This window comes from Phalacrocorax carbo, chromosome 12 (assembly GCF_963921805.1).
Source record: "Phalacrocorax carbo chromosome 12, bPhaCar2.1, whole genome shotgun sequence".
In the NCBI taxonomy this organism is placed as follows: Eukaryota; Metazoa; Chordata; class Aves; order Suliformes; family Phalacrocoracidae; genus Phalacrocorax; species Phalacrocorax carbo.
Window position 1 is genome coordinate 22069695 of NC_087524.1, and position 70558 is coordinate 22140252.

The 70558-nt window shown below is 45.8% G+C and overlaps 2 protein-coding genes and 1 long non-coding RNA gene across 4 annotated transcripts in view; 2 read left to right on the plus strand and 1 right to left on the minus strand.

Moving 5' to 3' along the window:
• C12H10orf143 (chromosome 12 C10orf143 homolog) overlaps positions 1-6914 on the minus strand; it is a 13658-nt gene extending 6744 nt beyond the window's left edge. The window contains exons 1-4 of one of the 2 annotated variants that reach the window (XM_064464392.1): positions 6633-6914; positions 1993-2133; positions 1798-1863; positions 1-68 (exon numbers count right to left, since the gene is read on the minus strand). The exon at positions 1-68 is cut by the window's left edge and continues 1897 nt beyond it. In XM_064464392.1, the coding sequence (XP_064320462.1) occupies positions 51-68; positions 1798-1863; positions 1993-2133; positions 6633-6707 (300 nt within the window). In that variant the 5' untranslated portion in view covers positions 6708-6914 and the 3' untranslated portion in view covers positions 1-50. The remainder of the gene's footprint in view (positions 69-1797; positions 1864-1992; positions 2134-6632) is intronic. The other variant, XM_064464391.1, reaches the window with a different exon arrangement.
• An 8865-nt stretch (positions 6915-15779) lies between these two features.
• GLRX3 (glutaredoxin 3) lies at positions 15780-39882 on the plus strand. Its single transcript, XM_064464402.1, has 11 exons — positions 15780-15932; positions 21159-21267; positions 24269-24343; positions 24968-25169; positions 31772-31944; positions 32040-32101; positions 34820-34877; positions 36716-36768; positions 37935-37974; positions 38062-38154; positions 39605-39882. The coding sequence occupies exons 1-11, from the start codon at positions 15862-15864 to the stop codon at positions 39653-39655; spliced, it is 987 nt and encodes a 328-aa protein (XP_064320472.1). The 5' UTR covers positions 15780-15861; the 3' UTR covers positions 39656-39882.
• Positions 39883-54663: 14781 nt separating this feature from the next.
• Positions 54664-58743, plus strand: LOC135315446 (uncharacterized). The gene is made up of 3 exons (XR_010374905.1): positions 54664-54744; positions 55222-55372; positions 58619-58743. It is a non-coding gene; the product is annotated as an uncharacterized LOC135315446 (long non-coding RNA).
• Positions 58744-70558: the final 11815 nt, after the last annotated feature.

The window sequence follows — 70558 nt, forward strand, 5'->3', positions numbered from 1 at the left end:
AATTTAGCAAGAAGTCCAGCGAGCAGCTCTACAAGGGCTCCAGATTTTCATTACACTGCCTTGAGTTTCTGTCAAGTAGAAAAATTGTTTAGTTTTGAGATTCCAGTTCCCACTGAGTAAAGTTAGCAGGTTGTTTTCCTTGTTTCTTACACCTGTAGCTGGAAACCATTTAAAAGTGAATAGAACAGGTCATCCATTATAACCAAACTTCAGGACAGAAATGTCTGTAGAGGAGGTGAATGTTACCCCCTCAATTTATCTGGTTTTTACCTCAAGTTCATGACTAGGCCATAGGAAAGAACCATGTCAGGTTAATCTGATTTAAAATAGAAATGGTGTTATTTGGAATTACAGTATTTGTGGTCAAGTTACATAAAACCAGTCATAATTTTCCAAAATTATGTGGTATAGAAGAATTTTACACATTCTAATGTTGTCACCGTCATTCTGGAATACAACAAAACTGACTTCCTAATGCGCCAGTTTGGGTTTTAATCCCAAAATGTTGTTTTCTTTTTTGGGCTTTAATCCCTGAGGTGCCCTCCATGCCCCCAGAGCCGGTAACACATCGGCAAGTTCAAACTTGGTAACCCACATACGTGGTCGCAGTGGTTTCTCTGTCCCTGAAGTCAGCCCTGGACCTGGTTTCTACTGTATTTTTAAAGATGAGCAGAAATGAGGTGACACGATGAACACCTTTCCAGGCACAGCTCCTGACCTACGACAGCAACCTCAGGCTCACAGCACTCAACGGAAACTTTGCCATGAATTCTGTCAAATGAAAGGTTTTGCTACAGACCTTCCGCCTGCCTGGAGGAATGCCCGGCATCCCCTCACGCCCCTCCTCGCCTCGGGCTCTCTAAGGAATGCTGTGCCATGGTTCAAAAAGACGCAGGGGATGCAAACAGAAGTCAAGGGTAGCTCCCGTGCATTTAAGAAACTTGCTAAACTTCGGTTAGACAATTTGCATGGAAAATGGAACTGCGGGAACACCACAACCCCTTTGGCTACTGCCAGCCCATTATCTCCTGAGGGAGCTGGCCTTCTCACAGGGGAAAAAGAGAGACGTTAAGATCACCGTTGGCTGTCAGCGGGAGATTCTAGTGCTACCGCTGCAGCATTACGGCATGCTACGCGGTGCCAAATCATTTATTTAGGTAGGCTGTAGTCACAGTTATAAGAAAAATATATGCGTTTTAACCAGCTTACTTTGGACACCGAGGAGCCTACTGGAATCAGCTCACAAGTCAGCACCGCTCAGCTCTCCAAATACTGGCACTGCTCTTCCAGAAAAGTCAAGTGGTCTGTGCCGAGCTCTGGTTGCTACTGGTTCTTTAGCCAGCTCGTTTAAAACCAGCTCTGGTACCTCTACAGTGCAGTATTTTTAGGCCACATCTACTCTTTTGAAAAGAAGTATCCAATTAGAGGAAAAAACAGGAGCTAGAATGGGACTCCTGAATATTTTATTATGATGCAGTAAATCAAGGAATATCTAAAGATGGGGTAGAGGAAGCCGTATGTTACTGTTTGCTTCAGTTACTTCCTAAACTCTGCTTTTTGGAGTGAATTTGAAGAATGCGCTCACAGGCTCCATATTTTCCAACTGCTGCTGGAAACATATTAGTTTGTGCTCTGCTGGCGTACCTCAGACATGCTAAATCAATCTGCCTTCTTTTATTTACATGCTTTATTCCTGAGAAATGTAATTGTGGTTTTTATTAACTTTATATTTTATGGATCTAATACTTAAGACCAAGTCTATCTTTTATGTCACAGAAAGAAGGTTAATATACTTACAGATTCTCCAGCAATACATCTTGGGCAAGGCTGGGCAGTACCTCTGTTTCCATGGTTTTCAAAAATCTAATGAACAAAAACATATACAAAGCCATCAAATAAGAAAAGGGGGGGCCCCAATTATTTGCAATTTTATTATAAAACGTATTTTAAATGTGTTCTTCTAAAAAATAGCCCTTGACAGTGTAAACGTACCACTGAATTCTGCTTTGCCTTTGCAGCCCAGGGACCAACATCAGTAGAGATTTTCTGTTTCGACTCCAGCTCCATGGCACACTCAGTGAGGCGAGCATCGGCCTCATTTGGAACGGCTTCTAACAGCTTGCACGCTCGCTTCTGAAAGAACCAAAAGCAATACTTACATGTCTTTGCAAGGCATAAGCCACCAAACACAGCTTTTCGGGAATTTATTGTTTATGGCTGATCAGGATCTTGCATTCATCTTGAAGAACAGTAAGGCAGTGACGGACTACCAGACACCAGGCCAGAACACCAGTATTTTGTATTTAACATTGCACCTTGTGCTGCACAAACGGGGGAATCTGCAGGTCTCACTAAATGCCTCTCTGTCCCCGCTTCGTAAACCGGGGATTAAACGCCACTGGGAAAAGAGCACGCTTCACCCTCCAGTAGCGTAGAATTTAGGATAGCGTTTATCAAAGGAGCAGGATCAGGGGAAGTTGTGTGAAATGACTAATTACATGGAGGAAACGGAAGGAAAACCCCGAAGCCAAGTCAGACAGCTACAAAGACATATTTTGTAATGATTTTTGTATCTGTCTCTGAATACCGTCACCTTTTCACAGCTTTCCACTGCCAGATAACCGATTACCCTCCCGCTCTCGAAGCTCTGCCCCGAGCTGTTACCGAGCCCCGAATGCCACTTGGATGTCCTGCGAATCGAAGGCGCCCCACCTCCGGAGGAAGGGCCGGGCTACCCAGGGACGTCCTCCTCCCGGCCCTTAGCATCCCGACGCAGGAGCAGGGGGCCCCAGAAATACTGCTTTACTGCCCTGCGAGCACCACGTTGGGAACTGGTACGGTTAAGATGCAAGTCTGTGGAAGGCACCGACTGCAAAGCCTAAGAATATCTATCATCCTTGGCCTGCGCCCGCTGCCCCATGCAACGGGAGGACCCCCTAAATCCCAGGGGCTCCTTGAAATTGTAACAGCAAATTAACGGAACAACGGGAAATTTCAGAACCGACACAGATGTTTCGGGGTCTGGCTCTGAATTCCAGAGACATACACATGCTTTTGAAATGTTTTCCTGACGCCTTTCTGAACAAACTTTGTTTAAGGAATAACAATATTTGATGTCTTTCGCATGTGATTCCGCAGGCAGAAGACGTGTTGCCACAGAACTAACAGACTATTGAAGCACGGAAACTAAATTTAAGATTGAATTTGAATGCAAAAATAAAACGGATCAATACCACAGGAGCCTCAGCGGAAAAAGAGTTGAAACGAGAACACGATCAAGGAATACAGGATATTTGGATGGAAAGTAAATCAAAAAGTGAAATATATATTGTACTAAAAAAGTGAATAATAGAATAACAAAAAAGTCTGAGAAGGTCCTCTAAAGATAGACCACCTTCCACTGGGAAAACATTCTCTTCCCTTTGCTGCTGCAGAACTTGTCCTTTATTAAAAGGTACAGCATAGCGGTACAGCAGCGTAGCTAAGCAAGGTGTGCGAGATGAAGGAGGAAAAGGAAAAAATTATTTACGGCAATACATCAGAAGAAATTTGGCTTATTAAAAATAAATTCAAGGTATTGGGGTTTTTTGTGGGGGGGGTGAAGATACTCAGCATCAGTGACAGGAACTCAGCACACAGACTAGGTGGCTGACAAACACAGACGCCAAGGCAATCTGTGGAAGCTTCCAGCGGCGGCCGGGGAAGACGTCACCCTCTGGAGTTCTCTCTTAGGAGCGAGGCAATCCATCGATCCGCCCTGCCTGCGCACAGAACACGCCCAGTGCAGGACTCAAAAGCGCCTGTGGTGACCAGGGATCAGCGAGCTCACTATTCAAACGGCAAGACAGGATTTCATCAAAATGACTACTTTTGGTAGGGAACGATCATGCTACGTTCAGCTTGGAAACTGAGTTTAAGACAAGCCACAGCAAATCACATACTGTCCTACAACAGGCAGAAACGGGTCTCTCTGCAGAGAAGATATTCTGTAGCTTTCCTTTCCGGCTGGGAAGTCCTGGAAAAAACACATGCATCTTCACTGATGCTGAAAGGAGAAGGGCCTCACAGATGCTGCTTTTCGTAAACAGTGAAACTAAACTGGTGCAAAGATGAGCTACAGCAAAATAACCACCCTAAATGCAACGGGAAACATTTTTAAACAAGACTACCACTTGCCTTTTTTTTTTTTTTTTAATTTAGCTGTAAGATTTTAAAGATCTATAAATTTAGTATGTTTATCCCAAGCAACTTCTGTTTTGTTTACCACATTTTTAAAAGCCAGGCTAGCGCCCGTCGTGTGTTCCTTAAACAGCTGTCCTATAGGTATAAAACAGGTCTATATCCAGCCCCGCTTTACCTAGTTCAGCTCCACAGGATACCTTTACGGAAGGGACAGTGACGGCCGTGTGTGGGGCTCAGCTCCCTGCTGAAAGAGGTGAGGTGCAGGTGGCTCCGTTTGGGAAAGCAGAAGGAATATGAGGCCCGTGCAGGTCCTTGTTCCAGGAAACCTTGCTTGCAGTCCAGCCCAAACCAGACCACGCCACACGAATAGTTCTAGCCTTGAAAAAGTGTTACTCTTTACTGGCTTCTAAATCCAAATGCGTTAAAACCAGGAGAACATCAACGAGCTCCATCCTAAAGCAAGTTGCTGAAAGACATGCAAATAGCTACGTCAAGGTGTGAAAGGCAATCACATGTACATATCTGTAACGTACAGCAGGAGCTGGCGGGGAGCAGGACAGGCTGTAGAGAACCTTCCCCAGTCACAGAGCCGCTAGCACAGGACACCGCAGGGTAGCAGCATCAAGTAAGAGGATGGATAAGACTTCAAAACAGGTGTCTCCCCAAACCCAGGGACCAGCCTTCACTTAGCACAGCCGAGTTCGGAGTTTCCATCCCTGAGCGGCTGATCCGGCGATAACATCTCTGCAAGGTCAGCTACAGCGTTTGTAACGACTTCGAGCCCCAGTGCTGGCAGGGGCTTAGAATGAAACATGACAGAAACCCAAAGAGGAGAGTGACAAATGTTTGGATATTCGACCTAAAACACGCAAACCTCTGTAACTCGTACAGCTGTGACGCTGTACAAAGTAAAGCACCTCATCTGCGTCGCCGATTTTGACGCCAAAATCGAAAACAGGGAACAGTCGTCAATTATTTGGCCGACAAGCTCCTGCCCCACGGCGAGCGGGAACTAGAAGACAGCGAGCACCGTTCGATTAGCATCACCTCAAGCAGTCAGAGGTTAAGCGTAGGTGCTTCACCTCGCAGCTGCGATTGAGCATGCGGCTGCAGCAGCTCAACTGTTCGCTTAAACCCACTACTCTGTGACGACTCACGCTAAACCTGGACCCTAACAACTGCTCTTACAGAAAAAGCCAACCTCCGACGTCGTCTAGGTGACGCCACGTAGGAAGTGTTCTGAACTGCAGTAAGAAAAGTTTGCTTTTAAAACTACCTGGCAGAGCTTGGCTCGTGTATCCTGCCATCTACAGAGGCAGGGACAGCAGTTCTGAGCTGCTCTTTGTCCCAGGAGTTTCAGAAGAATTTTACCTGGTCTCCAGACAAGTGGCTCCTTAAGGCCGTCCTTAGTGGACAAACTGCAATTCAGGAGCCAGAAGAAAGCTATTATTTGCCTCTCTAACCTCAAAACCGGGAGAAATTCCTTCTTTCCTGCGCAACTTTGTCAGTCACAGTCAGCAAGTTCACCGACCAGACGTTCCTCTTGCTCTCCGAGGATGGTATTTCCCCCGTAAAGGAGGTCAGCCCCTAACCACGCAAGCTTTTGCTCAAGTCACACGTGAGCAGGGACGATCAAGCAACAGCGGGGCGGAACGGGAGCAGCAGGCTCGGCTTTTCTTGGAGCTCCGGGTAACTTTTGCAAAGACACCAGCCTGGCTGCTGCGAGGAAGAGAGCTGCTTACGAGGGGGCGGATGAGAGACACCTTGTCGGAATGAATCCACCCGGAGAAACGCACGCGCGCGAGCTTAGCTGAACCCGGGAGCGACTCCAGAGGCGCGACGTACCAACGCTAAACACGCCTTGTGAGGCGCAGCCTGCAGCCAGGGCGGATGGGAACGGATCGCATTAGCGATGCCACCGGGTGCGGACGGTATCAGCCATAAGCAACAAAAAAAGAAGGTTGTTTAGTGAAATTCTGCTTAAAATTACTAGAGCGTGCGCGGAGCCCCTGCCTCCCGGCAGGCCAGACGCCGACCGCTCGGTGGCACTTGCAGAGCATTGACTTCGGACCGCGCCTAAGGGGCGCTGCTGCCTCCCTCCGCACCCCCGGCACCGGCCCGGGGGCAGCGGCCGCGCCGGAGGCCCCTCACGGAGGGCTGGCCGCGGGGCCCGCCACGCCGTCCGCTCCTGTGGGGAAGGCCGGGCCGAGCCGAGCCGTCCCGAGGCGAGCCGAGCGGTGCCGTGCCGAGCCGTGCCGTGCCGAGCCGAGCCGAGCCGTCCCGGGCCGTGCCGAGCCGTGCCGTGCCGAGCCGAGCCGTCCCGGGCCGTGCCGAGCCGAGCCGAGCCGGGCCGGGCCGGGCCGGGCCGGGCGGAGCCAAGCGGAGCCGGGCCAAGCGGAGCCGAACCGCCGCCCCCCCCCCCCGACCCCCCCGGCGCGGACGGGACTCACGCGCTCCGGTTCCTCCGGCTCGTGCGCGCGCAGCGCCCCCCGCCGCCCCCGCGCGAGCAGCGGCAGCGCGGCCATGTCGGGCCCCGGGCTGGGCCTAGAGCCGGGCCTAGGGCCGGGCCCCGCGGCCTGGGCGGGCTCCGCCGCCTGACCCGCCCCGTGGCCGGGCCGGGGCGGTGCGGGAGGCCGGCTCTCAGCCCCACCGCCCGGCCCCGCGGCCCGCGATCGGCACCCCCGGTTCGCCCCGTCAGCCCGCCCGCCGCAGCTCCCGCGGCGCGGAGGCACCGCCCGGGCTCGCCCGGGGCGATGGGGCGCCGCGATCGGTTCCACCGGTTTGCGGTTTATGAGGTTCCGCGGTTTCTTAAATCGGTAACAAAAGAATTCAAAGCAGGGCAGCAATTGCAAGCAGTTTTCACATGCCGGTAACCCCTGTGCTCCCCTCAAATCCTGCGCGGGGCAGGAACCACCCTCAGTGCAGGACAGGCTTTATTTTCCCTTCTGGATTTCTTCAGGTTTCGGTCGCATTAAAGACAAGAAAATACCATCCGAGACCTTTGTGCTCGTGTGTGCGACTGTATGTTATTTACAGTGTAATTTCTGTGCCTGCAGGCTGTAGGAACGCCGGAACTCCCAGGAACAAAACCCACGTGGAAGGATGAGGCTGCACTGGTGTGTGGGCTGGAAAAAAGTAGAGTTTTAAAGTTGACGTGGTAAATAGGGGGGAAAAAATGGTACTTCTCAGGGAGGAGTGAAAAGGCTGGCTCTGCCGGTGTGTCGCCTAGAGCAAGCGCCAGGAAACCCACCGCCGAACCTGGTCACGTCTGTCAAGCGCGCGCCCGTAACCTTGCTAGGACAGCAGTAACAGTTCATCTGTTCAGGTAAACAGGCTTTTGTCATCGGTGAGTGGAGCTAATTTTGTAATTAGATCTTTCCCAAAGAACTAAACCTCCGTGAGAGTCACAGGGAAGCCGTGTGGAAATTACAGCTAGAAAATGAGCCATGCCCAGCATCATGCACATTACAGAAGCCAGAGAATAAGTTAACTTCTCAAATACGACCCACTGTGCTGAGGAACCAGGACTGAGCACAGAATTGACAAGAACCCCTTGGCTCCTACTTCTTTTGCACAACTTGCCCTTCTCTAAAAGAAACATTTAAGTCTTGTGTGGTGGTGCACCAAGGAACTCCGTATTAGGGAGCAGCTGCTAATCTGAGCAGCCCTGAGTGCAATGATTTCGACTTTTAGGCTCGGGGACCTAAAATCAGGTACCTCAGTCTACATACTGAGACATTTTGGTACGTGGAGGAGGCTGAGGGGAGACCTTGCTGCCCTCTGCAACTACCTGAGAGGGGCTGTAGTGGGGGGGGTTGGTCTCTGCTCCCAAGTCACTAGTGATAGAATGAGAGGGAACAGCCTCAAGTTGCGTCAGGGGAGGTTTAGACTGGATATGGGGGAAAATGTCTTCCCTGCCAGAGCAGTCAGGCACTGGCACAGGCTGCCCAGAGAGGTGGGGGAGTCACCATCCCGGAGGTATTTAAAAGATGTGTAGATGTGGCACTTCAGGGGGTGTTGGGTTGATGGTTGGACTTGATGATCCTAGAGGTCTTTTCCAACCTTAATGATTCTGTGATTCTATGATTAAGGGACACGCACCGACCTGCTGCCCTCCCACCCTGGCTGCTGCACATTGTTCCGTCACCGCCTAGTACAAGTCACCCCTCCTGTTGGGAGGACAGGCGGTGAGCTGCCCATCACTATTTCAGAAAAGTACCCAAGTTTCAATATAGAAATGTCCAATTTCCAAACAGAATCATTCAGAAGCTTCCAAGGATCATTTGCAAATTCCAACCCCCAACAGCAGAAGACCAAAATCATTCACACAGGTGTAGACCCGAGAGCTGGCCGCTCAAACTGCACGGCAATCCACAACGGGCACATCCTTGTTTCAGATTAACTTTGATGAGATCAACAGGACATTATTTTCTAGAGGACGAGGCCTTTCTTTAATGAAGCCAAGGTGCCTTCTGCATCCTCTGTCTCCTACCAAAAGGGGGAAAACAAAATGCGAGGGTGGAGGTGTGACTGAGCAGACCTCCACAGTGCTTGTCACGCGCTGGCGCTGTATGTTGCAGATAAAATTGGAGTCCTTCATTTTACTTTTGCTGGGTCTTGAGGCCAGCAAGAGATGATATCCTCAGTCGGGAGGGTGTAATATACTGCTTGTCTTTTCTGCTCTGCTAAATCAAGCTATTTTGCAGGAGAGAACACGTACTGTCAAGCTATCCCTGGCATTCATTCCTTCCAGAGCTTATTCTTCACCAGGGATCCAGTTGTACATACAGTATATACTGTCACATTCTTTGAGCCTGAGGGTGTATCACAAAAAAATAATCCAGAGATTCTTTTTTTTTTTTTTTTAATTTAGCATTCGACATGCCTGATAGAAAAATAACCCTAAATCTGGGTAATCCAGTTTGCAGAACATCTGAAGCATAAGTCATTCCGGAGTTTGAACCAAACCCAAATCCATTCACATCACATCAGATTTATTTAATTATTTCAAAGCCAGCTTCCAATTCCACCCCCAGAGCCTATTTATGTGTCTTGCCAGTATAGCTCACGTTGTGGACTGGCTTCCCGTTTATATTCACACATTTAGAACAACAGGATGCACTATAAAACCCACGCATTTTGCGACACATCCATCTAAATGTGTCGGCATGTGGCGGGGGATCCTTTCCTGCAGGTGCGAGGTTTGGAAGTGGCAGTTCCGCTAGACAAGTCTCATCTGACGTACGAACTGCGGGGTTAGGTGGTACCTGGGTGAACAGACTGGGTATCAGTTCTCTGAATTTGAGATTTTCTGAATGAGAAAAAGCTCAGCTTCGTAAAGAGCGAGCGCGGTAAAGAATATGAAAGCTCACTTCAGTGACTTGTGGAGAATAGTCACGCAAATCCAAAAGGGTGATCTTGGGAGGTGATTAATTGCGCTGTGAAGGCTGCGTGGCCTGAAGTAAAAATGCAAATGCTACAATCTCCAGATCTTAAGAGTTCAGTAACAAAGGCAGAGGATGTATAATTTACAAACCTTTTCAAGGCACCTTCGGAACTAAGAGGCTAAAAACAGAAGACATGCTGACATTTACATGAATTTGCCTCCGAATGCAGTGTCTTATCTTTTCAGTTGGGGATACACCTTGTCTTCTGACCAAAACAAACCCAAACCCTCCAGCGAAGGAATGGGGATTTACTTTGGTGATCAGAGCAAGCTCGTTGCCATCCACAGACCATCAATTCTATTTGCACTTGCTGAATTCATAGACCCCTTTGCCTCTTGGGACTTCTCTGCCTTTTCACCTGAAGTAGTATGCACTTTTTTTTGCAGAGAAATTACTTTGTACCGCCCCAAAATCCCATTCTTAGACTTGGTGTTCTTGTATCTGGAGAAACTGTGGACTCACAAGTCTTCTCATTCTTCTCTCATTTTTTTCCCTTTCCTCCATGAAGCTTATTTGCTAAATGTTTCTCCGTGCTGTGCTGTTAACTCCGTCATTTCATGGAGAATCAGGTAATTTAAAAGGAGAAGAATTTCACAGAATCATTTGGGTTGGAAGGGGCCTCTTGAGGAGATCTAGCCCACCCCCCTGCTCAAGCCCAGCCTGTGCCTCCAGGGACGGGGCCTCCGCAGCCGCTCTGGGCAGCCTGCTCCAGTGTTTGGCCACCCTCACAGTAAAAATCCCGTCGCCCTGTGTTTGTGTTTACCCTTAGCAAACAGACTGAGCTGTCACAGACCTGTCACACCTTCCGCCCTGTTCATCTCACACCTTGCTGCATGCCGTTAGAGAAACACTCGCGACCGTGGGAACTCCACAGTTACAGACGGGTTTGCTCACGTCCTCGGTCCAAAGCAAACGGGTATCGTTAGGTCTTCAACCGGGACCCTAATTTTACCATTTTCCTAGATGAAAATGTCAGTATTTCCATGTTTGCTGCATTTGATGTCCTGCTAAATTTCCCCTCATTTTGTTTTATTCTGTGTATACAACTCTTACTGACATTTAATCAAGAAAACTAGTGACCTGTCATAGCCTTTTCCCGCTGCTATTATACTACGACCTGACACGTCTTAAAGTGAATTCCTGTCTTGTTTCAGAATATTTGCTCTTTGTTTTGCAGCGTTCGTACTACACAATCTCTTCACCTCCCAAACCTATACGTTCTTCCAGACAAAAGCATTTTTCATTTTATCTTGTGTCATTCATCCAAAAGTCAAAATAGAACACTGGATCACATTTTTGCTTATCACGAAAGGTTCCTTTCAGAAGCTATTATGCATTCTCACCACTGTCAGCACCCTCCTCCTGGCTCGTACCCTCTAATTATTATGAGTTTTCTATGCTCATCATCTCAATCTGTCATTTTCACCCTTTATAATCATATCACACGTACTTGTCACAGCCGAGCTTTATTCTCCTCATGCTCAAGGCTCTCCGAACTCCCCAGAAAAAAAGGGCACAGTAAAGCCTCCTTCCCTGAACCAACAAGAGCGGTGCGAACCTGTGGTTACACACATGTACTGATCTTTGCTTCAGTGAAAGCAGATTGTCGCCCTTGGACATCTCTCGCTACACAGCTCACAATCCTGCCGTGACTGACAGCAGTTTTCTAAGGAGGGAGAGAACCTTACGTGTTAATTGTGTCATCCTGTAGTCACAGTCAAGGCCCCTGGGGAAAAACCCACACTCAAAAATAAAAGAATTTTATCACCAAAAGTAATCTGTTTTAATATAAATTTTAATTTGACTTTGAATACAACCATCTCCTCTAACCAGGGCTTTTTTTCTAGGATCAATCTTAACTTGTACAGTCTAGTAAATCTCACCAGTTCATATGCCCAAGAAGCTGGCTTTGCAAGAATGGACAAAAATGCGCTATTCTTAATCACTCTGTACGACCAGGATGCCGAATGAGTGCGTAATAAGAAGTCTTCTGTAGCAAAGGACAGACTAAATTCCCAAAAGTACAGCTGATGATGTATCAGCAGAGAGGAAGGATGTAACCAGATAAGAAAAGGTGTTGCTTAGGCATAAAGGTATTAGCTTCTATTTTACACTGTACATGTACTAATAAATACTATTTTTGTATCAAAACATAGCTTACATATACCTGAAAACTTAGCAGCTTCCAGCTACATTGATTTCTTCAAGCCAGAATTACATACTCTCTCTACGGTTGTGCCTTTGTCTAAGCACGGCTCAGGAAAATAGTGTTAAGCAGCCGTAACTTTTCTGCCACACATAAAGTTGTGGGTTCAGGGACTGGCTAGAACAAGAATTATGTTAAAACACATCAATATTTTACGGGGAATTCCCAGCTTGAATATAACGGAATAGAACCCGTGTCTGTAAGGAATATGCATTTCAGTACTTCAGCACTACAATATGGTAATTAGCAAATGTAAACCAAGACACAATTCTTTTGTAAACTGACTTATTCAGGCAGGGCTGGAAAATACGAGCGGCACTCGGGAGTGACCGCCCACACCACTGCAGCGTGCCGCGCCTTCAGGTTTTCTTTCCTCCCGATTTGGATATCGCCTCTGCAATCAAGTTCTTTGCAACTTGAGGTGAGCAGTAGATCAACTGGGCACTATGGGAGGCTTGCCAGATTAATTTGGCCCGCTGCCTGTTGTTCAATCTGGAGTCATTGAAGCCCGAGGTTTCCCTGGGACCGTGCTGCCAAATACTCCATATGGGATGCCCAGAAATATAGCCTAATGTTAGGGAGATTTAGTTCTCCTGTGTCTCCATGGGCCTATACATTTTTAACAGCAATCCTTGTTTTTACCTTCCAAATGAACCTTGAAAAGTTCTTGTGAACCTTATTAAAGAATGAGGTTTTAAATTATGTGACATAGCTGTCGTTGACATCGGCTACAGGGGAAGACGGTTATTTCCAGAAGTTACATCTGTCCTACAGCTGAAGGAGGGCGAGTCACTCCTAAAGCGTGGTCGTGTCATCGCGCTTTGGCCCGCAGACTAGGGAGCACTCACGCCCTCCGTCCCGCACCACGCCAGCCGGGGCAGCGTGTAGGCCACGATCGGCGCCGAGTTCCTTCACAGCAAAAAAGCAGCTCCGATTGTTGAGAAAGGGTCAGGCGATGGGACCAACAATACGGACAGCAAATAATAAACCAAGAGTTAATCAGGCTACGACAGCGTGTCTTCTTACTGCAAAAATGACAGTCTTTTCCACAAACGTAAGACTGGCTTTAATCGAACGGGTGGCTTAGATCAAACAGAATGTGCATTTTGTTTGGCGCTAGGGAACTTAAAAGGCAAAAGAATTTACCATCAGAAAATAGATTTGTTTGCGGAATTACGTATTTTAGTCTTACTAAGGGCACAGTGCTGAGTCCTACACCACTCTACGGTCTAATGCTTTTCATTCGTCATGAAAGAGCTGCAGGAGGGGGTTATGTGCTATTTGCTCAATGTTCTAGATTATTTACTATGGGCTTTTTGAATGATCTGAAATGTAAAATAAAATCGGGCAATCTGTGGGACTTTTTATCTAACACAAGAATTTGGAATTTAAGCAAAATAATTTTTTTTTGAAACAAGTACTTTATGGGAACAAAATGCCTGTAGTTTTTTCCTTGCTTTGTGACTGAAAGGAGCAGTAATTTCTAAAAGCTCTGAAACTCAGCAAAATATGACATAAAGTCCCAAATATACTTTCTCCAAAGATTTTCTGTTCTTACTAATTTCTGATTATGCCACTGGTTTTCTGTCAGGTTAAAATGCCAGAGAAAATATACAGCATTAGACTTTCTTCCCTCCACTCATCCCAAATCATCTGAGAGATGCAGCAATCAGTGAACAGAGCTGAGGTTCTCATACTTCTTTATCATGCCTGTGAAATCTTTTCGATTTGCTGCTTTTATCACAATACCAGCTAAGACGAACCTGTCACTGTTAAGACGAATAAACCATGGTGATCTCACTTCATGACCGATACACTTTGTTTAGAATCTTGTTAAAATACTTCTAATTTGTTCCAAAAGTTTGGTCCTAAACTACTTTTTCTCTCTGGTAAAGCAGTCAATTAATAAGCACTGAACAGGTAGACAATGAAGAAGACTTTACCAGAATTTTCAGCTAGATGAAAATTTCACTACCTGCTTTCCAAAAGTGATTGAAAAAACAACCGTATTCACAGAATCACAGAATATGAAGATTTAGGGTGGTCTGAGAACAATCTTAAAGCTGAGTCTGTTTTTAGGTGGCCTGTTACCCTACTGTGGTGTCCCAGGCTGCCTTCGGGCCTTTGCCGTGAGCGGCTGTTTGTGCAACGTGGCAGCAATGCACTTCACGTCAACTAGAATTTGTTTCTACAAGGCATGTATTTTTACATCTTTTTTCTTTTTCTTCAGAAGTCCTTATATGCTTCTGTTTTCTTAAAAATATTCTTTGAGAAAAGACAGTAACTCAATGGGGTTATTAATGCTTTATTTTGGGTTATCTTCTGCTGTGCTTTTTCAGATTTCAGAGAAAATATTGCTGATGATTATGTGTCAGAATTTTGCATTGCATTTCTAAGAACGGTAAACATTCTTCAGGATCCTTTATGACTATCTTTTTAACAACACAGAGGTAAGACAGTATTTTGGATTAAATTTTTTTTCCTGTTTCCGCATCAAAAGGACAGAAGTATTATTAGACAAAATAAAATGAAATATTCACTCTTCTTATCCTGTTCCATTTCTTCACAGTGTGATTCCCCATCACCAGTGGTAATCCTGGTTCCAGTGGCGTGAGTTGTAACACCTGCATATTTATGGGCAGCGAGCTTGAAGAGTGAAAATCTAATTTCAGGTTGACGTTGTAGCTGATTCTTTTCAACAGATATCTTGGCAAATATGAAGGAAAATGGTAATATGTCGGTCCTGAACAGCAGCCTGATCTGAATGGTAAGAACGACAACCAACCTGCCCTATCGTACTTTTTTAAGAGTATACTTTAAATGACCTGCTGTTACTTTATGGTGTGAGCATTCCTGTGTCAAGCTCGTTGGAAAATACTGCCTTGATGCTGCTCTTGAAGCAAAAGATTATGTTGCATGAACAGAGCGCGTGGCCTCCCTGCCTTCCCGCTTCAGACGTGGAATCCATCCTGGAGCGGACCGTGGGTGCAAGCCTTTGAGTCCTCTTACATCCAGATTAGGCTTTTTTCCAGCTTTATGTTCTAATACATAAAGTCTTATAAACTTCTGGGTTCCTTTATTATGTTAATTACATTGGTTTGGGATTTTAAGCCTTGTCTTTGCTAGGAACAGGGGCCACATTATGTTGGTAATGTAAGTGTTAATTATTAATGATTTTTGGATGGTGAAGACAAACCTGAGGTCTTAAATTGGTAGATTCTAGAAAACTAGCAAAATTTTTAAAGGTATGGAGTTTCTAGGACATTAAAACCTTTTATGGGTATTTTCATTCAGAATTAAAGTGGTCTCAGTTCGGTAATCCTATCATGAACAGGGACCTTTTATGAGTATTGGAGTTATCTCTGTTTTTAGGTAGAGCACTGGCTCACTGGCTTTTAGATTTTACTTAAAAATAAATTTAAGACGTGCAATATACGAGGCTCTTTTCCTCTTTTGCAAACAATAAAGCAGTTCCAGGTTTGACTTTCAGCTGAAAATTCAGTTTCCAGAGATCAGTTCAGAAAATCAGTTACCAGAGGTAGATTATGGCCACGTAGAGCCATTAACAACTGCAGCAGGCGCGGGTAAGGAAACACCAGCCTCGTGGACAGAACAAAACGCCTCCACGACTGTGCGTTATCTTTTACGTTCATTGAATCCGCACCGTATTTCTCGGCGGCACGGAAGGCTGCCAAGGGACTGGGAAGCGGCACCCACAAATCGCAGCCCGCAAAATAACCTCATTTCAGAGGGGCAGCTATCAGCGAGATGGAGTAAAACCAAGCCGACAGCCACCTGCTGCCGCCCCCGCCGTGACGGGACCGCCCGGCCCACGGACACCCCGCCACGGGAGGAAGATGGCGGCCGCCTCCCCCGCCCCGCGGTACCCTGCGCCACCACGGCGCCTGCGCGGGGAGGAGGCGGCGCCTGCGCGGAGGGGCGAATCCGCCGCGGCGCATGCGCGGGGCAGCCCCCACATGACCCGGCGCCTCTCCCCTTTCCCGCGGCGGCGGCGGCGGCAGGGCCATGGCGGCGGGGGTGGTGGTGGCGGCGGGCTCCGCCGAGCAGCTCCAGCAGCTGCTGCAGCAGAAGGACAGGTGAGGCGGGCACGGGGAGCGGCGGGGCGCTGAGGGAGCGGGGCGCGGAGGCAGTGGGGCCCGCCGGCGGAGTGGGGCCCGCTGCCGGAGGCACCCCGCGGCGCGGGCCGCCTGACTGGACGGGGGGGCTGCGGCGGGAACAGGCCCGGCGGGAAAAGCGCGCCCTTAGATCCCTTCCGGTCCCCCTTAAAACGCGGCTCCGCGCCTTTGGGCCGGGCTGTGCCGAGGGCCGGTCTGTGCGGCGGGGGGCGGCCCCGGGGCTGCCTCAGGGCCGAGGAAAACCCTCGGCGGGGTTTGCAAAAGCAAACCCCAAACGCCCAGATCGAGGAAAGGTTTCGGGTTTGTTTTTTTTTTTGGACGGGTTATTATTTAAGCCCCCCTTTGTGCAGGCGCGGAGCCGCCTGCGGGCCGGGGTGCGTGGGCAGGCGGGGAGGAGGATCTGCGAAACAGGGCCTGCGTGCAGCCGAAGAATGTTTTTCGCCCTGATCCATAAGATGCCTGCAAAACAGTTTAATTACTGCGTTTTCAATGAAAGCAGCAGCATTACGGTGAGAAACTGAAATTGTTAGTCTCTCGTGCAACAGGGCTGGTTTCCCATGAACAGGCGGGTTTGGCTCGCAGCTTTGTTGGCTTGTCTTGCTGAATCAAGGGTGGAATAGCTGTTGTTATGTTTTTAATCCCCTAGCCGAGCGTGTATTGAACTAGGTCTCATAAGGCGGATGGAAACAAGCTGCTGTGTCAAAAACATTTCCGTGCCATTTAACTGCTGCACTAGCAAGTGGCTCTTAAATGCATAAGGAGGAAAAACTGGTTAAATGAGTGTTTTAGAAAGGATGATGAAACTACCAGCATCGTGTTTTTAAAGACAGCGTAAGGAAACATGGGCGAGTTTTGATTATGGGAAGATGAAACTAGATCCTTTGAAACTTGCTGCATGACTTTCAGTTTTCTTCCCTGGATTTATTCTCCAGCTGAACTGTTGTGTGAGGGTGTCCCAGAGGAAAGGCACGCTCTCACGCTCACTGGGACGTTGGGATGCAAATGGGATCAGGGACAAATACAGTATTTTGAAGGTATTTTTAACAAAACCCTCAGTAATTCTCACGTTCTCTTTGCCCACAAAACATGATTCAGTTTTCTCTTTAATGGCCTTGATTGTTTTATGCACATATTTTATTTTTGGTCCTAAGCTTAATTGACAGCAGAGGGAAAAAAGTTCTCTACTTGCTTTAAAAATATTTGGCTTTTTGGTAAGAAACCAAACAAACCTGAACTCGTAGAGCATAACAACTACTTCAAATCATCGGTATATTTTTTTAATGATCTTGTTTCAGGATGGCGATAGAACTTTTAAAAATATACATTGGCTGAGATAGGGTACCTTCTAGGTTTAGATTATCAAGTGGATTTGAAAATTAGTGGTGTAAAAAAGAGTAGTTTTGAACATTCACTTTTCATAAAGTGGGAAAGGAGAAATTTTCCTCAAGGAAGTATTTTTGCTGTTGAAAGATAAAGCTTAAGAAAAAAGTGCTGAATCTTAAAGGCTAGGCCTAATGCTATTTTACTGCCTTTTTTAATGGACTTCTGATTTTTCAAAACTAACAGAATTACCGCTAATCAGCTGCAACTGCCAACATTTCATGTTGACACTTAATTTCATAGGAATTCTTATTTCAGAAAATTAATCTTTCTGACATCAAGTGATTAGTAAGCTTTGTGTAATGGAATAAGCATAAATCTCAAGGTTTAATTTTTTTCAAAATGCATCTAGATTTTACGGTTGCAAAAGATGAATTGAGCCAGTGTCTTCAAAATTGTTGAACCACTTCTATTCCTGCTCTGTAATGTATTTTTTAGACTATGTTTTAGAAGAATCAGCTTCTGAAACCAAGTGGCTTGGGCTGCCTGTCAGAAAGATTATTAAATTTTACAGAATAATTGTATCTTGGCCCAAAAGGAGGGTAACCTATGGCGTAATTGTTTTCTAGATACCCTTATCAGAGAATGTCTTGCTGGTTTGGTTCTACAGCCAATAGGCTCTTTGTTATAAAGGTATACTTTGTGAGTCCGTCTCAATTTTTTTCAGTACACTATAGAAACAAGACTTTGGGCTTTTTGTTTTTCCACAGAAAATGTGTGATATGCCCTTCTGGTTTTCCTTCTGCTACTAAAGTTTTAGAAAAGCTATATTAAAGAAAGTTAATTTTTTGGGGGGCCCTCAGCTTTTCCTCCAAAATGTGAAATATAAAATGATAAAGGAAGAGAAACTTTGGGATTTCTAAGATTTTTGTTATAATCCTCTTTCATAGATAATAGTAGAGTTTTTAGAAACATCTTGGTTGAATGCAAGAAATACTTTATTTGGAATCACTTGTTTCATTTTGTTAACTCTTTGTTTTCCTCCTTTCTTAATGGTTTGAATTACTCTTCCTATTTTTCAAGTTTAAATTGAAGTGCTCAGATACCAAGAGGGCAGTCTAACTGCAAAATGAGACTTGTTCTGTGTATGAATTGGTCAAAGAAACCCACAAAACCCTTGGTGCAAATAACTGAAGTATGTTCTTAATGAAGATAAAAATCAAGCGCATTGCCGCTATACGTTGATAAGGAAAGAGTAGATTCTGATGGAATGAAGATTAAATAACCATGTGATTATTCCTCCTCTACTTGTCATGAGCTGACATTCATGTGACCAGACGTGTCCTGCTATGCATACTAAATTGAACGGAGCACTTGTGAAATGTTCTTGGGAGCAGGGGAAGAGCATGCATTCAGCTAACGGAAGGAGAGTCTGTCCAGTTATCTGTTGGTGCTTTGGCCTGCCGCGCAGCCGCTATACCACTTTCATGTTCTCCTTTCTTCCACTGTTTGTTCTTAGCCAGTGGGAGTATTCTCTTGTCCTACTTGTAGTGTAACAGATGTGAAAAATCATTTTTCTTAAATGGACAGGCATTGTGCGGTTGCAGTGAGAGCATGACGACTTCCTTCTCTGACTGTAGAAGCTGTAGTAGATCTAAGTAGATTAGACTTTTGTCATAAAACTTGATTTAAAAAAAAAACCTGGTTTTGTTCATCCTTCTTCTGTTTTTAACAACTTCTCTGAGCTCTTAAGTGTCAGTAAACGGTGTGTATGTTAAATATTATATTGGGGGAGGTCTTGAAATTGGCATCTCAAATGAAGGATGTGATGAACAAGTACAGGGAAACCAATCCTGGAGCTCTTGATAATTCTCTGCATCAGAGCTTGGTCTGTCTGCTGAAATACTGAGCTGATGCTGCTTTTCTCATTTTAAAATTTTCTGTCTGTTGTGAGTGGGTATTCTCATACATAAATGACTCCCCCTGTCTCTCAACCTACCTAATTATTTTCACCTCATTACTTTGTGGCAAAAAAGCTGGTTGCAGCATGATGTGAAGTGCTTGTCCCCATTGGCTCAAAACTCTTAATTAAACTGTGTCTGTGTGAGCTGAGAGCTGTAGCACTGTTCGGAAGACCCCTCCGCCGTGAGGCAGACAGAGCTCTGCACAAGCTACCTGTGCTGCAACCTGCCTCTTTGTTTGCTCGGTAGCTGGGCACCACAAAGAGCGTTGCTGTAAAGGTTTATGTGCTGAAGCAGAGTGTTGCAGCGAAGGTTTTACTCTGAGCAGTGGCGTGTGGTCTCAGGTATCTCAAGTTGTCCACATCAAATCCCATTTCTAAATAAGGAGTAGATGGCTTAAATGAGCCTTTCCTGGGGCTGGTGTCAATAGTGAGCAGTGAAACCAGTTCGAAGAAGCGTACAGCTATTTTGTTGTAGTTAAAGAGAGACGGTGTGCCTTTGGGTTGTTGCTGTTGGTGACTTGTGTACAAGCGTTGGAAGAATCTATAGAGGTGACAGCCTGAGAAGATGTCTTGAACTGTTCCTGAGCTCAGGTCTGGATTTGCCAGGCTGGCACTTGTGGAAAAATAGAACTGCCTTGTCGTCCCACAAGTTAAGTTTTTACTGGCCTGCAAACTTTGCTAGTTTTAATTGGATTTCGAAGCAGAACTATGCTCTGATGGCATGATGAAAAAAACCAAAAGAGGCTATCCTATTATATTCCTACCAAAACTTGCTAGAATTGCTTTGGAAAATCAAGTTTATGGATTTTAAAGTTCTGTGTCTGAATTGAGTTTAGTGCTGTATTCAGAGCACGTGGTCAGATACCACAGCTGAAAACTCTTCCAACATGAATGTCGTGCTGCCCACATAGCTGTTAACATTTGTAGTGAACTTCCATTATTTAGTAATAAAAGACACTAAATGGCTTCTCTGGTATGGTTGACTTGACTTCTCTGTCTCTAAGTAGATTAAAAGGTGTAAGTTACATGTCTTTAGTTCTTTATCCCCTATTATCTAGTGGTCTTGACTTCAGCAAACCTGGAAAACAGAATTGAGGATTAGATGCAAATATCCTGTCCCTGTTGTCATTGAAGTGTGTTTGTTTAAGCTCGTGAGAACTGCCTGTGGTGCCTGGTTTGATGGGATTTCTGTTCACGCATGTGACTTCTCATCTTTAAATGTTGTATATAATCAATTCCAAATATTTGAGGAATTATTGAAGCTGGAAGAAGAATAAGGAGTTGAAGCTAATAAAAATAGAAAGTAACATTTCAGCATAAGAATACTGTATTTTTAGGAAAGGACCAGCAGAGTTGAAAAGGTACCACCTTATTCCTGGATAAGTGGTAAAGAGGCAATAGTGGCACTGGGAGGAGAGGAGCAATGGTGCAGCGTCTGGCATGAAGCTGCTGAGCTCTGCAGCTCCCGGAGCCTCTAAAGATAGAAGGTTTGCCTGGGAGGAGATGCGGGATGCCTGGGAGCAATTCTCAGTGTTTGGCCTACAGGTGCTTCAGAATCCGTGTCCTGTAGTGTTTCTGCTTGTTCTTCTTCCTGCCTGACGTTCATATGGAATGATCTTTGACTATCAAAATACAGGATGATGATTTTCTTTGTATTGCATTACATTGACAGTGCTGGTTGGGTTTTGGAATGTCTCCTCAAAAAGCATTGATGTCTGTGCAAGTTGATGGAAAATGATCCTGGTTTTACTTGTTTGGTGCTCTTTTTTTGTTCCTCAGGAAGTTGGTGTGGATGGTGGTTTTCTTGTTTGTTTGATATGCCATGACAAAAAAAAAAAACCCCACAAACTTCTATATTGCACGAGTCCTTTTAAAAAATAAATGTTGTTACTCTTTTTTTATAGGTCCCTTGTAGTTGTCCACTTCTGGGCACCATGGGCTCCTCAGTGTGCTCAAATGAACGAGGTTATGGCAGCGCTAGCAAAGGAACACACACAGGTTACGTTTGTGAAGGTGAGTCAGGCAGCTGAGCTTGTTTTAAACAGGAGAGCACCATTGTTACGAGTAAAGTATTATGAAATATGGGTGAAGTTGTTTTTTGACATTCCTTTATGGCTTCATGTTTAAAGGTGTGAGTTGAACATAGGCAAGAGATGCATCAAAAGTCCGTGGGATGGAAGTTCTAACTCCATCTTTACAAACCTAATATTGCAAACTTCAACAACACCTTCATTTTATTGAGCTATTTAAAGGGGAAAAAAACCCAACCTAAAAATCAGACTACTACGATATGGTGATGGATTTTTTCACTAGCTACTCCATCTAACAAATAGGCTTTTGAATTTCTCTGTGCCTGCAATGTCTCAGTCCTTCAGTTCTGTAGACAGCAGTATTTTTAAAGCATGATTTTTTTATCGCTGGATTTGAGATTAGTTTGGCAACACTGTTCTTTTGTAGTGTGCTGGAGATTTCATTTGTTACCGTGGTGGTATTGGTTAGCTAAATAGATCTCAGAACTCATAGAGATTTTCTGTCTGATACTAAAGATGAACAGTAATCTTCACGAAGTTTTTAAAGGAAGATAAATTTAAGTCTGTGCAACACTGTCACTCTAAGATGACGGTTTATACTGCTGGATAAACACAAATGAGATGCTATATTTTTGTGGGATCGTCTGCACATCCTACTAAAAGAACCAGGGTGGAGGGAAAAATGAATGCACTTCATCAACATGCCGTTCATTTTAAAACAACTTTCTCTTGTTAATGAGACGCTTCTGTGATTAGGAGGGTAGGGAGTAATGGAGCAGCCAGCTGTGTGTGAGTGTTTTAATTTGATTTCTTACAGCCTTTAGGTTTTGTGGGTTTTTGTAATGATTCCTCTCTCAGTTGGTATTTCTTCCTGTAAAACAGAAAGACAGAACTATTTTAATGGTGGTATTTTATTACTTAGAGCTTTAAAAGACTAATTTTCAATGTTTTGAAAACTCAAGATGCTTAAATTTATAGAGTTGCTGTACCTTTTAGTAGGCCCAAGAAAACCCTCAGTTGCCTCTTTGTTATTCATATTCATATGTCATTTATAAATAACCCTTATTCAGCTGTGGTTTGGTTTTGGTTTTTTTTTTTAAAACAAGGCGATTTTACTTTCTTAAAAGCAAGGTTCTAAAGTGATCAAGTGTTGTAAAACTAAGATAATGGCATCTCCTTCCCCCCAGTATTACTAGTGTACTTGTTTAGAGAAAACAAGCTACTGAAAGACTTGGGTGACTTCTCTTGATACATTTTATGGGGTGAGGGGGAGCTCCTCATGGGGAATATACTTGGAAGTTCTTTGTGGGATTTTGGTCGGTATTCCAGAATAGCCAGTCTGTCTTTCCATTGGGAAGAACCTCTTAAATCATCAGATGGTTACAGTTGACTGACCAAGACTAGTGTACTGCCTTGCAAATCACAGTTACGTTCTAGGGTAGAGCTAAGTAATAATGAAATGAGCTTCAAAGCTGTCAGTAAATCTTAGTCTTTCTAAATGCAGTTCCTGATTTTAGTTGTTGCACGCTCTAACCCTAAGATCCTTGGCTTGGTTAAAAAATGAAAGTCTGCCTATATCCAGAAATAGAAACAATGTTTTGGAAAGTTGTACCAGTAAGAGCAAGTTCCTGAAATATGAAATTACATCTGTTCTGCATGTGTGAACCTCACCAGAGTGGAACATAAGTATCTGAGTAGGAAGAAAATTTACTAGAAAAGAAAATGAATGTTACAAGTAGAAGTCATTTAATCATTTGCCACTTGAAAGAGAATAGGTAATTGGAGTCTATTTACAGCTTTCAATTTATAGCTTTAGTTTCTCAGTTGATCCTGTTGGAGCATTGATTTACAGAAACAGAGGTGGTGCTTGGGCTCTCAGTTTTGACTTACTGTGCTGACTTGCTTCTCTATTTAGTGAGTTCATTAAGAGCCTGTGTAGTTGGAGCAAATCAAAGCACACTGTGATACTAAAATATTCAGAGCTTTGCTACATTTTGGTTAGTAGTGAGAACAATCACAGTATTTTCTAACATACGTTGGGGTGGACAGAGGCAGGCAGGAGCAAACTGTTCAGTAGCTCTCGATGCTTGTTCATATGCTGTGTGGTTTGTGGAATAAGAATTTGAAATGCTTTTTCTTCTGTACACTGGATTGCAGGTTTCTGTTTGAAAGATCTATTACCACTTTTTTAACCATTAACTCTGCAGTTGTTACAGGGCTAGTGTCTTAAACAACCTTGTACTTGATACTTGATCTTCTGTCACTTGAGTAAGCTTTTAGCCTATGAACAGAAAATCACAAGTTTGAGTTAATGAGAGTATATATTTTCTTGGCAAGCTACTATATTATATAATTTCAAGGTGTGCATTTGAATGCTGAATAAAGTTAGAACCAATAATCTCAACAAGCTTGCCACTCGATACTCGGTAGCCTTGCAGGAGTTAAAAACAAAATTTAGTAGACATCAATAGCTTATTGAAGAAACACTCCTTTTTTCTCCATAATTTGCAGAAGGCTGCAAATGTCAGTCATGATGTACTGCCCCTTGAAATTAGTCAATAGAGCAAACAGCAAGAATTGCTGTGGGCAGAAAATAAGCACTGTAATCATGACATAACTGGGGTCAATGATTTATGGATTTCAGTATAGTAGTAGCTGCATATGATTGAAAATTTACTAGGTCACTAGTGCACCAAAAATTTTATTCGTGGCCTCTGGGCATCTTTTGAAATGTGCAACAAAATAAAAACCTCTGAACCTGTATTGACACTGTGTAGGCTCAGTGGATGACACACCAACCCGGTGAGTCTCATTTAAATGCAGATGTGTCACAAACTTCGGCATCAAACCCTTCTTAAATATATAAAATGCCTAGAAGAGCACTCTAGACAGGATTGACAGCTGCAGCCAAACTTTAAAGAAGATTATGAGAATAATCTTTTTCTCTGTGTTTTTGTTTTGGTTTGGGTATTTTTGTTTTTTAGCTGGAAGCTGAAGCTGTGCCTGAAGTATCTGAAAAATATGGAATTAGTTCTGTTCCAACGTTCTTGTTCTTTAAGGTAAGAGAAAATAGATTTAAGATAAAATGTATTCCATGTGGACTGTTAATATGTATGCTTTTTTAATACTACTAGCAGAGGAGCAGAACCTTAAGAACTTCCTCAGTGCAGAAATACATATGCATCTGATTTAAGTCTATCCAGTGGAACCTTAGAAAGTAGATAGAAATGATTCTTACACGTTATCTGCAATATATCAGCGCTTCCCTAATTGCACTGGGATTCTTACATAGTTCTTATTGTAGTTGTCATACCTTGTATTGGGTCAGAAAATTTTCAGTAATGTTTCCTTGTCTAGCTATAGTTCTACAGCATGGCAGAACCCCAGGTAAATAATCTTTTGGTAGAAAGGACAAGTCTGTCTGGGTCACGTTTGCCTGTGATAATAAAATTCAAAGTATTTTCTTTAATAAATTCTTCTAATAGCAAATCCGCTAGCATTAACAGTAGCCAGTCAACAGAATCGTGTGAGTCTTGGAACTGAAGACTGGCTTAAAGATCAATACACTAATCCACCCTGCATCTGAAAATCTATACTTTATGTGGTGGTTTTGCTATTGTTTTATTACAGTACAAATTCTGAATTTAATCCTTTAACAGGAGCCTGTATTTTGGTTTCCTTAGAATTCTCAGAAGGTTGACAGACTAGATGGTGCACATGCCCCAGAGCTGACCAAAAAAGTGCAGCGCCACGCATCCAGCAGTTCCGTTTCTGTTGGCTCTAACGACAGCGCAAAAGAAGACCTTAATGTGCGTCTAAAGAAACTCATCAATGCTGCCCCTTGCATGCTGTTCATGAAAGGCTCTCCAAAAGAACCTCGCTGTGGTAAGGATTTAAGGATTTTCTGAAGTTTGTGTTCAATGTGACAGCATTTGCTTTGGGCCAGTTGTCAGATTTGCTGTTTTGGGGAGATGCATCCCAACAGTGTCTTATGTACCTAGAAACATTAATGAAAGCATTCTCACATTGCTTATGTGCAGCTAGAGAATTGCTATTCCATTGGTTAAATTTTGGAAATGGAATCACAGAGATTAGGGGCTTTCTGCAGAATATGTGGTGTGTGATGCTATCCTTGAGCTAGGACACCGTTCCTGAGGTAGCTCAAGTGTTTATTCATGACATATTTTGTGCATCAAGTTACACATGTTGAAAATGTAAACTAGGCTGAAGGGAATGTTTCTGTTCAGGGAATAAGAGGAATAGGCTGACACCCAGGATTCCTGTTGCCATTTGGAAAAAAGAAAACCATCCTAGCCGGTAAAATTGAAAGACCGGTAGCGTCTGTTTCTGCTACAGTGGTAATGCCTTTTCTTAAACCTAGTGCTCTTAACACTTGCTCATTGTTTAGAGCATGTGGTTCCTAGCTAACTTGAAGTGTTGATCTGTATGGAAAGCACAGGAACAAATGTTGAAACCCCAGATTTTTCAGGGCTATGAAGCTGCAGTCCTTTTGCTCGTGCGGTCGCGGGAAGTTGCATTGCAGGCCCTACTGATTTTGTAGGGCTTTCTGTGGGGAGCTGCAGGAGGTAAACAGAAGAGTAACGCTGGTGTAGGATGGAGATTGCTTGACCAAACAGCACTCTTGGCAGCTCGTTTGGTTATGGTTCCCTCATGTGCCAGTGTCGTTCTGGAATTGGCACCGACACTTACCGGGTTGTCTGCTTTGAGTGTAATCCTTGCCTGTCTTTGCTGAAGTTTATCTTCAGTTGTCAGTCTGCGTCTAACCCACCAGTCTTTTTTGACTTCTTGCAGAAGTGAACATTTAGCCTCTAGTTTCTGTGCTGTTGTTCTCATACACGTTTGTTACCTAAGGCCCATATTCCATCCTGAAAAACACAAGGAGCGAAACAAAGTGTGGAAAAACAACCATTCCTCATCTCCAGAGCTTCAGTTGGAATGGAAAAGCTGAAAAGGCCCCATTCTGGGGACAGTGGTGATGAGATATAAAATTCTAAAATTGAAGAGGGGGAAAGGCAATGGGGAGAAAAGTTGCATTGATTTCTTTTACCTCCTTTCTTCCCCGGTTTGTTCTAGAGATAGAATGTTGCATCTTCTACAGTTACTTAACTGTAGCAGGTGACACCACGATGACTTAAGGTTGGCTTTGTTTGCTTAATGCACTGCTAATGTTCCAGCTGTGGAAGATCTCATCCTGGTTTTAAGTATTAAATTCAGTTAACAGTTTCAATGGCAGACATCCCTGTGTACCTGCTTCTTGTGCTTTCTGTTGGAGTGTCTCCAGGAAGTTTCCAAAAGAAACTGAGTGGAGAGCTATGGAAAGGGAAATGGATGAAATACTATAAAAGGACCTTAAAGAAAATTATTTCACATGTTCTGTCCATTTATCTTACTCTGGAAGGATTCCAGTTGTTGCATTGCCATGTACTGTTAAAAGGGGGGAAAGGGAAGGATAATGATACGGGATGCAGGGACTTGGTGATGTGATAATAGTGCAGGTTTGTGATACATGACCTGCCAAACAGCCTCTGTTTCGCATTGCATCTGTGAAGGCATGCTATTACAGGAGAGCTATTTATGTTGTTCCGTATAGTTCTAGTTATTGAAACTGAGGCTTGGGTCCATAGAGCAAATAAGAGTCTTTTCATTAACTTTGGGTAGTTTTGGGTCAGGACGAGGGCTTGGCAGATGAGGGCGCTGAGCGGAGCGGTGCTGCAGTGCAGCTGCTGGGTGGGCCTGTCTGGGCTGAACTACAAAGAGAAGCTTTGGACTGATATAGTGCGTGTTGGGCCGGAGAGGAGGAGAGTCTGGCTGCCAAGCGCCGTTAATTGGAGGGAGTTTAGTGTAGCGCGTGCTGCCCTTTGCGAGAAGGAGGGCTTATACGTAAAAGTCATGAAACAAGATTTGAAGGAGAAGCAGGGATTAAAGCGTATCAAACATTTGTGTCAGCCTGGGCCACGTGTTGTACAGGGTAATCCTGTCCTGGCAGGGTGAGAGGAGTCTTGCAGCTTGCTCCAGGCTGCTTCAGGTTGACAAAGCACTTGCTTATGGCTTGTGTGCAGCTTTTCCTGTTGTCTCTGCCCTCTGTACCCAAGTATACTTTCGGCTGCTTTTAAAATAGTTGCATGCCATCTTACAATCTGTTTTTTTTTCAGGTGTTGCTGTAAAAGGGTTATAGAAATGAGGGGAAATGCAGGGTCCTGTATGTACTGACGCCCAACAGAGCTTGGGACGCCTCGACTGTGTTGATATCTGCGCACACTATTTTTCTTCCTTTTCCCTTTCTAATTTCAAGGTTGCTGCTTCATTTCAATGCACTAATAGGTCCCAGAATCACTTAAGTGGAAATACTTTCAGAAATAATAGCAGATTTCAGAGTGTTGACGTTCGTTGTGCTGTTGTGTATCAGCTTGGGATTCTAGCAGTTTGTGCATAGGCATTTGCTCCTGTGAGGAGCTGATGAAGGTCCATCTGTTTACGCATAGATAATTCTCTGTGTGTGTTATGCAACAGTACAATTATAGGTGTGTGAAAGCTATGTATCGTCATGGGAATTTAAAGATAACTTTGTAGGAATGAAAATCTTGGCTTAGTCTGAAGCAGACTCGTGAAGTCTACCTGTAACGGAGCACTGCTCTGATCTCCTAATACAGTTACATTTGGGGTGTCCACAACTGAGGTTATTCAGATATATGTGCTTTAAGTTTAGCTGCGTTGGATGCCAGTGTGGCACTGCTGTTAGTGACCCTGCCGTGCTGGCGCTGTGCGGTGTTTGGCAGGTACGTGGCAAGCTGTAAGAGTAGAGCGTGGTTCCTGCTGTGTCCGTGGGGAGCTCAAAGGTGTTGTGCAGGCAGTGGTGTCTCCTCTGGACTGCTTGTGTGCCCAGGGTCTCCGGAACGCCAGAGTCAGCCTCTGCCTCGGTGTGATCAGTTGACGGCACAGGCACACCGTTTCTCCTTTAGATTTCTGTGGGTGCTTGGTAGAGGGCTGGCTTTCTAAAGGGTGTCGAGCAGAATGCTGGGCAGATTCTAAAGTTAAGTAGAGAAAAGACCCTTTACTGTTTCTCATGTGTTTGAATTTTTGATGGGAGAGAATTGGGAGGCTATTTAAAAAAAAAGAAAAAAGAAAACCCCAAAACACAAACCAAAGAAGAGGTTGAGGCATCAAGGTTGAGGATAATTAGGTATTTCATCATCAACTCAATATGGAAAGCAATTTAAGAGTATAACACAGATTCATTTGCATGTCTTAATGTGATAAAGCAGATATTCCTTCAAGCTTTCAGTTCTTACAGTTGATCCCTGCTACCCCATGCAAAGTGCACGGGAGGTACTTGCCTAAATAGAGGTATGTCTTAAAATCAGAAGTACTAAAATGCAGTGCAACACATGAAATCGTCTGAACTTACAGCTCTTAATTTTGCGGTTAAATACGCTGCCCGCTTTAGCCTGCTGTGACGGTTTCTGGCAGTAGTTGGGAGATGTTAGTAAGTTGGGTCCGTTAAAGTTCCTAGAATAGACAAAGCCTTCCTCAAGGTGAGGGTGATTTAACATTTTGTCAAAGATGATATGGATCTGTTACAATGGTAGTAGGAGTGATAAAAATAGAGTTCAGTAAAAGGAGCCATGCTTGTTTAAAGGTGAGGATATTTTTGAATTGCATCTATTTTGATCCAAATGATAGACTTGCAGTCGAGCCTTTAGTGCAGTTGGCGAGTAGAGGGAACCCTATCCAGCAGTGTATTTTGGGATGATATTGTAGTTGGTAATTTCTTCACTGGAAAAGCCAGCTAAGCGTAGTGTAAAGTAAGGTATGTCCCCTCGGCTATGTGTTTACTGGCAGTTGTATGTGGTTGCTATGTATGTTGTATTATTTCAGCAAATTTGGACTGTGGTAGTGTTTGTTTATTTGCTTCATCAATACCGTAATTTATTTCAGGTGTTTTTATTGGTGTGGAATCTGGAGTGGCATTTGTGATTGTCTAGATAACAGCTTAAAACATTTTGTTAGCAGTTTAATTATTCCTTGTAATGCATGTATGGCGTTTCTTCAGAAATTCAACCTAAATCTTTCGTTATTAAAGTAAAGCTTTTCTGGCGCTTTATCCCTCAGCATAACACTTCCAGACTGCTGCCATAACCCTTGAAAATGAAACACAACCAATCAATCTTTCTAGTTTGCATGTAACTGCCTACAGCTAAAAGAAAGCGTGGGTTTTTTTACCCAGTTCCTTACAGTAGAAATGAGTTAATATATTGGCGATGGAATAACCATCAGCAATCAGCCTTTAGCTGTTTACTAATGAACTCCCAGATGTATGAAAAATTTCAGAATCTGTGTTTTACTTCAGGCTGTACATGAACTTAACACTTCGGTTGTAGAAAGAAAAGCAGCTTGGATGCCATACATATAAATACTGCTACTTCATATCTCAATAAATTGCAGATAGTGAAAACTGCAGAAAGCTGTAGTGAAAATCCATATTTCAAAAGCTAATAGGTGGTCTTGCAAGCTGAAACCAAAGGTTATCCTTCTACGGCACTTTGATTCTTTTTCCCATTTAAAGCTGCTTTATTTTTTTTATTCCTTTATTAAAGCTTTTAAGCATTGTCTCTCCTTTTTTTAAAAATATTTTTATAGAGGTTTTCATTTGCACGGCATTTGTTGGAATTCTTTGAGGCAGTTGGTGGGATTGCAAGGGCATTTGAATCCAAAACAGCAAAGATACAAACCACACGTTATTATCACATTGATTTATGGACAAATTCTCATGGATCCTTTTTGCAAACCATATGATAGTGTCGTCTAGGAGGCTTCTACTTCCTTAGAAGGGATGTGCATACAAGCAACAGTGTCAGGTGCTGAAATACTTTAGGATAAAGACCATGTCTTAGAAATGAAGCAAAAATCCAAAATCTTTCAATGTGGTGTGATGTACTTGGTGTTTCTTTTTTTTCTTCCTGATTAGCATAATTTTCATAGCAGAGCAAGTAGGTTGTGGAGGAACAGTGGAGTAGCAAATCAAGGTTTGATCATCAGTCCTACAGATGAAGTTGTTGGCTTCCTTGTGTTGTAAAGTACAGCAGACCTCTTCTCTTCTGTTCTCTTACGGAGTAAATGTCTGCAGTACGCTGTGAAACATCCAGCAGGCTGATGTCTTCTCCGGAGGACGACGGTTTGTGCTTCTGCGTCAGGGTTGGGTGGAACGTCAGTCTTAAGTTTCCTTTCAGGTTACCCCATCAGAACGGACCTGGTGGCTTAAAGGACACAGCCTAGGTGTGGGTGGTGCGCGTGTGTTTTTTAAAGTGATTTTGAAGTGTTTCTGTAGAGACTGATGATTTAAAAACTGATTTGTCTTTTTAAAAAAATCAATGTTTCATCTTAATGAGAATGGTGAATTTAAAATAGAGTAGAAGGAGAATTGTTTGAAAGTGAAATTTTGTGTGGGTTTCCTTCTAGTGTAAGAAGATTTAGGTGATTATAGGCTGTAAATTCTACAATACTAAAGTTTTCATACATAAACTTTTTACAAATAATGTGATGATTCTCTTAGGGAAAAGATGCTTAGTTACAGAAGGGAGAAACTTTTCTTCTCAGGTTGGCCACATATTAAACTGAAAATCTGGATGTTTGCATTGTGATACTCAGTGCTTAATATCCTGCTGGGAGAGCGTTGTCGGAGTAGAATGTAATGAAGATCTGCCATAAAGGAAAACAAAATATGGTATGAAAGTGTCACAAGGGTAGTGAAATAATAAGTATTTGTGTGAACATAGAGAGTTTGAAAAAATAAAAAGGAATCTGCCTTTTACAATAAAGCAGGAAAGGACGTGCTCTTAAAGGAAGAAGGAACTTCTTTAAGAAGAAAGGACCACTCAAAAGTGGCAGAAAACATTATAAAAGCCAAGTTTCGAAGGTAAACTAGTGACACAGGAGTGGGTTTAAATCCTGGTTCCCACTTTGTGGGTCGGCTTCATCCATATTTGGTGTAGAAGTTCAGTAGTCGTGGCAGGGTAGAGGAAGTGATGTGCAATTAGAGGAATAAAAAGGTGGCTACTGAAGATGCTGTTCTGGTCATTGAGGAGCTTTTATTCTTTGAATGCTCAGCAGAGAAGGGCTGGAACAGACGGAATAAGGGAACGCGTTTAACTTTGCTTTAATTGTATGTTGGAACAACAGATGCTTGGTGTGAAGGTTACGTATTACGTGGCCCTCTAAACAGAGAAGCACCAGGTTACCAGGCTGTCCAAATACTTTGGTTTTGTAATCCCAGTAACAAGGTTTTTGCTCCTTGATAATATTTTATGATATTGAGAGAGCAACGAATAACACACTAGCGCTGTTTTGAACTTGCTATGTAGAATTACATTTTTAAATTAATAAGGTTTAGTACAGACATGGAAGGTTTAGTACAGACATGGGAACGCTTTGCTTAAAATTATATGTAATCCATCTTTTTGTGTTTGCAGGTTTCAGCAAGCAAATGGTGGAGATACTGAACAAACATGGTATTTCATTTAGCAGTTTTGATATTTTTTCTGATGAAGAAGTTCGTCAGGGGCTGAAAACATATTCTAATTGGCCAACTTATCCGCAGTTATATGTAGCTGGAGAGCTTATAGGTGGACTTGATATTGTCAAGGTTAGAAGCTGAGAAATTCTTAATCTTGTTAGTTGTCAGAAGCATGTTTGTTCCTGCATTTTACATCTGATTTTTCTTCTCCCCCATCTCCCTAGGAACTTGAGGCATCTGGAGAACTGGACACAGTCTGTCCGAAGACACAGAAGTTGGAGGACAGGTGTGATGTATTATGTCATTGTTTTAAGGGTGTTTATTTTTGAGGTTTCCTGTATGTTTGTTTATATAAGGGGAAATCCCCTGTGTAAATTCCTGTTCTTTGACTTTATCAGAAGTGGGTCAAGATTTTCTTCAATTACAGAACTCTTGCAGTTGTTTAATATGTTCTGTTTTCTATATAGCAAACATCACTTAATACAAAGCTATACTGTTCTCTATGTGTTAATCTATACTGTTCCAGTAGGCTTTAGTTACTATATTTGTAGTTTGTTAAATTTTAACGATAGCAGGAATATATAGATTCCTTCTTGTCTCTCTTTCAAGAATTTATTCTTTAAAGATAACTGGGAAAATAATCTTTTAAACGTTAGTAGCTGTTGTCAGCTTCATCTGGCACACGCTTCATAACTATGATGTCACTGCAGAAAATATCTTGGCTTGTCTCCTCATTTTTCTCGATTACTCATGTCCTTCAGTTCCTGTTCTCTTTCACCGTGGCAATGTGAATATATGCCGCAGCAGTAGGAAGCGTGTTGCTTCCTGAATCAGATGTAATATCTAGAAACCAATTTGCCCTCCTTTAACCTTCCCATTTGAAGATTCGCTCTTGTTTGAAATTCTGACGTGCCCCAGGCAGTCAAGCTCCAGATATCTGACAAGATATCTGACAGATATCATTCTCTTTGAGAAGTTGCTAGTAGATGTGGCTTTTTCCCCCCTTACTTCTTATGTGAATAGTACCATTAAGACATGCAAAGGGAGGCTGGTTTACTGAGAAGGTGGCCTGTACCTTAAAGGCAAATATGTTAGCATAGATTCCCTCTCGCTGTCTGAGGATGGTAAGGGCAAGTTTTACAGTGCTCAAGATATGGCTGGTTGTGACTCTGTTGCCTTCTCCGCACAGCGGAGAAATAATTTAATGCAGGCCATTTTGATATGAAGATAGAGTGCACTTTTACAGCGGGGTATTTATTAATTCCTTTTTAATTTGTTCTATGGCTGAGGTTTACCTTTTGTTACACTAGGAGGGTGACTTGGAAATTGTTTCACCAAGGCCACAAAAAACAATCACTACCTTTTGCAGCTTGAGATTAAATTACAGGTAAAGATGAGATTGTCTCAGTATGGCCTTTTAAAAACTTATTTTAGAAAGTTTGCTTTAGTCCCTTCCTTTTTGCAAACTTGCATAAGCTGCAACTTTATTGAATTTATACAGTTTTTTTGCTTTGTGTAATCTTCTGGGGGAAATGTCCTCCGCTTACCTAATGTGTTTCACTTGATTAAAATTGTTGGTACAGCTAAATGTCAATAGTTAAAGGAGCAGCAGCAACATCTTTCAAACAGTTGTGTGAAGTTTTTATCAATTTTACCAAATTTTGATGTCAAAGTGGCCTGAAGGCAAACTGGCCTTTGCCAGCCAAGTGACAAGTAGCTTCTCGTTACCTAGTATGTTCTTCATCTTTCAGTAGGTGTTTGTTTCTTGGCTTAACGTGTGGCATTTAGCTGAAGTCTGCCTTCTGTTTTCGGGTGACAACTGGGGAGTTCTTCCATGACACAGACTAGTTTTTCTTTGTAGCTATCTCATACTTAACTTCTGAGCCACTGGCATCTCTTTCAAACTATTCACTCTATCAGTCACTCGTAAGAAAAACCCTATAAGATAGTTACTCAAACACGCTAAGGCTTAATAAAATGAAGGAATATCAGTAGTAGAATCTATTTAATACTTAATTGTGATACTTTACTCAATGTTTGATCTCTTCTCATCAATTAACTGCGTCATCTTCTCTTGAAACTACCCTTGAAAATGGACTCTGGAAATTGGCAGCTGGGGAACCAGCTCAGATTACTGTAGCTCACCCTTGCTGTAGCCATTAGTTTTGCTGCTGCTTTTTAACCTAGAGACATCTTGGTTGGAAAAATTCTTTTGAGGTTTATGTGTGCAAAAGGCTGCACGTAGGTCGCCAGCAAAACTTCATTTAGTTTTATTTTGCAAAGACCCCAGGGTCTTCTCCAGTCTAGAATCATTTCGCATTGTAGGAGTCATGCAAAGCGACCTCTTACAGAAAGTGATCACCTGTTATGCGTTTTTTAGAGTGTAGTTTGCCCTTAGCAGGAAACTGCTGGACTGGAGTCCTTGCTAACGTTTTCCGTTGTCACAGAAAGCCTTTCCTAAAAGGAGAGGGGAAGAAGGCAGGGTGTCAGGGTTGTGTGGGTAGACCAGAGTGGACAGGGCACAATGGGGTGAAACAGACCTATTCCTGAATTTGAGTAGTGCTCACTCCGAAAGTCCACGGGTCCTGTGACTGACGGACAATAGATGTGGCTCTTACTCTGCAAAAGACGTTCTCACGTGGAGAATGAGAAAGGCCAAGTATTCTGTTTGGTATGTGAAAAAGCAATATGTCACTAAATATAGACATTGGATTTAAAATAGCCTAAAATAATGTTTCTCCTTATACTTATTTCTGCTCGATACTTAGAGGTCTATCTGGAAAAGTAAATTGTTCCTCTAAAAGTAACAGGGTGGTTCAGATTCATTCATTAGAGTTACTGTAAGCAATTGAAAGGAATAGAGTTGCATATAATAATGCTTTAATGCATTTGGTAAAGCTGCAAGTTCCTGTCTTTCCACTCTTGCATTTTGTTTTCCTGACGAATCAAAGCTTGGGATAATAACCAAGCTGTTTTATGTCTCTCTTTTTTGTACCTTCTGTAGGCTTAAAATTTTGATAAACAAAGCACCTGTGATGCTTTTTATGAAGGGAAGCAAACAGGTAAGATTAAGTGTTGCAGAATATATTGCATTAAAACAGTTTTTTAACCAGTGACTTACCTTTTTTCCTTGCTTTCCATGAAAATTAATGGTGCTGGGAAGTTAGTTACTTGGTTTTTTATTTGGGGCTTCTATAAGCCATAGACGAGCAGTGCCCATTTTACCTGATGGATATATAGTGCTAAAACGCTGATAGCTGTGTTACAGTAAAATGGGGGAATTTGATGCCCTGCAGTGACGCGTGTCAAGTGATCCCCAATTCAGGAGTGAATGGAAGAACTGTGCGTGTCCTTCTGGTCTTAGTTATTGATTGTCTTTACAGATAATGGATTTTCTTCCGACGTTCTGAGTGCTTGCCCCTCATGGCTGTCCTACTTGAGGCTCATGCTTTGAGTGTTGCCCAAAACTTTATCTCTGGATGCACGTTTCTTAAAGTTTTCCTCCTTTTTAATTTCTCTTGACTTTATTATGCCTTCACAACTGCATTTAAAAAAAGCTGCTAGATGTTTAAAGGCTAAAGCATAATGCCACATACCGTAAATGATCCACTCACTTTTTCCCTCATGTGCATGGAATGGTCTATGCCTGGTGTCTTTAAGCTGCACTTAATTATCTTGCTTACTGAAATATAGATAGTGACTGAAGACGGACAACTGCTAACAGTTAGGATTAAAATAATAACAAATGACTAAACCAAAAGGTCAGTCTGTTGCTTTGTGTCGCATACGCAGAGTAACCAGGGGATAAATTATTCCCTTTTGAACAGCAGGGCACTGCAATTCTTCTTGTCAAAATTACTTGAACGGCACCTAACTCAGGCTCTCCGTGGGAGTGGCGTACCCTGAGCAATAATTGTAGTTAGCGGTGCATGGTATGAGAGTCATTTATACAGTATTTTTTCAGAAGGGTACAGAGGTGGGGACTAAGCTTGTTCATGTGACTCGTCTTTCCATTTCATTTTCTCATTTGTTCCCTCGGCCTTCTTGGGATATTAACAACAGATACTTCTGAGACTGTTACAGGCTGTTTTTCTAAGCCATTTCATAGGCACTGGAACCCTGTGGGTTGTGCTGACTCACTGAAGCAGTGGCGATGAGCTAGTTGGGCTTAGGTCTTCCAAACAGATGCTCTTCTATCTCCTTTAAAACCTGTGTCTTGGCTACGGAAAGCAAGAGTTTGGGCAGGTTGCTTGACATGTTTTCATTTTGCTTGAGCTACTGGTGGAGTGAAATCACCAATAAAAAGGGGTAGCCTGGATTCAATGTTCACTGTCTGAAAAATGGTGGGTGTGCTATGTCCTTACACTGTCAGCATGAAGAGTTTGCAGTAGATGCTTTCAATTATTAATTTCAGTTGGGAGTTGCTGTACTGCAGCCCATTTATCAGTTGACCCTAGGTTGCCTCTCTGCAGAATGGGAAGTAGAGGGTCTCAAAATAAAACACATGTATTGTACAAATGCATATAAGCTTTTTATACTCAACATACTCATAGCGTTGGCTCTTTGAATGTTCAGAAAATAACCAAGCCTAACTGGTTTTCAAGATAGTGTTGCCAAAGCTGGGAAACAGATTCACCTTGTATTGTTTCACACTGCAACTGGAGGAAGTGTTCGATGTGTTCAATGTTTTCATTTATTTCAGCAGCGTATGCAGAGAGAGAGACATTCAGTACAGTTCAAAGAATATAAAGAATGAAGGGGGATTAGCAGTATTGCTCATCCAGTAAGGTCATCACTAGCAGTAAATTGGCGATAGCTTTAGTGTAGCTTGGGGACTCGGAATTTTGTGGATCAAATGTCGCAGATGTATGTTTTAACATTCATGTGTTTTGCATTCTAGACGGCAAAGTGTGGATTCAGCAAGCAAATTCTAGAAATCCTAAATAATACTGGGTATGTAAATGTGGGTGTCTCATAGAATTTGGGAAGCCAGTTGTGTGTTAAAAACTACACTTTATAAATAGAGTTTGGAAATTATTAGTGGAAGACTTTCCCAAACGGGATTTTTCTTTCGTTTAAGAGTATTTTAAAGTGTCCTTATGTAAAAGCCCATGGTGTAAATCACTACTATGCTCATCTGATACCAAGTCAAATTGGTGTGTCAGATATTACACTGCTTTAGTGCTTCTACATAGTAATTGTCGTGCTTGGATTGAGGAGTTTATTGCAACAGTGAATTTTTTCGGATCTTTTTTCTGTGATTGTTGACATGAAAGAAATCCTACTGCTCTGGTAAGCAGCTCATCTTAGAGAGCTCCGTCTTGATCTGTTTCCTTAATTTTGGAGCCTCTCATGCCATCTAGCCTCAGTTTTCCTCTTCAAAGCAGTTCTTTCTGTAGTGAGAGAGATTAGCATCATCTTCCTTTGAATAAACTCCTGTTTCATTCGTGCTGCTAGTTAGAGGTTAAGCAGCTGTCTTGATTGCTACGTGTTAAAGGGCTTTTTGATATAACAGATAACTATATATCAATCTACAACTCGGAAATAAGTAGCAGTTACTCAGATCATTGTTCCTTGTCACTGGCCCTAGTCCACTTGCAGGAATCTACATACTTGCTGGTTATCGAGGAGTGCCAGGTCTTAGAATACCAGGAGTTGTGTACCAAAACTTGTACGTGCATCAACCAGAAATCAAATTTACACCGGCATTTTGTTTTTGTGTTTTTACTCAAGTAGTATATGACGATGGTGAAATAGCTGCAGCTGGCTGATTCTGTAATAAAAACCTCCAAAGTATATGGGGGATGTGTGTCTCTCTTTTTAGGTAAAAGCGCACAGAATTACTTCGAGTGTTTTTTTGGCCAATTAGAGCCGAAGCTACGTGGCTTAATTTTTTAGTGCGTTGTACTGTCCTCTGTGCACTATGAGGAGTTTCCCAGGAAACCAGACAGTGTTTACATTATAGTTCTTGGTGCATGAGGCGCTGACTTTTTTCCTCCTGTTACCTGCTAATTCAGGGTGGTTTCAAAGCTAGTTTGTAAATGTACCCATCCTGAATTTTTGAAGGTCTTACATTGCAAAACTCCACAGTAGATGATTTTGTTCTTTTTTTTTCCTAGCATTGATTATGAGACATTTGACATACTGGAAGACGAAGAGGTAACGTAACTAAGCTTCTCCATCACTGAGGATTTCATTATTGCTCTTACTGAAGTTGAAGTTTACATGTAAGATTATTTTTCTTAGGTGCGGCAAGGACTAAAGACCTATTCAAACTGGCCAACGTATCCTCAGTTGTACGTGAAAGGTGAACTTGTTGGAGGGCTGGATATTGTTAAGGTAGGAATGGGAGAATCTCGCTTGGGATGTAAACTGAGTGTTTAAAACTGCAGAAGTGTTTTCTGCCCGTAACGTACAGAGGCTGGTGTGTAGCAGCCCTAGACCTTGAAACTGAATGACTTGGTTGCTTTTACTGTGACTTCTATTAGCTCAACCTGCAGTTGAAAGGAGCCCTAAATCTCTGGCGTTCTCATGTGCCAAGATTTAGCAGTGAAATGTATTTTCTTGACAGCAGTCAGTTACTGTTACTGTAAAGACCATTTTTACCCCGTGGGTGCATTTTTACAGGTTTCTCTTCCTACTTTTACTTCTGACATTGCTTTTCTCAAATAAGGTGGGCGAGACTTTTTTCCCTAGCAAACAGTCTCATTCCTGGAAGAAAGTAAGGTTTATTGTAGTTGTTTGAACAGACCCTGAAGCAACAAAAATAGATCTGCATCTCTTACTGTGGTTTTTTATTTTTGTAACAGAGCAGGCACAGTGTTCTAAACCCCAAATACTCTTGAGCCCATTCTTGTCTGAATGTTTTATAGCCAATTCCTCAGTCATTGTAACTCCTGGGAAGATACAATCAATAAATCTCATTTAGTTCTAAAAATACTGGTATTACTTAAATTATATAGATTACTTTAATTTTATTTATTTAACAAGTGTGTGGGTTATTTCAGTGATCAGTAAGTGCAGTCTCGGGCATTGCGGAGATGCCAGCAAAATACTTTTCGCTGGTATTTACATGTCATTTGTCTGTTTGTGTTGTTGGACTGTAGTCAGTTCGCACAGACTGACTTGTGTGCATAGATGAATGCTGTCAGTATTTTAAAATACATTCTGTAATGTAGCATAATATGTGATAAAATTGAGACAGTTGTTTCTCTTGAGATGTAGGAAAAGAATATATACTCCACAAGACGATTTAAAATCAATTTCCTGGTGTTATCTGCCTCGCTACGAAGTTAGCAGCCTTATAATTTGAATTTAAATCATCAAGATACTATGGGCAAGCACCTTTTAGAACTCTTACAGATCTCTTGCTGTCTTGTTTGTTTTAATGTGTGGTAGTAACAAAATCTATTATTGATGGTCGCTTTATTTTTGCGGGAGGCATTTTGGATGTAAAATTTTGTGTATGCCTCAAGTATATCTTGAATTACTCCTAGAACAAGATATACCAGGGGAGTTACCTGGTAAAGCTGGTATCAGCCAGCTCTTCTGAAGGTGTATCTTTTCACTAAACTGGTTTCCTGTCTTACTAAATACACACAAAATAGAATTTAAACACAGCATGATGAACTTCCGTGCCTCGGCCAAGGGGGACCTCTAGTGGGTCACCCGCTGCACTCCCGCAACAGCCCGGGAATCGATGCCCTTGTCCCAGCTGCCCCGTTGGAATCTTGTTGGCACGATCACAAAGCGTACCGAGAGAATAACTGCTGTGTACGTTTCTTTTCAGGAACTAAAGGAAAGTGGTGAGTTGTTGCCTGTCCTTAAGGGAGAGAATTAATGGAAGAGGACATCGATGGGATCAGAAGTACTTTGAACGATTATTCATTTGTAGATTATATTCGAGCAATATACGACTTAGCCTTGTGGAACCCAACAGGAGGAAATAAAGACAGCTTATGTCCTCTGTGTCATTCCCAAGACCATGCCGCATATGAAAATGTGTTTCCACTGAAGACACAAAAATGTCAAGACCTTCAAATTCAATTAAAATATAATGCTAAAGAACTTTGGGTTTGTTACTACACTCTTTCTGTGTATTCATTGCAGTTAGAAGTTCAAGAATTGAGTAATGGCACCGCTATCCATTGCAGTACTCTATGGGACTAAATGGGATCTCTTTTTTGGGGGGGCTCAGCTCTCATTAGGATAATATTAATGGGTGTACCTCTGGTGTGGAGCATAATAATTTTCTGTCCCTGTTAATAATTGTTTTCATGTCTAGTGAGCAAGAAAAATACTATTGAAACCTTAATCCAGAGTGCCGTTAGGAAGTTGTTATTAACGAGTTTCAACTGTGTACTATGCATCTTCATTATCCACGCAGGTACAGTAATTGTTCATTTCAGATGTTCAACCAATTTTAACGTAGCTTTTCGGACATATTTAAATTACGGTGGAAATGAGCCAATAGACACGGTGATTAGGCCAGTCTTTTGGTGTATTGTCACTGCTCCTTCAGTTAGATGGAAAGGCTTACCTTCTGGGCTGTGACTGGCAATTTAAACTATCGTGTTAATATATGAATCCTTCACTTCTGTATTCGGAGAATTTAATTTGGTTTTAATCCTCTTTCAATACCTGTTAATGCTCTGAAATATAATGGGCTCTAATAACGACCATCAGAGCTGCTACAGCACAGGTGTGCTTGCAAGGGTGTGCAGGAGGGTATTTCTCTTCAAGAGAAACAGTTTTTGCTTTCAGGTCTTTCGAGTTCTTAGCGTCTGTGCGGAGACTAATGAGGTTTTGACTTTGGAAGGTGTTTGTGTCAGTGAAATACTGATATATTTCCGCGTAATTACTTGCGGACTGCATGTGTGGCAGCAATATCAGCTGCTGCTGACTTCTAGCTGTGAAATTCTGCTTAAACTGTTCTGAGTGCGCTGGCTGTATGCCATAAAGAGGACAAGGATGCTCTTGGAGAGGTTTAGAACCTGAAGAAGAGCAAGCTCCCTTTATGAAGCCCAGAAAAGGAAGTGCAGGTGAGCAGAAAAGTGCCCGAACCTCAGCAGTTAATACATTTGAGCAGAGAGGTATTGCTGAAAGGCTTTTCCTCGCTGGTTTTTGTGCCGGTTGTGCTTGCAGAGGAACGCCTGTGTCTGCTTGAGATTCACAGCCAGACACTCTTCTGAGGAGTCCATCCCTTGTTAGGAGGGGTCAGGACTGACCTTGTGCTCTTCAAAATGTGCCTGGGAGAAGATGCCCCGTGACTTAGGTGGTGCGAGGTTTTAGACAGCGGCTGAAAAGTAAGGTTTTGGGAGCAAGCCTGGGGCTTTGTTGCTTAAATTCTAAATATACTCTAAATACACTGGAACCTGAAGCGAGGCTGTTATTGGACTTAGTCCCAAACTAGTAAAGGTTGACTGCAGAGAAAAAGGTACATGTAGATGTTACAGGATTTTTAGTGATTGGTATTTAATTCAGGTATTAATTTTCTAGGAATAATTTTAGTAACGACTATAAAATAACATACGTTGTAACTTTAAAACCAATTGTAATCACTATAAAAATCTTGTCCCTCTCATGAAAACAAGCCTTAATTAATTCTCTCAAAGTGATTTGCAGATGCACCCAGGCAATTGTCAGTAGTAATTGTAACCTACTTCATATAAAAAAAAAAAAAAAAGGCCACCCAAAAATACCGTCCCTGTGGTCAAATTAGGAATTAGAAGCTTTAATTAAAACCGGGTTAAATACAAAATGCTATTTCTTTTGCAATAGTTTTCCTTCAAAGCTCACTGTAGTGGAATTTAACTCCTCGAGGTTTATAGAGTCCTGCTAATGTATATATAGAAGTGCAAAAGACCACCGGTGAATAACAGTTGTTATTCTGACAATTTATGTTTTTACATTCCATAAATTCCAGTGCTACGCTTCGTATACCAGTGCGGGATTTATCCTTGAAGTGAAAGTGCCGTGCTGCGGTTCGTGTTCGGTGACTTCTCTTAACATCTCGTGGTGCTCAACCTGAGGGTCTCCAGCTCCGGTAACAAGCAACATGTGGTACATTACTCGTTCTTGGGTCAGCGTTTGTTGTAAACCCACTCTGGATTAGTTAAAATGGCACTGTGGTGTTCTTCGGACAAAACCAGCCTCTCTGGAAACAAGTGGTTTGTCTGCAGGTCGCTTTTCTGACCCGTTGTGCCTCTGGCTGCACGTGGGGCTGGCATCGGGGTGCTTGGGGGGTGCCCAGCGCCGCCGGGGAGCGCGGCGTGGGGCGGCCCCTCCACGCCTGGGTGTTTGATGTGGCCGCTTGGGACATCAACCTCCAGCTGTTTAACGGTGGCAGTGGGCGTCACATGTGAATTCCACAAATTCCACGCTGGTGCTAGTAAAATGCTTTTGGAAGTGGCGTGTTTCTGCCCAGAGCTCGCGCTGCCGCGTGGGGTAGGCACAGCCCTGCAGCCGTGTAATCTCAGAATTTGTACGGAGTCTGTATATGGGCTTTACTCTCCCAGAGCTGCAGTTTTGGTTAGGGTGTCCTTGTGTCTGAGGAACTGCAGAACTGCGAGCTCCGAGCTGCCTCGGCAAAGGGAAGGATGCGTGGGTGGAGGCTGCCTCTCCGTGGCAGGAGAGCGTACATGGCACGAGCGCGGCTGGCCCGCATGCAGTCCCCTCCCGGCACAGCGAGAGAGCGCTGGGAAACCTGCAGCTGCATCAGATGTGCTTGGAAACAATTTCAGTCATATGGCCAAATCCTTCCTTCAAGGGACTGCGGGGAGTGCGTACGCTGCTGCTGCCTCGCAGGGATAACTCTCACCCTTCCCCAGGAGTACGTGACCCCTCCACCTCTGGAATAGACCGCTGCTGCTGGGGGGGGGAGTGGGAAAGTCTGGTTTTACATGGAATGGAAGAGAGGGTGGGTGTGTGGTTTGTCAGCACCCGTCATGAGGTGAGGGTGAGGTAGATAAATCCATCAAGGGGTGAAGTAGCCACGGGATGGTGGAAGTCACGGGCTTGGATGCCTGTAACTGGTGTAGGTGCCGGTTCGTATGTCAGCTCTCTGCATGCGCGCCCATGCACCCACGGTGCCTTCTACACGTGTTTCCTGGTTCTCTTCCCAGAGTCGCTCCTCTGACCGACTGACAGGCAAGTACAGACTGAATCCTTACCTTTTCCTCCAAATCAGAGTGATTTGGGCAGTGCTGCTGGGTGGTGTTGCCAGGTCTCTGAAGGCAACGTGAGGAGGCCAGGGGTCGCCCTGCTGGGGGACGGCCAAGGGAAAATGTGGGTTTTGTACCGAAGGGGAGAAAGGCTGTGAAGTGTTGGAGCTACCGTCTGACAGGTGGAGAGGGAAGGGAGGGATTGAGCTCATACGGCTGCTGGAGATGGCATGTTGCTTTGTACCCATGGAGAAGTGTTTGACGTTGGTGTTTGGGTGCAATTAACGTAATGTAACTTATATTCTGCTTAGTTCTCTTTTGCTTTATTTTCCTTGCTTGTCCCAAGATTTCAGTTAGATTCTTTTTTTCCCTGTACTTCAATATTAGGGTATAAGGAAAAAAAAAAAGTTAGCTGTGAGGATGGTCAAGTGGGAACACGTTGCTTCGAGAGGTTGGGGCTCTCCGTCCCCGGAGGTGCTCAGGGCTCAACTAAGTTAATCTCAGAGAAACCTGATCTGATCTGCTTTTAGCAACAGGTTGGACTAGACAACACGCAGCGGTCCCTGCCTGAATTAGTCTCTGCTTTTAACTGACACAGTAGGGAATGTTGGTGGAGAGTGAGAAGTGGTAGCGAACGAGGGCTGAACAGCAGCGGTGGCTCCCTTCGGCCGCAGCGAGAGTCCTGCTGCTGGTGTTCACTGCATTTAATGCCTTTCCCTAACCAGGGAACCGCCAGCCCCTGCCCCCTCTGAGCTTCAAATACTTCAAAAACACTATGAAGTATTCAGGTTTTTTTAAAGCCAAGGGCGGCAGAGCTGAGGTAGGTAATCCAGTATCATTTTTCAAATTAAAAATTAATCTGGCAATAGGTGAATGTTGCTTACAGGCTTCTGACAGTCCGAGGAGAAATTGGATGCAGTCGACGGCTGTAATTTGGGGAGTCTCTCAGAAAGTCATCAGGAAGATAGAGTGCCTCATTTCACAATGAGTGCGGGTTTAACGAGCCTGGTTTTGGCTCACACCTGACTGTGACTTCCCTCACCTTCCAAAGAGCAGCATGACTTTTGTCCAGCTTCGCTCAGGGGAGGTCGCTGCCTTCTCTTCTCCTGGCCGCATCTGTCCGCTCTGTGCTGGTGCTGCGGTCGGGTGGCAGCGTCCCCTCCCAGGCTAGGGAAACGCGTGGAGGTGCGCTGATCAAATCCAGGGGAGAGGAGACAGATGTTGGTCCAGTCCTTGACTCCTTCTTTGTAGCAAAACTTGCATCCCACTGTTAATTCAGGGTCTTTAAGTCCTTTGGCCGTGTGGTAAGTGTTTACTGTTCTCTGTCACAGTGTAGTTACGATCTGGGGGTGTGAGAACTATTTCTCCTTGTACAGGAACTATTCATGCCCAGCCATGCCTGGAGCTGTAGTGGTAATTCTACTGATGTTATTGCTTGTGTACAGAAATGTTTAAAAACTTGAATAAAGGGATTCCTGGTATGTGCTGGAGAGAAAGACCTTCCTGCATCTGCTGGAGACCTTGGGTGTACCAGGACTGATGCTTTGGTGGGGCACTGAGCTCCAGCTGGGTTTCTAGGATAGGCTGGGAGAGCTGGGTTTGTTCAGCCTTGAGAAAAGGAGGCTCAGAGGGGATCTCATCACCATGTACCAGTAGCTACAAAGAAGATGGAGACTCCCTTCTTACAAGGAGTCCCATGGAGAGGACAAGGGGGATGGACACAAACTGCTCTTGGGGAGATTCCGATCAGACACCAGAGAGACATTTTTCACAGTGAGGACAGTCACCGTTGGAATAATCTCCCCAGGGAAGGGGTTGGCTCGGCCACGTTGGAGTCGGCTGGACAGGGTGCTGGGCTGTCTTGTCTAGGCTGGGCTCTTCCTAGAAAGGTTGGACTAGATGATCCCTGAGGTCCCTTCCCACCTGGGATTCTGGGATTCTAGTTTCCCGAAAGCCTAAACAGGGAGGGGTGGCATATGAAATGTTGTTGCCTTGGGCTTACACGAAGGGATGGCACGTGAAAATCTGCCTTGGGCTTATGGAAAGAAATTGGCATGGGCACAGGTTGCCCAGAGAGGTGGTGGAGTCACCATCCCTGGAGGTATTTAAAAGACATACAGATGTGGCACTTCAGGGCATGGTTTAGGAGACGTGGTAGTGTTGGGCTGATGGTTAACTTGATGATCCTACAGGTCTTTTCCAACCTTAGTGATTCTATGAAATACTGGCAGTGCCCGCTCATGTTGGGTCCCATTGGACGCTGTCCCTGTGAGAGCCCCGAGCGCCCTGCACCTCGTAAGCCTGCTGGCCAGCCCGGGTTCGGGCGGACTCCCGGACCTCGGCACGCGTGGCCGAGGTGCAGGACCAGCTTTGGCTGGTTGCTCCGCTCACAGTAGCCTCAGGCAAGAGCGAGGTGCGAGCGAGGGGTGCGGGCAACGCTAGCGCCCTTGGTCTGAGATGAGCGGAGGCTGGTGGGCCACGGCTCGTGGTCCATCAAAGCAGATAAGCAGGTTGCTGTGCTTCATAGCCATTTACTCTCAGAATGCTTCCCCCACTGACCTGTTTCCCATCCGATTTCCTATCTTAAATTGAGATCTGTTTAAGGTCCGGTCTTCCTTGGAAGATGGGAAGGGAGGGGGAAGGATGGATCGCAGATGGTTGCAGCCTTTTCTCTTCAACTCTACAAAGGCATCCTGTAAAAGTGGAAGAGGAAGGTGCAGCCTGAGCTGACATGGTGGAAGGCTGCAGGTTGACCAGTGCTGACCACTTAGGTTCTCCTGCATGAGAAAAATGTGTTTCCAAGGGAAGATGCCTGCTCCACATCCTGCACGAACACTGAACGTCAGGTGAGGCAGCGGTGGGTCCGGTTGTGTGGTCAGCCTTCCCCAGCCCCGAGGGTGGGCTACGGATGTGCCCCTGGCGTGCGGTGGCACGAGTGCTAACGCTGACCCCAGCGGGGCGAGCGGAGAGGCTGCGTGCTGGGCCTGGGGCGGGCAGAGCCGTGTGCCCCGCGGCGCCCTGGGGGGCTGCTGGCGCCCTGGGGGGCTGCGGCTCATCACCATCGCCTCTGCACCGCGCTCTTCCCACGTGCTGCTGCGTCCGTGGGAAATGCAGTAACTTCTCCAGGCACTAGAGAGTTTCTTGAGACAGATTCTCAAAAAAGCCACAAACTTTTTTACCTCTTCCAAGTTATTTCATTGAGCAGAGGCTGTGGTCGTACAGTGCCTTCCCCTGCCAGCGCTGTGCCTCGTTTAGAATGACTTCACGGTATTATTGTTCTCAATAGTCACGATTTACCTCGAAGACAAAATCTTTAGAAGCAACTGCCGCACGTTGCTGGTTCTGTGACCCGCTGGCGCGTCCGCCTTCAGTCGGCACGTTCGCCAGCAAAACCGTCTGGAGGTGAACAGCCAAAACTAGCACAACGGTGCATATAGATGTGATTCAGACCTTGACGTGCTTCCTTGGTGCTCCAGAAGGAAAGCTGCTTTCTCTGTGTCTGATAAGACCGCTTTAGTGGAGGTGAATCGTTGGCTGAGGCTGGCAGCCTGGCCAGTGCACGGGAGGGCACGCATTTGGGGTTAAAAAAAACCCAAACAAAAAACCAACTAAACCCAAAACAGAAACCCCCAAACGACCCCGTCTGTAGGTGTTCTCCTCCCCGAGCGCCGGCAGCAGTGCCCGCGGCCGCCCGCGGGGTGGCGGTGCGCACTGCGGTGCGGGGGGGTCAGCGGAGCGCTCCGGGATGCGGGGCAGGGCGGTGCGGGGGGGACAGCGGAGCGCTCCGGGATGCGGGGCAGGGCGGTGCGGGGGGGACAGCGGAGCGCTCCGGGGTGCGGGGCAGGGCGGTGCGGGGGGGACAGCGGAGCGCTCCGGGATGTGGGGCGGTGCGGGGGGGATAGCGGAGCGCTCCGGGATGCGGGGCGGTGCGGGGGGGACAGCGGAGCGCTCCGGGATGCGGGGCGGTGCGGGGGGGACAGCGGAGCGCTCCGGGATGCGGGGCGGGGCGGGGGGGATAGCGGAGCGCTCCGGGATGCGGGGCGGGGCGGGGCGGGGGGGGACAGCGGAGCGCTCCGGGGTGCGGGGCGGGGCGGTGCGGGGGGGACAGCGGAGCGCTCCGGGGTGCGGGGCGGGGCGGTGCGGGGGGGATAGCGGAGTGCTCCGGCATGCGGGGTGGTGCGGGGGGGATAGCGGAGCGCTCCGGGGTGCGGGGCGGTGCGGGGGGGATAGCGGAGCGCTCCGGCGTGCGGGGCGGTGCGGGGGGGACAGCGGAGCGCTCCGGGGTGCGGGGCGGTGCGGGGGGGATAGCGGAGCGCTCCGGGGTGCGGGGCGGTGCGGGGGGGATAGCGGAGCGCTCCGGGGTGCGGGGCGGTGCGGGGGGGATAGCGGAGCGCTCCGGGGTGCGGGGTGGTGCGGGGGGGATAGCGGAGCGCTCCGGGATGGGGTGCGGGGGGGGACAGCGGAGCGCTCCGGGATGGGGTGCGGGGGGGGACAGCGGAGCGCTCCGGGATGGGGTGCGGGGGGGGACAGCGGAGCGCTCCGGGATGGGGTGCGGGGGGGGACAGCGGAGCGCTCCGGGATGGGGTGCGGGGGGGGACAGCGGAGCGCTCCGGGATGGGGTGCGGGGGGGGACAGCGGAGCGCTCCGGGCTGCGGGGCGGGGCGGGGGGGGGGACAGCGGAGCGCTCCGGGATGGGGTGCGGGGGGGGACAGCGGAGCGCTCCGGGATGGGGTGCGGGGGGGGGACAGCGGAGCGCTCCGGGCTGCGGGGCGGTGCGGGGGGGACAGCGGAGCGCTCCGGGATGCGGGGCGGTGCAGGGGGGATAGCGGAGCGCTCCGGGATGCGGGGCGGGGGGAATAACAGAGTGCTCCGGGATGCGGTGCGGGGGGGCAGGTGTTGCGGTTGCAGGGGCTGGCGGGGGGGACGATGGAATGCTCTGTGATGCGGTTGTGGGGGCTGATGGTGCGGGGGGGGGGGCGGCAGCTGGCTCAGGACTCTCAGTTCCCCGGGTACCTGGTGCGGCTGCCAGGGTCGCAGCCAGCTCTCTATGTGCTGCTGTATTGGGGTTTTTCAGGCTTAAAGCTAAACCCAAGGGCAGGCTTGGAGGCTTCAGCCTGTCTTAAGCTGCCGTGCTGGGCTGCAATAACACTAACAGCTGCCCGCGGTTACTGGTAAATCCCCCAAACGGCTGTTCTTGGGGAGCACCGCACAGCGCCCGGTTGTATTGGAAATCAAGATGTAAATGATTAATTAGACAGTCCTTGCGGGGTGGCGGCAGACGCGGCAGCGCTGCGCGGTGGGGTACGGAGGGATGCGAGCTGGAGGAAGGGGGCACCCGCAGGGGAGGCAGGCTGAGCAGGCCAGGGAGCCGACGCGGTGGGGAGCGGGGTGGGGGGTGAGACTGGGGGCCTCCGCTGGGCCTCCCGGGGAGGGCTGTCCTCGACCCCGAGCGTGGCCTGGGCGAGGGGTGGCACCAGCCCCAGCTCATCCAGCAGCTCTGAAAGCCCGGCGGTATTGCGTGCGCCGCTGCAGGGAGGACAGGCCAGTGAGGGTTTCTTGCAACTTGGAAGATTTGGTTGAAATTAAGAATCCCAATATTAAGCTGACTGAAGCAGTCGTGAAGACTGGAACTCTTAAATAAGCCAAGGGATGTTCGGGCTCCCAGTAGAATCAGTCTGGCATTTCTGCCCGCTCAGCGCCTGGGATAATCCTTCAGCTGAGCTTCACCCCAGCCTGTGGTTTTTGGGATGCCAGACTGCCTGCCCAGCACTGTGCTCCGAGAACTTGGGCTTGTACAGAAACCTACTGTATTCAAAGCCACTGCTGGTTACAGTGCAACGTTCAGTGTAATTAAGCGATGGCACCGGAATTAATGGCATTATGTGCAAGCCAGGATGGAAGGTCTGGCCCTCAGCTGGTTTGGTTTGGGCTGGAGATGCTGTGTGGTGTTTTATCCACCACGTGGCTTCCACTTTCAAGGTACAGTATCCACTGCCAGCCATCTTGGGATGGAGACCTGTGATCCTTTACCTCCCCTGCGGCCACTGGGCGAAGGGGGGACTCCTAATATGCCATGACGGAGAGCAGCGACAGCACGACCGTTGTTCTAAAACCAGGTGAAAATCCAGTTCCTGGCGCCATTCCCACTTGGTGTAAATTCTAGCTCCTTTCATGTTGTTATATTATTAAATGCACTTGTTCGTATATGCGTGAGGGGTTTAGGCAGGGGACCGAAGAGCTCTGCATAGTAAAGTCTGCTCCGTGTTCTTGCTTGGTCTCGTTGCTTTTCGGTCTGGACTCAGCCTCCGGGTGGACAGCGAAGCAAGCACGGGAAAGCAGGGGCCAGAAAGTCCAGCTATTTTGCTAGGACAACATAAAAATCTGTAGCAATTGTTATCAACTGGCCTTTTTCCTCCCCTTTTCCCTGGGATTGTACGTGTGAAACACTAGATGGAGCCTTCTGTGCGCTGGAGGAGCGGAGAAGTGTGCCGAGTTCAGAGCAGCTTCGCTTCCAGCAGCGTCTTGTAAAACGTGTTACCGCACGTTCGGCTGCCAAGGAGGATGCCGCTGAACGGCAAAGCCGTGGTGGGAAGTTCTCTCTTACACCTGCAGAGGGCAAAAATCATGTGGCGTTTCCCTTCGCATGAAAAATACATCAGAACGAAGAATTGGAATGGTTATAGCGTTGACGATTATGTACGCGTCGTTTTTTTAAAGTAGTTTTTGAAGTCTGTGTGGAGGAAGGGTTACGTTGTGGCTCTGAGAGCACGTGCCTGCATCTAGATACGCGTAGAATTGACTCTGACCTTCAAACATCTGGCTTTCCCACAACCATTTGCAGTTATCTTTCTCAGGAAAATTATTTAAAACACATTGAGCTTTGACATTTTCTTAATAAGCTGATTTTGATTTTGTGTTGCGGCTTCGGTGGTGGCGCTCCGGCGCGCCGGGGCCGCTGGCCTGGCTTCATGCCGCAGCGGCGGCGGTGGTTGCGTTGGGGAGCTGTTTCCCCTGTTGTTGTTACGGAAGCAGAGCGGCGTCAGCATTCTGTGCACGCACACGCGCAGCCTCTGAAAGCACCCAGGAAAGCAGATTACAGAACACTAGTTTCCAAGAAGACGAAATTGCAACGTCGTTATGAAACGAACGATGTCATCTTAATTATGCTTTGCAAATTTTAGACTGTGTATAAACAACTAGTACATCTTGCTGATGTCCAGAATGACTATAGGATACCGAGAAAATGCAAATATAAACCAAACTGTGGGCTAATCACATATGTTTGTACCGAGAATGGTAACTGAAAGAGAAGTTCTTGTAGAAAACTCTCACGGAGGCGCGCACGATGCCACGCAGAGGATAGATCCTCTGAACCAAGAGAGTGCCTACTGTTTTCCAACCTTGCAGAAAGGGATCCTTGGTGGGTTAATGACCTGGTTCAGCAAATACTTATGCATACTGCTTTACTCTTGTGCTCAGCTGAATAGATCCCAAGGAATTGACTAAGAATCACTTCATTATAGCCTCTTTAGTGGAAAAACGGGAGGATAATTAAACCTTGCCTACTCCTACATGTAAGGACATGCTTTTAAAATTCTTATGTTCAAGCAAATAAGTATATGCTTTTTAGTATTTTAGAAACAGAGAAATTTAGATGTGTTCAGAATTAAAGCTCTTTCCTACCATCACATGCCTTGCTCGTGCACTGCGTAGGGCACTACTTCAGTTGCATGAAGGGACGGAAGAGGGGAGGATGCGTTGCCTCTCCAACCAGTCTATGAAATGGGCTGATAGTCTCTTTTCAGGGAGAAATAATCACCGCCTATAATCCCTCTGCTCACCAACCAACCGAAAAAGGCTTTATAAGGTTTCGGTTGGTGGATTCAATCTAGTGAAGTCACACAGATGAGTTGAAAACAACAAAATAATCATCCGTGGCGTAGTATTTTGTCTTCTAAATTAAAGGTGGTACCAATAGGATGTTAAATTCTCAGTGAACTTCTACAAATATTTCAGAATAATGGTATTTTTCCTAAACCACCCAAATTAACCCGTAGCTTTCTCAGTTTGCGTTGCGTGGTATAAGCCATCAGAGATGCAGGCCCCTTTTATTAAGTAGCTTTCCCATAATTTTCAGGTGAGCAGGAATTTCTTACACAGCTCAGAGTTTGTCAGTGGCCTTTTAAAAGATTACCCCAACCAATTGCGAGAGTAATCTGTCAAAGCTGACGTTCATCCTCTCCCCTAAATTGCTATCGCTTTCTAGTTCGGCCGCCGATGGGCGTGCTGTGCGGCGAAGTAGGTGCTAGCGGGGCCAGCTCGCGAAGCTTATCTTTGTATTAAGAACACTGTTGTGGTGATTCTGGTAGCGATATGGGGCACGTTGTTAATAATGGAGTTGTTGCTGTCTCCGTCTTGATAAAGCTCCGATGCGCCGTGCGGGGAGAGCAAGGGAATAGTCGTAGAGCTGATATTTGGCCGTTCTCACCCGGGGTGGCAGCGAGAGCCGTTTCAAGCCATCTACAAGCTGCAGATGGGGTGTTTGTTGAGGCATCTTAATTGGTCATTTTGGGGATATTTGCTTGAAAGCCCTCGTTGTCCGGGGGAGCAGGCTGCCAGCCCAAGGCGGCGCTCAGCCGGCTGCAGGGTAGCCGTCACTTACTGTCGCTGCAGGGCACAGGGATGTGCGGCGGGATGCGGGTAATCCCAGCCAGGGCGCTGGCAAAATGGAGCAGCGCTAAGGGTAAAGCACAGATCTGCCTACCTGACCCCCAGTACCCTGTTCTGGCTTATTCACAACCTGCCCGGACACCGCCATAAAGCACTGAACTGTGAGCTGGGTGGTTTTTAACTCCTGCGTGTATTTGGGTATCTGACTCCTTTCTTTAGGCACCTTCTTCCCAACAAAATCCATGGCATGCTCTTATCTGCCATGATCAAGTTTTCTTCCTCCTACGTGTACTGAGGTACTCTGGTAATATTTCAAAGGCGAGTATGCAAGTGTTTTGAAGAGATCAGCCACCCTATGGCTGTTAATAACAATAGTTTGTTGGTCCGGCCGTGTGCGTGCATGCTTTCTTGCAGTGTTTGCTTAGGAATGAAGATACACTGAGGATGAACTGACCTCCTCTGCCCCCAACACCTAAGAGGCTCTTGCTGCAAATTACCTCCTTGGGCGAATACCTGTTCTTGCACTAATTGCTACTAGTTTCTTGGGGTATTTTTGTTCCCACCTGGGAGGTGGCTTCTTCCGTTCATCTAAGGCTTGGTGAGCCACAATGAATCTCGGGTCAAACGACAGTATTTTGTCATCAAATGTTCCTTGCACTTGCTAAGCCTATGAATAATGTTCTGCCTTTGTTTAATCGAAGTGATGCCGCCAGTGCAGATAAAGGTGCAAATGCTATGAGCTCTAAATGCTGGAAATGTTGGTGATTTCCAAGGATGACTTTCGGATACGCTGTAAGACGCTTGTAGGGACCAGAGAGCACCACGCGGGCCAAAAGGTCAGAGAGACTGTTCTAAATTTTGTGATATTTCAAAATAGTTTTGTTTCTGCTAGCTTTATTTTGCCATCTTAATTAAAAAAATCTTAATGGTAATAGGCTGGGGGAGATGTTTTGTCCAACATTTTTGTGCCTCCAGAGTTTTTTCTTTACACTCTCCATTTTGATTATTCCTGGGCCTTAGCAGATCATAGAAGCACAGAATCATTAAGGTTGGAAAAGACTTCTTGGATCATCAAGTCCAACAGTCCACCCAACACCCCCAGGCCTCCTAAACCGTGCCCTGACGTACCGCGTCTACATGTCTTAATTATCCCCAGGGATGGTGAGTCCCTCACCTCTCTGGGCAGCCTATATGTGGCATTATATCAGATATAGCATTAGGTGAGTTCTTACAGGACTGTTGGCTACTCTTCTTGTGTGTTTACAGCTACCTGGCCGTACCAGGCGCTCTGGCGTCTCCATGCCGTCTTCCCACCGCTGCGTTCGGGGAGCGGAGCCCGGGTTGCTCAGTGTGTGTTCATGCACTGGTGGTGGCTCCTTCCCAGCCTCCCCTCCTTGCGACTGACCCGAAACCATTCTGTCAGGCGCTCTTGCTGCCTTGCTGTTCACCACCTCTTGCAGGCTGTTAATGAATATATTGAAAAACACCAGCCCGAAGACTGATCCCTAGGGCACTACGCTATTAACCTTTCTCCACGCTGAGAATTGGCCATTTATTTCAATTCTCTTTCCTACCTCTTAACTTGTTTTAATCCATGACAAGCCTTTATCGTTCACCCGGTGGTAACTGTGTTTCCTCTACAAGCCTCTAGCTAGGTAGGAACTTTATCAAATGCCTTTGCAGTACATGAACAGGTCATACCTCCCAGTCCTCCCTTAGATTGCTTCTCTTTTGCCCTGTGAAAGGCTCCCAACAAGCAAAGGAGACGCAGATCCCCATCGTTACTGTTTTGGGGGATCATTTGAGAATTCTACATTCTGGGAGTGCCAGCAAGGTACTTTTTTTTTTTTTAGAGCATTGCCTGGAAATTTGTGAATATGAAGATACCGTGTGATCCTAAAAGTCAGCTTCTCACTTGTTCTCGTTCTGAATATCTGTATTTAAAAGTATCTCATGGTTTCTGATGGTCTTGATTTTAAGCGGAGGAGACAGAGTAACCCTATGGGAACGAGGAGCTTTCTGTCGCTGGGTCTCCTGGCCATGGTTGTGGGTGGGGGAGCCTGTTGTGGCAAGCACAGGACAAAGGGACCCCGCAGCTCATCTCAGCCTTCGCTGAGCCTGTCTCGGCAACGCAAGAAACCAAAGTCAAACCAGAGTCAGCCCTTCGTGTTCTACCCGTAAACCAATGTGTTATCAGGGTGGCCAAGACTGTGGTCTTTCCTACCTTTTGTTCACTAAGAAGACACCCGTGTGCTCCATGCAGCCTGTCTCCTAGGCTTTCCTTCTTGTGTGAGCTTGGGCTGCAAGGAGATAAAAGGGATTACAAGCTGGCGGCAATCTTGTGTCTGAAACCTCATCTGCGGTGTCAGCTGCGTTCATGGGACGAAGTCCTGTGTATGGCTTACTTCTGCCTAGGGCGTCGCGTTATACTGTTTTCTTGGCTGGGTTAAGTTAAATGTGTAGAATTTCGGCGAGCGTTCTCCTGCCTTTTAAAAATGTGTTCTTTAATTTCCAGCTTTTCATGTGTTCTACCAGCTTGTGTTGTTTGTCCGGGGTTTCTGCTTAGTGCTGATATCGTATAAAATCATGCTAATTTGCGAAGGATGCAGAGGAACTGAAGAAATCATGTCCATTAATCGGTTTATATCTCTTGTGATTAAAAATACATGGGTTTTCCTGGAATTGCGAGTCGTCTGTGTTGGGGCAACAATGGGTGTGGAGATTCCTTACAAGAAAACCTGTGAAGGGGGAAGTGACTTACAATAAAGCTGGGAAACGAGGGCTGCTGTTTGCTGTTAAAATGCCTTGGAAGTGGAAACATAGAAAGCCTTTTTGTGCCATGATGGATGCAGGGAAAGGAAAAGAGGAGCGAGTGTGTGCGTGTGTCCTGATTTACCTTAGTCGTGAGGAGCATGACAAAGCCCTGCTGAAATCACTGAAGATTACAAACTGGTAGATCATTGTTTGCTTTCAAATATCCGACATATTTGATAATAAAGTTCCCTCTTATTTTTATAGTTTCAGGACTTTAAAGTACAACAAAAGAAGTTGGCTTGTGGACAGAGAAGGATTACTGTGATGTCTCTTAGTTCCACAGGTGAGTTACTTCCCCGTGTGAAAGAAGTCATAAGTGTGGAGCGTGACCAAGGCCCCTTTGGTGCTTAGCAAGGTTGTGAGCGGCAGCGCCTTGGGAAGTCCCGTCCCAAACTCCTGAAACATGGAAGGTGGCTGACAGAACGGAGTAGAGATTTTGGCAAGGTTCCTGGGTTTGAACCGTGCAGGAATCGTCTAAAACTAATACGTAGCTGTAGCTGGTGTGCCGGCACTGTGCCCACCTACCCGAGGGTGGGCGCACGAACGTGTCATGCATTTTTTTGGCCTTTGGAGTGGTTCAAAGGTGCCGATACAAACCGAAGCTGTAGCATTGTGTGCAGGGGGCTGTGTTTCCCTTTCTCAGAGGGAACAGCTTGCCAAGCTGTTTAAGAATTGCAATGGTTGATGTGCCATTAGGATAAATATCTGGTACGACAAACATCTACCAGCTTTTTGACATCTTTTGTTTTTTTGTCCTCAGCTTGCTGCGATAACGTAGCTGTTCAGGGAAGATGGTGCGAAGACGGAATTTTGTGAATAAGCTGTTGGTTTCGTTCCAGAGGACAGCCAAATAACGGAGCAGACCTCACTAGTTTCAGATCGAGTGCAACACAATTTCATCCCCTGAAACGGTAATTTTCAAAAAATGTTGTGTCTTAAATAGTGGTTTTTATTTTTTCCCTCGCTTTTATCCGGAATTCCTTTCCAGTTACTCTGACAACAAGCGCTAAAATTTCTGTCTGTCAGGAAATGTTTTCGAACTCTTTAGCTAAAAACTATTTGAAAAATCTAATTTGGATCTGTAAACAGGTTCGCCTGCCCCAGATGACTTTTGCCAAATGAAAGTTCTTCACCCGAAAAGTTTTTTCAGAGCTCCGGGGAAGAACCGGGCCCGCGCGTTGAAGCATCCGACGAGCGGCGCGCTGCAGGCTGCGAGCGCGCGCCTGTGAGCCGTGGGACGTGGCTTTCTGCAGTCGAACTGGGGAAGAGAAAACCCACCCCAAGGGAGGGGAAAATGTGGTGTCCTGTTAGCGAAACCTTCACCTTAATCTTTAAAACACAAACAACACACAGTAGGCATTTGGGAGAAGCAAAACATGAAATAGAAATATCAGGTTTAACCAGAGAATATCACTGTCGTGTTCTTCCGAAGTCTCAGATTAAATCATGGTTTTTCTATTTGTGCATAGAGTATCTCTAATGAGACACTTAGGTGCTAGACACCCTAACGGGCAACGGTAATTTCTGTATTACCTTAGGTTTTTTTAGTGCTTTTAGTTGGAAAACTGGTATTTTATGACCTTGATAACTCAAGTGAAAAAGACATTGCTCTGTACCGTTTGGTTTTCCTCAAAGGGATAGAGATCCGGATTTCACTCACCCACGGCTGCACTTGCGGATCTGTACAGCGCTGTGGCCATAGCTGGGACTTTCAGACAAAGCACAGGAATCAATTCAGATTTTGGAACACTTATGAAAAAAAAAAAACAATTTTGATGCACTTTCACCAACTAATTGTGACCTAATGACAGTGCTGGAGCCCGTGTCGCTGCCCGGCTGACGCGTTGGCAGGGAGAGTCTCTGCATTTGGGTAGTGGATATCGGTGCTTTGGCCAACCACAAAACAAAATAGCAGATGACAACAAAAATCCCCTTCTGCGCTGTGTTCAGAAAGTTCAGGAAATTACTGGCTTAAGGAAATACAATTTCAGTCTTCAGAGCTCTCTTCTGGCAATGCGTATTTCCTGTAAATAGAAAGTTATTTCTGCTAGGGGCAGAATTTTTCTCTCTTTGATGCTAAAAGCTCATTAAAATCTGATGTTAAACAATTAATGTTCCTAAGGACTAATTGTTTCATGTACTAGGACTTTCTCTACCCAGAGGAAAATACGATATCCCAGAAAATTACAGGGCCTGTAATAAACTTCACGCTTGCAAAATGCTCACTGACGTTCACCTCAAGCCCCAGTATTTTTACGGAATCTGTCGGAGTCGTTAGCAGATGGATGGGCGTGGAGAACGGCGTGTCTTCTCGTAGTTGACTCTGATCTTTGGACGAAGAATTAGGAGTAAGCGCGTTTATCCACAGAAATTGTATTAAAATGTGATATTCGGTAACCTTAACGTTTGTTATGGAAATAGGCTCCTTCAAGGTCTGGGGACACGTTGCCCCGCTCTTTGCCCGGGGTGCTGCCCACCACCTTCCCGCCGTGATTTACAGCGTGGAGCGGAGCAGCGTGTCACCGGTGCCAACTGAGGACAGAGCCCAAAGGTGTCTCAGTATCTTCTGGGGTCATCAGAGCCCTTTGAGCTTATACATTAGATATGCCAGGGAAATAAATGAAAAAAGATTGTTCTCCTCGGTGTTCAGCAGGAAACCTATTACAAGAAGTCGGAGATAAGACGCTGCGTGTTGCCTCTGCTTGGTGGGGCCCTACAAATCCTGCTTCATTCCTATACAGGAACGCTGGAGGCAACGGGGTTTTTACGTGTAGTCTGTGAGGAAGGACTTTTACTCCTTTTCTTGAGAGCTTGGAGTGGGCTTCACCCTCTCGTGCTGTTCGTTGTGCCAGAACAGACAGGGAAGAGGCAAAGGATGCTTTGCTTGCATTTTTTGAAACCCAGCATTGTTCGTTAAGCAAAGTCAAAGTCTTATTTCCTTGCTAGTTAGAAGACTTTATGAAAATATGTTAACTTAAATATGTTAAGTGTAGAAAGCGAAGCCCAGCTCACGGGCAGTGTGCCCCCTGCATCTCGCGTGAGGGTGGCGTCCGCCGTCTGTCCCTCCACCGCGGCCTTCGCGGTTTCGCTCTTCCCTGAATTCACACCCAGCCAGAACAGAATTGTGTGGCGGCAGCTTTTATCTTTTCATCTGAAAGCAAAATATAGAGATTTCTCTGGAATCCATGAAAGCGTATTTAATGGCTTTAGACAAGACCAAAAAAACGCTCCTTCCTGGCTTCTTGCTGAGTTTAGTCCTAAATGCTAAAAAGAACTGAACCAGGGAATTTAATGAAAATCCTATTTTAGACTGAATTATATTTTTCTCAGTACATCTTAATAAAAACAATAAGAATAATAAGACAATTACTTGGGCAAAACCCTGTTCCCTAGTTCTTGCATTTGGCATCATCATTACCTTCAATTTGTGGGTAAGGACATTTTTCATGCGAAACCCCAAGCCTTTTGCTACCTCACCTTACGCTCCTAAGGACTGCTCCTCATCTGAAGGCAGTTTACTGCTTTGGGGTTTTATGTGTTTGTTTTTGACACAAACCGTTGCTATGAAACTTGCAATGCCACGGGGCAATGAAACTCCCGTTTCACCGAATATTCTGTGCTCTAACAAATAGCCCCGGTGATGGGAGCTGACGCGACACGCACCAGAGCAGTTCTCCCTTTTAATTCAATCTCTAAATTTCAGGAGAGACACCGTTGATATTTTTTTCCCTTCAAGTTTTTACAATCTTTGTGCATCAAAATGAAAATATATCACATTTGGTTTCCCTAACTCGGATAACTTTGTTTCTTTGCGAGGCACGACGAGCTTCTCAGTAGCACAAAGTGGCCTGGCGTTGGAGGCTGGCTTTGGGGGTGGCACAAGTAGCGCTTGGCCCCCGCAGGGACCTCCTGATGGGTTGCTTCCGCGGGGGCAGGTTTCCTGCAGCGAGAGGAAGGGTTGGGAAGCTCTGGGAAATTTTCAGGCTAAAGAGCTTTAAGTGGCTGGGAGCGGGGAGCAGCTGCTGGGCACGCGGCCGAAAGATTCCTGATCTCTCAAGTGTGCTACCCTAATTATTTTGGGAAACTGTCTTTTATAAGTACTATGTAAAGGCCTGATTTTTCAATAAATGAATATATATATTTTTTTCACCCCCCAGGTGTTATCTTACCAAGGACATGTAGAAGGACCAAAACGGGACCGTGAGGCTCTATGTCCCGTCCTGCTGCACCAGACCCCTGGGCCCTTTATCCTTCCCCCAGCAGCAGCCATTGCCGGGTGTTTCAGAGGGAAGCGTAAGTAACTTCTGGACTCGTCCTTGCTCGCTTTTTTCCAAAATTGATTACATGTTCCGAGAGCAAAAGTTGTTTATTACACCCAACTTTTTATTTACTTACTTTCCTCAGAAGGGCAAACTGTAATTAGGATGTATCCTTATGTTACAAAAGGCTTCTTTTCCACCCCTCTTATGAGCAGTACTTTAAGTTACAGCATCTGCCAGCCTTTTTCTTCCCAAGAGCTTTGCAAAATCCTGGTCATTATCTCTGTAATAAGATTTCTGGCCCTTTAGTCATCCACAATGGGATGTGACAAAATCAAGTTGTCAGTCTGGACTGATCTTGGTGGTGTGAAGAAAATATCACTTTTAGACCTGAGGGTTTCTTTATGTCTCTTGTGGTCTACAAAGATAAAGACACTTTATAGGGCTGCGTGAATAAATTGGTAGAGTAACCCCCTCTGTCCTTCTGCGCTGTATTCGACCCCGTTCTTCCTTTTCTTTGGAAAATACTCAACGGGAAGGAGTTAAATGAGAGAGTATCTTTAATCCTCGGTAGCCAACGTTGCCTCATGTCATGGTTTAACCCCAGCCGGCAACTCAGCCCCCCCAGCCCCTCGCTCACTGCCCCCGATGGGATGGGGGAAAAGTGAGAAAGTGAGAAAACTCGTGGATTGAGATAAAGACAGTTTAAAAGCAAAAGGAAAAGCGACGCATGCAAACAAAGCAAACCAAGGCATCCATTCGCTCCTTCCCGCGGGCTCCCACCCCCTCCCCGCTCCCTGCGCACCCCCAGCCCACTCGCTGGGGGGGGTGGGAGAGGCAGAACTCGGTGTCAGCCCTGCTCAGCAGGAGCGAAAGCATCCCTCTGTTATCGGCACCAGCGCAGACCCAAACCACAGCTCCGCGCTAGCTTCTACAATGAAAATTAACTCTTTCCCAGCCAAAACCAGCACACCTCATCTTCCATGTCTTTTGAGGTCCCTCAGTCCAAGAGGTCTCTTGTGCTGCTTACATTAACGGCAATGCCTTCAGACAGTCCTCGTCTTCTGGGTTTCTACAGGTTTTTAAGTGATAAGTTTATTCGAGATTATAAAGTGTTACTGGGCTGTTTACAGCAGAGTCTACGGGAGGGATTTTTAACGTGCATCTCCTTCAGCGAATCGGTCTGAAACAGCCTGAGCGCAAGCTCAGCTAATGGCTGCCTCACTGAGGCTTTGTCTCCTGAGATGTTTGTCTTGTCTCCTGGAGCTCCTGGTGTCAGCTCATGCAGGTTTTGTGCCCATGTTGGGCGGGGTGTCTTGATCAGGTGTTGGCACTTACTGGATCTGACTTGTTTCTGCTCTGTGCTCCGAAGAAATAGCACGTGGTGGTTCTCATACTTCTCTGGATTTCATTTCACACTTGTTAGTTCTTGCAACGCTCCTGAAGCTGATGTTTTTGGGAGCCCTAGACCTCCTCAGTTGAGATCTGTGTTGTGTTTTGACTACGGCTGGATGCGGTGTACTCCTCCAGCATCACTGCCTTGTTGCACAACAGGCACGGCCAGGCTTCCATGCTGGTATGTTCCTCTGAAATGAGGGTTTCTTCTTCAGGGAAGGACTATTTGCTGGTGTTCTCTCCGTTATCTTTCTGATTCGCGTTAATATTTAGATTTTTTTTTCACCCCTCTGCTCGGATGCGAAGATTCGGGCAGCCTGTGGGTGGTCTGGGCTCGGTGTGCTTCAGGATGGGGAAAGGCCCACTTGGAGCATTTAGTGGGTGTTGAGTCCCATCTCAGTTTTGTTTGGCTTGTGTTAGAGAGCTCCTGACAAGTGATGAGACCTAAAGGAAACTCTACACCTGAATGAGGAACCTGGGTTAAAATGGCATTAACTCTGCAAGGGATGGGCCTAGTCATTTTTTTCACTGATGCAGCCTGGCTTCCCCTCTGTCTCAACTGAAAGGTGATTTTTTTTTTTCTTTATTCCAAAGCCCCACAAAAAAAAAAAAAAGAAAAGCAGATGTATAGTAGAGCAGATTGCTTAGGAGGAACAATCAGTAGCCAGAGAGGCTTGTGTCACTGGCACCTCAAACTGGGGGAGCTCGGGCTTGGAGTCGTCTTAGGGCTTGGAGTCGTCTTAGGGCTTGGAGTCGTCTTAGGGCTTGGAGTCGTCTTAGGGCTTGGAGTCGTCTTAGGGCTTGGAGTCGTCTTAGGGCTTGGAGTCGTCTTAGGGCTTGGAGTCGTCTTAGGGCTTGGAGTCGTCTTAGGGCTTGGAGTCGTCTTAGGGCTTGGAGTCGTCTTAGGGCTTGGAGTCGTCTTAGGGCTTGGAGTCTCTTCACTGAGCATACGGGGAGGTCTGCGTATACATGCATATAGTACACAGCACACTATACAGCCCACAGCATATACACAGAGTGTATATAACGTGAAGCAGACACTAACTTGGACAAAAGCAATTGCCATTGGTTATAATCAACTTGAGCACGTTATATTAATTATATGTAATTCCAAATTTGGTATTAAAACCATGAGGCTTATTTTTCCTGCTTGGTTTGACAGTAAATGCTGTTAAACTAAAGCAGTTTGGCTTAACACCCTCTTCCCCCACTGCAAAAGGAACAGTAAATAGTGATCCATGATCATTTGTGAATCAGGTCTCTCACTTCTGCTTCTCTTAAAGATTGCTGAGGGCCTCCTACACCTGGCTCACCTACAGACAAGCCTTACACTATTATTACTATTTTTAAGCCTATGCAAAAAAGTTGTGACCGCTCTCCTTTTCACAGCAGCCTGCAGGGCAAAACAGCGGTGTAAAGTGTGGGAAACCCATCTCCACCTGTGCTACAGCTTGCTTGCTTAGAGCAGCCCGGGGTTTCCTCATCCCGCAGCAGTCCAGGTGTAGCAGACGTTCCAGAGTGAGCCACCACAGCTAAGTATTTCAGTTTTGGTGTTCGGCTATTCAGGTGTTTATGTATTGAAGCCAGTCAGTGCTGAGGCATTGGAGTGCCGTGAGGAGGTGACTGAGACGTGATGCTCGTTAATAATCTAAAGCCGGGATGAAGGACTAGACCATCAGTTAAAATTGAATCCTACTAAATTCTGGCATAAAATCAATACTCAACAGAAATAAACGGCAGCGTGGGAAAGGGAGGCTCTGAGGTCGCGTTCGCCAGGACTGCACGTGAGCGCAGCCCTGCTCCCGAGCGTGCCGCGGCGCTGCCCCCGCGCCGGGCGTCTGAGCGAGCCCCCCCCGGCTGCAGCAGTCACCGGCAGCGCGGGGGACCGCTGGCCGCCAGCGCGGCCTCGCCGGGGCTCCCTGGGGCTGGGTGCCGCTCGGGCGCCACCGCCCAGCCCCTGCGCTCGGGGGGCTGAGCGTGCAGGCAGCGAGAGCGCGTCCCCCGCCGCGCCTGAAGCGGAGCCGAGCAGTTTCAGACGACCGAAAAATGCGTAATTGCAGTAATTAGCTCATTATTTGCAAAACTGTTGTAAACACGTTAATAATTAAGCAGTATCTGCATCGTGTAGTGTGCCAGTGGTTAACGTGGCGGCGGTTATTAAAATGCATCTATGATTCCGAGAAGGTTCGTGTAGACACTACAAAACCTTTTTCCAAGTATAGTGTATTTTTGGTGTGTTCACAGCAACCGCCTGTTTTACAGGAAAGCGTACAAAGTTAATTTAAACATTTTTTTTTAATGTGTCGCTTACTGTGCATTTTCTTAAAATCATTTTGTGTGGGACTAAAGACGTCTGGTAGCAAAATTATTTGTTATCAGACTCTACGCTACGAAAAGTCTGTTTAGACCTGCAGGTAATAAAATGAAAAACAAAATATTTAAAGCTCATGCTAACAAAATAGTCTGTTTCTATAAATGATCTTTGTGGGATGTCTACAGTAAAAAAAAAAAATAATTGGGAGGACAGTTTAAATATATTTTTACTTTTCCCAATGGTACGAAGAATAAAATCCAAAAATATATCACTACGGTATGACTGTGTATGCTAAAATCCTGCAAACAGCTGTGCATATTTTAAGCTATGTTCATCTAAACAAGTGAACATAGTACAAATTTAATTTGGACTTCTCACAAGTATGTCAGAACACCGTGGAAAGATGCATAGGAAGAGGTTTATTCGCTTCAAATAATTTAGGATTTAAGACTGTGACCCTGGAAACTCCTATTCAGACGTGTAAGTTTGTGCTGAGGAATGACCACGCAAATCAACAGAGGTGCTTATTTGACTGAAGGTGCACACGTGCTTCAAAATGGGCATAATTAGATCAAAATTCAGATGAGGGAAGGCGTAAGGCAGGTACAGCCGGGTCTCGGCTGCGCTTCGGCAGCCACGCGTCCTCGAGCTGCCCGCTGAGTTCCGCGGGACCGTTGGTGTCCGGGGCAGTTTATGGCCAGACCTCGGCGGTGGGAAGATGATGCTTTGATCTGTGGCTGAACCTTTTTTTCCGTTCCTTTAGGATTTAGTCACAGTTTATATTTGTTTTCTTCTCATGTTTATTAATTCCCAGTGCGTGCCACTTTCTGGAGGGCACGGGGTGCTGGTGAACAACGCGGCTTAGCTTCCCCGTTTGCTGTGGATTTGTTTTAGCCCTGGTTATTTATGTGATTTATTTGCCTGAGTGCAAACACTGTTGTTTATGGATACAGCCCAGCTCTTAGCAAGTCTCGCTTGGTAAGTGATTTGCCCTGGCAGAGACAAACCTGGTTTCTTACCACCTGAGCAAAATAAAGCTGTATTTGCTCCCTTTGCCCCCAGAAGGATAGGGCAGTAGCAGCCGCAGCAGCGTAACCTACAGGCTGCGTTTGTCGTCAGGGAGGTGGCCAGAGTCACCAGATCCTCAGGGTTTTGCTTGTGAACCATCGACATCTTCAGGCATGGGGATTTCACAGGGTGTTGCAAGGGGGGATCTGGTCCAGGGCTTACCCAGCCTCACTTCAGTTTTTTCCCCCTTCTGTCTCTGCCTCGTGGCACCTTGGCGTTGCCACCGCCTGCTCTTTCACTGGGCACCTCTGGATGAGTTTTCTCTTATAGGCAGCTTTAGATCCCTCCTTCACCTCCTTTTCTCCAGGCTGTTTTGAAAGTGCTGATGAAATTGAAGTGAATGACATCCTTGCTTTTCCCTTGCCCATAGATCCAGTCACCTGTCATGGTGTTAGCTGGGGTAGGGTGAATGTCCTTCCCCGCAGCGGGCCCGGTGCCGGGCTCGGGGCTGAGTAGGAACACAACGCCGATAACACACCGAGGTTTGGCCGCTGCTGGGCAGCGCTTGTACTGGTCAGGGCTTTCCCAGCTCCCCAGGCGCCGCCGGGGGCACGGCCAGGAGAGCGGGTTCACACTGGCCAGAGGGATATTCCATATCATGTCACGTCATGCCCAGTGTGTTACTGGGAGGGGCTGGCGGGGGGAGGGAGGCAGCGATCGCGGCTCGGGGACGGGCAGCGTCGGTCGGCGGTGAGCGGTTGTCATTTGTGTTTCTGGGTTTTTTTCCCCATTTCCACTTTATTATATTATCATTATTGTTGTTGTTATCATAATAATAATTATAATTATTATTTTAATTGTAATTAAACTGTGCTTATCTCAACCCACAAGTTCTTTTGTTCTGTCGAGTCTCTCCCCTGTCCCACAGCGGTGGGGGCAGTGAGCGAGCGGCTGCGGGGTGTTTAGTTGCTGACTGGGGGTGAACCACGAGGCATCTCTCCCCAGCAGCTGGCGAGCATCGGGCACAGCTTGTACACGGTAAGGTGATCCCAGTTCCCTTCTTGCCTTTCACAGGTGCCATTTCCAGGCACATGGAGCTCTGAAGATCCACGGTCTTCCTAGAGGCTGGGCTGGGGTTTGCCCTGTTTGGGGACGAAGCAGTGTCCACCTTTCTCCAGCCCCGGGTCTCTCCCCTGGTCTCCGTGAGCCTGGAGACTGCTGAGAGCAGCCTCACGGTGGTACCTCCTGGGGCCATCGGCGTCCTCGAGTCCTCCTGTCCCCTGGTCCCATAGCAGGGATAAGTCCCCCCTGGACAACAGTGAGTGCAGCTGGTGATAAATGAACATACGTGATTTCTACTTGCAAAGGATGATCTTTTGTTGTGTCCTCTCCCCTTCCAGCTCACAGCCTGCTGGTGTGCGCGGCTGGGCTCTGGGCTCTGGCCGGTGCCTTTCCCTCCTGGGCATTCGCCTGTCCCCAGAGCCCGGCGTGTTTCCCACGAGCAGCGCAGACGTGCTGGCGCACGGTCCCTTTTGTTTCAGGGGTGGGCTGAGAAGGTGAATGTGTAGTTCTTGCCTTTGTCTTTGACCACGGGCACTGTTGGTTGGACTGCTGTTCAGGACAGGAGCCCCAAATGTTTGTTTTCAAGCAGAATCAAAGCGGACACTTGCTCTTCTGGCCTGGATGTAGGAGAGACTGAGGAAGTGGTGTTTTCCTGTCCTCGGGGAATAGGCTACATGAGGTTTTTTTGCGATACAGAGCAGCCTTATCTGTTAGTATTGGATCCCGACCCATAAACCAGCCTTCCCATCCTTTTGGCTTGCTGAAATTTCATAAGGCTTAAACCGTAACCCCCCGATCACTTAATAAGAGGATTATTATGAAGTACACAAGTAGTATAATTAAATATATGTCATAATACCTGATTAGACTATGGATTTAGAGATGGAACGGCATTATGCAAAGATACAATGTAACTGGGTTAATAACAATCAACTGATTAATGTAGTACATCTCATTCGAGCCTAAAGGAGAATAGGCTGAGATGATTAGCGCAGTTGCAAATATGCAGAAGCGCACAAAGCCGAATGTATGTGACATGACTGAATAAACGAAGGGGATTTTTATCAGTGTACCCAAATATAAAGATGTTTAAAAGAGAAACAGCGTTGTTAGGCGACTCACTGAAACCAGCCTGGAGGATGCAATGAGTCTCGGCATATTTGCGTTACTGCGTATTCGTGGTTGCAGTGAGCTAATATTCATAATGGAAGTAAACAGAAGATATTGTGCTGAGATAATATTGGGCGTTCGGGGTTTCTTTTTATCTGCAGAAGGAAACTGAACTGAGTGGGTACCCTGTTCTTAACGCTTGCTGAGGTAAAATTCCTACTGAAAAGCAAAATCCAGCAGAAGCCTTTAAAGGCTGCGAGCGCTTGGCTTGGCGAGTCACGGGCGAGGTGCGCAGGGAGGAGCTGTGAGCCTTCCTAAAGGCCAGCGTTAACCCGTTTTCCATCTGCAGGGCTGGGTGCCTCTCAGATGCACTAGGACCCTAGAAGAAGTTATGGTCTTAAGTTTGAGTGGACTGGGGGGGTTTAGCCTGGAGAAGAGGGGGCTGAGGGGAGCCCTTCTCGCTCTCTGCAGCTGCCTGAGAGGGGCTGGAGTGAGGGGGGGGCTGGTCTCTGCCCCCAAGTCACCAGGGACAGGACGAGAGGGAACGGCCTCAGGCTGCGCCAGGGGAGGTTTAGGTTGGGTGTGAGGGAAAATGCCTTCCCTGCCAGAGCGGTCAGGCCCTGGCACAGGCTGCCCAGAGAGGTGGGGGCGTCACCGTCCCTGGGGGGGTTCAAACACCATGTAGACGTGGCCCTTGGGGACATGATTTAGGAGGCCTGGGGGTGTTGGGTTGATGGTTGGACTTGATGATCCTAGAGGTCTTTTCCAACCTTAATGACTCTAAGTTTCATGCAGCATTCAGTTATTTTTAAAATGTTTTTACTAAGTTCTAGATGTTGTATTGAAATCAGTGAAGAAGCATTGATGGCAACAGGATCAACAGAAAGCTTTTTTTCAGTTGTCAAGAACTACCTCCAAGATTTAATGTTCTTATTTTGATAAACTCTTCCAAGAAACAAAGCCAGTCGCCTACCATTTGAATAACCAAGACACAAAATCTCCCTAAAAATGAGATAGGAGCGATAAGATGCCCCGTGCAAGCTTGCTGTGTGTTTTGTGTTTTGCAGAAATGCACGATTCCCTTCTCCTTTCAGCCCCGAGCAGTGAGGGTCGTGGTGGGATTAGCTGCAGGGCTCTGGATCTGGTAATTGTTGAGATCAGGCCGCAGGGAACTGAGTCTGAACGTACCGAGTATTGAACGTTATTCAGTGAATGAACATATCGAACAGTACTTTTGGAAAAACAGAGATAATTATAAGCAGGTTCCCCCCCTCCCCAAAATGTAGAGGGAGCTGGAGTCAGACGGAACATTTGGGACTACGGAGAGCATTTCTGAGCTTGTTTTACTCTTTTTGGACGACTGCTGTCAAACCCTTAGTTGGGCAGCTCCTACGTAGGTCACCTCCTTGAGAAAGAGCCGTTCTATTTGCGGCTGTTCCAGCTGGCGGGAATTAACTGTCACTGTGTGGGGACTGAAGGTGGACTACCAAAGGGGGTTTGTGGTGTTCCCGGAAGCAGAATTCTCTTCCCCGGTTCAATGATTTGTTTTACTGGCATGAAAATTGACATATTGCGAGGCCGTGCTCTAGAGATGAGCAATGCATAAACAGCTGGAGTTCTCCCTGATCTTCCTAGTGATGAAACCCTGCATTAATGCAGGGCAAGGATTATGGCACCCGCTATAATCCATTTACCTCCGGGACTCCCCAGCACACCTGCGTGGCATAAAGAAGGATCTGTCGTCTTGTGTGATGCCATTCTGCAAATGGAGCTGGAGTTGCTGTGGGACTTATCCCAAATTCTGGACTTTGATATACAGAAGACTGCCCATCCACGGTCCATTTGTTATGAAAGACATTTGAGGAAGCTCTCCAAAACATGGGGGGGGATATGCTATTAGTTACAATGACATAATCATAACTTTAAAAAAATATATAAATATAGGATGTATATGAGAAGGCTTAACTTGCAATAATAGGTGAACAACAAAGCACAGTCAATGAAAGGAAGGAGATGGTTCAAAGAAGTGTGTAGGTTTTTAAACTATGCTTAAGATGTTAAATGGCCACAGCAAACATAGCTCCAGTCACCTGCGGGGCACATGTAAAGAAAAGCCAGCGTGTGCCTGGACTTGGGAGCAGAGGGAGGGAAATGATCAGTGTGCAGATGCAGTCCAGTACTGGAAGTGTTATTATAAGGGAAAGGGAAAATACATGGTCACCTGAGATGTAGAAGAAAACTTCACTGTGAAGCTGTGCTTTGGACTAGGTGATCTCCACGGGTCCTTTCCAACCTCATCTGCTCCGTGGTTTGAGCACAGGCAGCCTGATTTCTCATTTCTGCTGTCACTTCCTATCTTTAAAGGCATTATAAAGAAATTGAGGAAACTATTTTTAGTCAGGCTTGAAGGCCACCTATTTTTTCCCATTCCATACTCTATGTATAACCAGTTCAGGCCAGACTCTTGAGGGGCAGCTTTGATTCTGTTTCCTTTTATTTTTTTGCTCTTAATTGTTGTTCTCTTGAAATGCAGCCTTACTTTGACCAATAACATCCTGCTCATGCCTTCCCCCGTGCAGAGGGACCCTTGCCTCGGCACGGACCCCTGCTGCTATTTGCAGTTTCATGCACAGATGGGATTCAAATGTATTTTTTACCTTGCAGGAGCAGGCTTAGGCAATAGTTTGTTTTCAGCTGCAAGCAGAATGGTGGAACAAAGGACAAGCTATAGCAAAAAAGAAGAAAAAATCTAAAAAGAATCCTAATCACATAATTTCTGGACATAGTACAAATGTTGGAATAGTTACTTAAATGAGTAGTTTTACCTCTGGCTTCTGAAGGGCCATGAGTTCACCACCTTCGGTTGGATTCGTGCTGTGTAGGTGGGTGAATAAAGGCATCTGGGGATGTGAGTGCCAGCCTTGCTCTGTGCTTGTACTGGTACCACTAGTTGAACTGGGTGTGCCCGATGGGGCCCGTGATCTCTTGTCACTGAGTGCTTGACCCCAGTGCCTTTGCATTTCATCTCTCTCTCTGTTTTGCATTTCCTTCCCATCTTTTTTTTCTTAGATGGAGGAACATGTCATCTATATCAAAGACTATTTAGGTATTCCCAATCATTAGAAGACAGGAAAATTAAATTAAATGTATCCTAGCTAGATGTGTCTTCATTTCAAGGCTTAACTTTTTCCTTGCACTTGTATAATTTTATAAATCATGAAGTCCCACTATAATTCTTTTCAACTTAGCGAACCTACTCCACGCGTTCTTTGGTTACATATGGCTCTGTTCATTTCACATCTCCCGGGGCTTTTGTAATAGGATACAAGACACCATTAGGAGTAATCTGTCTTCTTTCTCCAATACGGAGAGAAAGGAGATCTGATTTTAGAGGTAGACTGATGAACAGTTTCTTATTTAGAAGAAAGATGTATTGTGGGAATGAAACACATTATCTGCGGTAGCTCTGATTCATAAAGCCGACAAATGTATAATTTCTCATTTGGGTTGAAAACATGCGATTAGGCCTCATGGCAGGGTACAGAAGTCTTAGGAATATCGTGAGCTGGACCTAACCAGCCTAACTGCCCGGCTTCCCCTCTCCATTGCTTCAGGTTCGTTCTGAGCAGCGGGGACTTCGCATCGGGCATGCGAGGTGTGCCGCTGCGTCTGACAGTACTTGATGAAAGGCCGGAGAAGCTGACAGCAGAGAAAGAAATGTCACTTGTCTAATAGTCTGAGAGATTTAATTTGAGTTGTATTTATTCTTCATTTCTGCTCAGAGGGACTACGCCCTCTAACTTCATGAGATATTTTTGTGTTTTCTTGCTCTGCTGTCCCTTTAATTGATTTTAATTTTTAGTGCAGGGTTACGTGGCTTCTGTGCTGAGGGAAATGACATGGGGAGCTACTGCGATTCCTGACATCCGTGCACGTTTGTGTTTAATTCCTGATCCAAGGCTTGGAATAGATACGTGAAGGAGCTGAGAGTTAGGTGCGAATGATGAAAAAATCATGCAGCGGTGAGTTCAGGGCTCTTTGGTATTCGTCCCCTGCTCCATTTATTACTGCTCCGTGCGTCTCCCTTGGAGACTTCTGAAGATCTCCAGGGGCTTTAGGAATATTTTACTTACCTGGGTGGAGAAGGGCAGGATAACAAGAAACATGGTTGTCCTCACCTGTACGTACGTCCTCATCCCTCTCACCGGGGAGCTCAGAAAGGGCTGTAGGAGGAGAGTTTGTCCGTGGGACCAGGCAGGAGGGTCTGGGGGCTTGTCAGAGGGGTCTGACTCCTCTCCATCTGTTCGGCTCAGAAACACCCAGCAAAGAGCCGATGGGAACGTAGGTGCGGGGAAATACCTGCTGGACTGTAAATACTTGGATTTGAGCTGAGTAGCTCTTGGGCAAGAGCGATGTTATGGAGCTGTGTCAGACCCGTAGCGGTTCAACGCCTTGGGATGGCGCCGGCAATGCGGAGGCAATATTCCTCCTGTCAGCTTGAGATGTGGGGCTCTCCAGTGGCCTGTGATGTGCTGCACAGCAGCGGGAAAGGCTCAGGGAAAAAAGGGAAACGGGAGAGAAATGGAAACAGAAACAGGGGGAGGGTCCTGAGAAACCACCATGAAAAAGTGTTATCAGATCGAGTTAATTGGCAAGGTGCGTGTTAGGATGTAAACAAGGTGGGACTTCGATGAACAGTCGCTAACTATCCTTCAAGAAGCCAACATTTTGGTGACGTGCGTGCCCTTTCCCCCCCCCCACAATTAGATTTTATGAGCTTTAGAGGAGTTAAATTATTACTGCTGAGGCAAGAAAACAGGAAAGAGAGCTGAACTGATTTATGTGCATTTCAAAGGGCCGCAGGAAGACACGGTGGGTGTAGTGTAAATCATGCCACATGCACCAGTTTCTAGAAGAAAAAAAAAAATGCTGCATGTGAGGAGGAGGCT

Coding starts and splice junctions, on each gene's coding strand:
- GLRX3 (XM_064464402.1), top strand. CDS start 15,862: ATGGCGGCGGGGGTGGTGGTGGCGGCGGGCTCCGCCGAGCAGCTCCAG. Junction 21,268..24,268: donor CACAGGTTACGTTTGTGAAG/GTGAGTCAGGCA, acceptor TTTGTTTTTTAG/CTGGAAGCTGAAGCTGTGCC. Junction 36,769..37,934: donor GAAATCCTAAATAATACTGG/GTATGTAAATGT, acceptor TTTTTTTCCTAG/CATTGATTATGAGACATTTG.